The 72,089-nt window shown below is 34.8% G+C and overlaps 1 pseudogene; it reads right to left on the bottom strand.

Moving 5' to 3' along the window:
• Positions 1 to 38,723: 38,723 nt before the first annotated feature.
• LOC124984838 (elongation factor 1-alpha 1-like) lies at positions 38,724 to 40,111 on the bottom strand (annotated as a pseudogene).
• Positions 40,112 to 72,089: the final 31,978 nt, after the last annotated feature.

Raw genomic sequence — 72,089 nt, forward strand, 5'->3', positions numbered from 1 at the left:
ATGAAACATTTGAATGAAATATATATCAGTTTTCATGCAGTGTTGTAAATGCTTAAATATCAATATTTGCTAAATTTTCATTTTCTTTAGTTTCTACATTATCATTCATAATATGACTACATGATAAAAAACTGCTATGCTTCAGGCCTCATAGTAATATGAGAAGAAATATTTCCAAAGATAATATAATGTAAAACTTAGTTACTTCATTTCATTTTCTCTCAAAGTTGTCTGAGGATCCTTCACAGTAACTACAGATAATGCAGCAGGGACAGAATAACTCTGTGTTGAGATGAAACACATCTGATGGCTCCGTTTTCTTTGATCTCAACAATTACAATTCTCCCAAGTTTCACAAGAAATAAATCTGCTGTCTTGCAATAAGATATGAGAATAAGAATTCATAATAATGATTGACAATAAATGTAAGAATTAAAGAATAATTTGTGTTCCTATCCCAAAGGATTTTTTGATGGGTGACAAATAAACTTCTATGATAGTAAGTGGGATACGTCATATCATACTATGATGCTATTGTATTCTCATCACTTATAGGTGCTATGTAAAATTTTGTGAATAATTATTAAATATGTGAGATTCAAATTGGAGGCTAGATGGGGACCAAATATGGAGATGTTCCAGGATTAACTGAGAGATCCTGATAAAGGCACATGGGAAGAAGGTCAGCTATAACTCAAGGCTAGCCTGTTTGTCATATGAATTGCTGTGTTTTCTAGAGTCACTCAATTTAGTTTCATGGTAAAAGGAAAAATATCTTTTAAAATTTTATTTGACATTTTCTTGATGAAAGAAAATTGCTTAAGCTATATATGTTGGACAATGAATTAAAAAAGAAAATTAAAAGTTATACCTAATAACAAAAATGCCAAATATTTAAACTCATAAATATAAAAAGCATAATGTCTCATTTCATATTTCAGTATTATCAGAAAAATACAGATACCAGGAGCAGTAAAATAGAAAACACACAAAAAATGTCATGATGAGCTCATTTCTGTGGAAATGGTCACCACAAAATCTTTAGCTCAAAGGATGAGAGGCTGAAAAATTTAGGAAGTCTAAACAAATTAACTGGAGAGAGAGAAAACCTTGAAAAAATTCTTTTGCTTGTTTTCTTTTTAGAATCTTAAATTTCACCTGATTATTCCTTCATTTTCATAAAAATTATTTGCTATTCTCTCTGACATAGAGACACAAGGCTTTGGAAATGCTCAAAGCCAGAGACTCATAAATAAACATACAAAAATTAAACTTTACAAAAGTAACAGAAATTAGCTGTCTGACCTACTACCTAAACTTGCTTTAACTGGTAAAAAAAAAAAAAAAATTAGCCAAGTGACCACGATAGAGACCCCGAAACAACAATACTCTAATCTCAAACCAAGAATTCCCATACACCCCAATTCCTACACACAGGACAAGTGACAAGTGACCAGAACAAGGAAGGGTGCAGAAAAGAAATAGTGGGGTTTTGTGAAGTAGGTAAACAAGGAAATCTTCGGTGCATCTTACTGGAATACAGGAAAAGAAGGGAAAGCCAGTTACCCCGGGAAAAGTCATTCTTTTGAGACTGGTTCTGGCTGCTGGGTAGGCAGGGTGTTCTTATCTATCTCCCTTCTTGGGGAACCCAGAGCCTGGGTTAAATTCAATGTTCACCGCTTTATATGACATCTAATTCTTTATTCAACTGCAAAAATACTTTTAACTGCATTGTCTAGTGTTCTGTTCAATATCTATTGAATAAAGACTCGAGCAACAAATTCTTTTTAAAATGCATTTCTAAGAAATAATAGCAAAGAATTGATTTTTTCTTTTATTAAATAATAAAAATTATATAAAACTACTGCTCTAGTTTTGTCTATACCTAAGCTGAGAGTTAAACTGAATGCTCAATTAAAAAAACAAAACTGTATAGCTCTTAACTGTATGTAATAATCGGTATGGTTCCCTATTTAGATATAAACACTATACATAAGTGGTTTTATTTTTAGAACACATTTGTGTTGCAAGGGGTACTGGGGATTGAACTCAGGACTCAGTCACTGAGTCACATCCCCAGCCCTCTTTTGTATTTTATTTAGAGACAGAGTCTCACTGAGTTGCTTAGCTCTTTGCTTTTGCTGAGACTCAAAATCCTCCTGCCTCAGCCTCCTGAACCTCTGGGATTACAGGCATACACCACCATACCCAGCTAGAATACTTTTTTTTTTTTTATTTTTTTTTTATTTTTTTACGTTTACATAGGGTAATGATGTTTATTTTTTTTCCCTTCCCCCCCACCCCTCCCACCCTTTTCCCTTTATACAGTCCTTTCCTTCATTCTTACCGCTCTCCTTAGCCTAACTCTAAACCTAACCCTAAACCTAATGCTAACCCCTCCCACCCCCATTATATGTCCTCATCCGCTTATCAGCGAGATCATTCGTCCTTTAGTTTTTTGAGATTGGCTTATCTCACTTAGCATGATATTCTCCAATTTCGACCATTTGCCTACAAATGCCATAATTTTATCATTCTTCATTGCAGGAGTAATATTCCATTGTATAAATATGCCACAGTTTCTTTATTCCATTCATCAACTGAAGGGCATCTACGTTGGTTCCACAATCTGGCTATGGTGAATTGAGCAGCAATGAACATTGATGTGGCTGTATCTCTGTAGTATGCTGATTTTAAGTCCTTTGGGTATAGACCAAGGAGTGGGATAGCTGGGTCAAATGGTGGTTCCATTCCAAGCTTTCTGAGGAATCTCCACACTGCTTTCCAGAGTGGCTGCACTAATTTGCAACCCCACCAGCAATGTATGAGTGTTCCTTTTTCACCACATCCTCGCCAACACCTATTGTTGCTTGTATTCTTGATAATCGCCATTCTAATTGGGGTGAGATGAAATCTTAGGGTAGTTTTGATTTTCATTTCCCTTATTACTAGGGATGTTGAACATTTTTTCATATATCTGTTGATTACTTGTACATCTTCTTCTGTGAAGTGTCTGTTCATTTCCTTAGCCCATTTGTTGATTGGATTATTTGTATTCTTGGTGTAGAGTTTTTTGAGTTCTTTATAGATTCTGGAAATTAGCGCTCTATCTGAGGTATGGTTGGCAAAAATATTCTCCCACTCTGTAGGCTCTCTCTTCACATTTCTGATAGTTTCCTTTGCTGAGAGAAAGCTTTTTAGTTTGAATCTATCCCAGTTGTTGATTCTTGCTTTTATTTCTTGTGCTATGGGAGTCCTGTTAAGGAAGTCTGATCCTAAGCCAACAAGTTGAAGATTTGTACCTACTTTTTCTTCTATAAGATGCAGGGTCTCTGGTCTGATTCCAAGGTCCTTGATCCATTTTGAGTTGAGTTTTGTGTAGGGTGAGAGATAGGGGTTTAATTTCATTCTATTGCATATGGTTTTCCAGTTTTCCCAGCACCATTTGTTGAAGAGGCTATCTTTTCTCCATTGCATATTGTTGGAACCTTTGTCTAGTATGAGAAAATTGTATTTATTTGGGTTTGTGTCCATGTCCTCTATTCTGTACCATTGATCTACCTGTCTATTTTGGTACCAATAGCATGCCGTTTTTGTTACTATTGCTTTGTAGTAGAGTTGAAGATCTGGTATTGCAATACCCCCTGCTTCGCTCTTGCTACTGAGGATTGCTTTAGCTATTCTAGCTAGAATACTTTTTTTTTTTTTTTTGATAGCCAGAAAGCAAGTTTTAATTCTTACCCTACTAAGAATTCTTTTTTTTTTTTTTTTTTTTTTTTTTTTTTTATAGAGTGCATTTTTAACACAACCCAAATCTTCAAATCTTTTTGAAGGGAAGCAACATGTCATATATCCTATATCTTGCTCAATTAAAACAATGACAAGTCAGCTATTTTTGTTCTTTCTGTAAAACCTGCCTCATATTTGTGGAAAATATTTGAATACAAACTGTAAAATTTTTGAGTTACATGTATAAAGACCACGGAAGCAGAACCAGAATTATGCAGCCATTGGTGAAAGTGAGTTTGTAGGAATTATCAGGGTCAGCAGGTATTTGGTAAAGGAATCACAAAACAAACAGTTAAGAGACTGTTTTAGTCAAATTTTTTGCTGCTGTGACTAAATGACCTGAGGAGCACAGTTATAGAGGAGGAAAGGTTTTTTTGAGGGCTCATGGTTTCAGAGGTCCTAGTCCATAGAAGGCTGGCTCCATTCATTCCTCACGGCTCCAAGTGAGGCTGAACATCATGGTGGGAGAACATGACAGAGGGAAGCAGTTCACATCACTGTGATCAGAAAGCAGAGAAAGAGAGTCTCCGCTCTACAGATACAAAATATAGAACCCGAAAGTCAGGCCCCAATTCCAATCTCCTCCAGCCACACCTGCCACTTCAATTAATCCCACCAGGGATTAATTCACTGATTGAGTCTTACCACCCAATCATTTCTCCTCTGAACCTTCCTGCATTGTCTCACATGTGAACTTCTGGGGGACGCCTCACATCCAAACCACAACAGACTGTCAGAGAATATTCCAAAGTCTTGTCATCTCCATGGTACACAAAATGAGGGGTGAAACAAAAACTCTGTAGAAATTTTTGTGAAGTCTTCTTTTTGTAGCGTTGTCTTGGTCCAGGTTCTCATCACTTGACTAAGAGAGGGAATGTCAGGGGAGGAAGAACTTGAAAATGGCTCCAGGCAACTGGCGTGGTCACTTAGCATCCCTCCCATTAAGACTGCCATCTTACACTTTCACATGTCACTTGCTCAGAAAACAGCAACTGGTAAATATGTATTCAGAGGCGAAAACAAACTGATGCTGACTTACCTACTTTATAACAAGTAACATTTACATATATTATTTCATTAGGTGATGATATATATCTGTGATATCCTGATGCTCATGGCAGTGCTGTGCAAATCGTGACCTGGTGCTTTGGAAACTGCATGAAAACACAAATTCTTGGTCTCACCTCAGATTTTAAAACCAGAATCTCTGAAATCTGTGGCTGAACAGGGTAGCCTGGTGGATATTATAAAACCCACTGTTGAGCAGCTTTGGCTTATATTATTGTATGGGTGGATGTAAGGCAGATACAGTAAGCAACCAGCCCAAGTCCATGCAGCTGGTGAATGAGAGTGGGTGCGGACATAAGCAATCTATTTCTTCTCATCAGAATCTCCTGTATCTTTGATAACTAATAGACAGATCCTTTCCGTCACCAGCCTGGGCTGCTCAATCTCCCCCATTTCACCTCTTCAGCTTCTCAACCCCATCCATATGTTGTTGTCCTACTTGCTTCTTATTGAACCACATTTTTAATTCCACTTTCTTATCTGCAAATTTTATATTCATGATGAGCCATTTCAACTGTTTCCATTATCATATGCTAAACTCACTTATTTGTTACTTTTGCTAGTGTTACATCTTATGGTTGAAACCATCAAGTCATGTGAACGTGGACCTGGATTTCTCTACTGTTGTGATGGTGCTCTGGCAGCTGGGCAGCTTTGGGAGTAGTTAGTGTAATTTGCAGCATAGGATCTGTGATCATCAGTGTAACTGGATCCCAATAGTGTCAAATGTTATTTGTATTTACTCTTGTTGACTTTCTACCATATATTCCACATGTCTGTATTATTTTTTCTGAACTTGTCTCAAATTATGTTCAATTTCTTGATTCTTCCTTTCCTCAAGATATAATCTTGTTTTAGATTAAATATAGGCAATTATTTAGTACTCCATTCAAGTTCCCACATCCAGATATACTAACCTAATTAAACAGGTCTTCTATACACTCTCTCGTCTCACAGGGACAGGAGGATACCCACTCTTCATTTTGGGCTTTATATCCTACCCTTTCTATGATTAATGGGTGAATGATATTATTATTTCTTTATTGACTATTTTCAACTTTTCTCTTTATGTTGATTATCAACATGTAAATTTATTTAAAGCGCTTTTGTATGACAACTATCTCATTAAAGAGAATCTCTTATCCCCCAATTGCATGATCCAGAGTTATAGGAGTCATTTTAGATTCCTCATTCCACACTCATTCTCTGAGCAGTTATATGTTGAGCATTATGTTCTAGATGTCAGAAGCCAGGAACTATCCACCTAATATTTTAACTTCACACAAATCTAGTTATAGTAATTTTCCATTTAAAAACATAACTTTTCATGTCAGAGCTCCAAGTGTTTTTATTGTAATAAATGAGACATTTCTGTATATTGCATATGATTCTGTGATTTTCTGCCTTTCACATCTTACACTAGAAATTCTATTCACCTGTTAAGCCCTAACATAGTCATTCCCTCTGTGAAGCTCCTTTTAATCCGCTTCACTCTATATCTCCTCCTCCTCTGAAGAGAACAGCACTTTAACCCTTGTCCTACCACAGTACTTGACACTTGAGTCAGTCTCTTACTATGGCACCTCACTGGTTCACCACAACACTTTCCATTATAACTCTGTCTCCTCTGCTAATCTGTACAGAAAACAGGAAACTAATACTTCTTATCTTTGAAACTCAGTTGGCTAACACTAAATAAATCATACACAAATGAATAATGAAAGGGCACACATAATTCCTCTTATTTAAAACAAAACTGTCTACATTCATTTTTTGGAGAGTAAAACAATCTCTTTTAATAAGATACTGGTGGGAAAATAAAAGGTAAGCTAAATTTCTTGAGGTTTCAAAAACATTTTCAATCTTGAAACCATAATGATGAAAGGAATACATCTGTGGCATTCCAGGTTGTAATTGGTGCCAAACAATGACCTGCAGTGTTTTACTTAAAATAGATATTGTAAACGTTTCAATCACGGTGGAATAGAAGACATCAAAGGAGATTATATCTGGAAATGCAGCTTGCTATAAAAAGCACAGTTATGTAATTTGTTTTTCTTTTTCAACAAAGCAGTGTCAAATTGTAGTGTAATAGCACAGCATGGAGACATCTGATGGTGAACTTTACTGAGGGCTACGGAGTCGAGTTATAAGAGCTAGCAGATGACTTCAGGTCCTCCTGAACCCTTCTCTTGGTGGGTGAAGGTGAAAAGATTCCACAATACAAACAAATCTTTCAGAAAAAGAAATACTTTCTGAGGTAGAATACATCATACATACATACATATGTGTGTGTGTGTATGTATATATGTATATATATATATATATATATATATTAAACATACTAAAGTTTTCAATGAGTTGGTTTTTCCTCTAGCTCTGAACACTGACATACGTACACAAAGTACAATTTGATTGATCTTATTCTTTGTGTCTTTTCTTCATTATCTTTACAATCGCAGTCACTTCCTACTTTATGCAGATTTTGAGCAAGAGCATACTTTTTATATAAATTTAGCAATTTATTGGAGTGGTCAGAGGTAGAATACTGAAACACTACTTTGAAGTACTCCAGAAATTGTGAAGTGGGTTTTGCAGGTCAGTGGGATTTTAATATTTTATGGGAAATTTTAGAAAAAAAATAAGCAGATTCATTTTTTGAATTTTTTTTTCTTAAGATTGTGTAATGTATAGAGCTTTCCAAATTTCCAAGAGGGCAAAGAGCACAGATTTTTTTCAGTCATATTTGATGATGAAAGCCTTGAAAAAACAATTTCAGTCCAGTGTTTTTTATTCTAACAGAAAATGATATCCCTAGCATGTAATCATACTTTTAAAATAAACATAAACAAAAGCACCTCATCCTTCATCATATTGTACTATTTATTTCGTTCTTTCTCCCATAGTTTTGCTTTTAGAAATAGAGTTAACAGAGGAATAAACATGATACACAACGCTTTACATGCACAGACACATACAAATATGTTTTTCCATTGTTCATTTGATATTACTAATCATGACCAGGCTTGTTTTATTATATATTTACCCAAAGACTTTGAGGCTGATTTTCATGTGATTTGAGCCATGAACTCACAAGTACTCTGAGATCTAATGTAAACTATACTTTGCTAAACATTAGGAAAATGTATATGAATTTATTTTTAATATAGGTAGAAAGAAAAATAAGCATGCAGAAAATGTCAATAGCTTTTAACTTTACTGTGTATTTACTATGCTAAAAGCATTTCTTACATGATCTCATTTCCTTTTCCCAAGAACTCTAGAATTAGATATCATCACTTTGATTTCATAGATGACAGTGGTCTTGTGGTCTCCTAGCAAGCAACTAAGCGGGATCTGAGCTGGGCCCAACTCACCTGGGAGCCCACATTCCCTGGTGATCAGTGTGTTGCCCCCACCAGCTCTCACTGTGCAAGACTTAGAGGCAGGGGTGATTGGCTTATTGGACTTTATGGTGAATGAGGTTTCATAGAGTTGAAAACTTAGTGGAAAAACATGACAAAAGATGAGAGAGGAGTTCTGCTGCCTAAACCATTCCCACCATTTTGATAAGAAAAGACAGACCCCTGAATTGTCCATTTGCTTCCATTCTCTACCCACTGAGAATCCTTGGTGTGTGGAATACAGCTCAGATGAAGATGAGGTACACATAAAGTCCTCATTCAATGGCATGTGGGTGACATTTTAACAAACTCACCTGACAGCCACTGGGGTGCTGTGAGAACTAGGAACACTCTGATCTTTCCATCTCTTCTCAACCATGGCGACTCTAGGACACTCACTAAAACGTGAGTACTCCCTCCAAGCCTGAAAAGGAAGTGACAGAGGTAAGGCACGTGTCCAGACCATTCCTAGGAGTTTAACCATGCTTGTGGCACATGAACTAGTCCTTCCAGAAATCAGACCAATGACAACAACAAAAAATATTTTGTACCCACCTCTCCCAAAAGATAAATCAACTATTTTACTAACTCATGAGATGGGTTGAATTGAACACAAATGACTTTTATTAATTAACATTTTGTGTAAGATTTTTCTAAATAGAAAAATATGATTTCCCATTAGTCATGAATATTAAATTTTCTCAAATATGATAACTGAAAATATTATCTTTTGAAATCAGTATGTCCCTAATGTCTTTTTTTTTTTTCTTTTTTTCTTTTTTTTTTTTTTGTCTTTGGTTCACTGGCAAAATTCTCTGATGGTACAGTACTATTACCTTCACTACCTTTCCTTTCAGTCTCTACTTACTTTTTGTTATTTTTCCTCCTACCAATTTTCTGAAACTACAGTTTTTGAGAGCTCAATTCACCAAAGACCTACTAATTAACAAATTCAATGGTCTCTTCCAAGTCCTTACTCGACTAGTCCTCTCCACAGCAATCAAAATCACAGACCACTTGTTCCTCCTTGAAAAGCTCTTGTAACTGGAAGAAGAAAATGAATGTCTCTTCCCTATAGAGAGATTGGGGAGAAGAATGGCCCTTGGCAAAGAATTTAATCAAGTACTTATAAGAAGTAATTTCAAAGCTTCCACCTGGTCTTAGTGTAGCTAAGGTAGCAGGTTGCAAGAGATACATGGCTCAGCGTTAGCCCATTTATTATTCCAGGTAGACCTGAAATAGCACATCTGAAAAGGCAGGCAGGACATGAAGCACCACTGTGCTGCATAATAATGAGTCCATGCTAACTCTATTAGTTATGTGAACTCTGAGTTATGAGGCAGTTAGGAAAGTGCTTTTCTGTTTGAACTTGGTACTATCTGGACGATTTATGCATGTGTTTGGTTGCCTTATGAGAAAGAAACCCAGATAAAGTCAGCAACAAAGACACACAGATTCAAAAGATAATAATTGGAAAATTGGAAGACCCATGTTTCCAACCCCATCTGATCTCTGGGAAACAACTGAAGGGTTCAAAGTTAAAGTGCTTAGGGCTATTCCTGGATGCAGGAAGGTGCTCTGAAATAAATAGACAATTCCCTGGTGTTCCATAAAGGTCTACATGTTGTTATTCTCGCCTGAATATGAATAGAGCAGTGACATTTAATCAGAGAGGTTATCAAACTCTATATATTAACTGCAGAAGAAAATTCCTGTGTTAAAACTAGGGTAAAAAACAATGGGAACATCAACAGGTTCTTTTTTATGATGTTTTTTATTTGTTCCAATTTGTTGTACATGACAGTAGAATATGTTTATACAACTGCTTTATTTATGTATCAATCTCTCCTCTACCTATTTTTCAGTTAAGAGTTTAAGCATTCTATTCACTTCTTCTTTAACATAATTCTATCTCCCAGAGAGACTTTTACATGACTATTAGGAGCTCAATAAATATTTTTAGTGTTGGATTATTGAACTGAATATACACATATACATGGTAAATTAGTCATACGCTGAATTTTATATTAACTGATAAATATAATATTTAAAATGAAATAATTGTAAGAGGTAGACATTCTGGAACTAACTAATGTTATAGTACAAAGAATTATTTCATTACCTGGCATAAGATATTATCATTGGTGACTTTAGATGGTGTTGATAGTAGAGCGAGAAAGGATTTAAGCTAACATCTAGTAAGTGCCTATAAAATGTCAGATACATTCTATACATCATCTCCTGAAATATAAGTAAATAGGTATTTTTAATTCAGTTACATCTAAAGGCCCAATCCAAAAATTAAACAAGGAGTACCTATTCTCAGGGAAGAAAAATGCATTTCAACATTTTTGCAACCGCCTTCAATTCTTTCTGACTGCAGAATAGTGCTGAAAAGGATCCTGGCTATAACCCTTTCATTCTAATGAGAAGGAATCCTCATTGATCAGCCGTATCTGCTTTAATTTGAGAATGATGAACCTGTTTCCCAGCAAGTTTTACCATCACTGTACAAGTCCAAAATCATACAGCAAGACTATTAGTGCATATGGCAAAGGGTTGACAGAGGAGGAGTGTCAGGATTAGAGCTCTGATATTTGCTACTCTCAAGTACAGTGCTGTATCATTACTAAAACCCTAAAATCTGGGAAAAATAGTAATGCTTTTTGATGAAAGCATTGTTAATGCAAGATGACACAGAAAGAAGCAATGCAGGAAACAATAGAGAAAATCAGAACTGTCCTAACAGATAACACCATTTGAAAAACCAGTAACCACAGGGCAGAAGTTGGAAGAGTCAACTCTCTGCTACCTTCATTCCTGGCTTGCCATGACACATTTTTTTATCTAATGGTCTTTGTGAGCTTGCAGATAAAGATATATATAACATTTTGTCACAATACCACCAAATAACCAAGAAAAGAAAACATTCAACTGATGCCGTCCAGCGGAGTCAATTTGGCGTGGGAGACAAAAGAGTAGAAAGGTTCCTGAATTCGAACGGTTTATTGTAGATTCAGGAAACCTGGGAACCGGAACCTCGAACCTGGAACCCGAGCGCTGGAGGAGAGCCGGCTTATATCCCCTCCAGGAGGTGAAGGGTAGGGCTGATGCCAATTATGCAAATATCAGGTGAGGAGCCAGCTGCCCAATCATGGTAAAGGTCAAAAACAAGCAGGCACAATCAGGAGCACTTGGGAACACATGTGCATGCATTGTGTGCGTGGACTTAATTGAATACGGCCAATGACAAATCACCTGAGTGTGCTTATGTTAATTAACCTCCTCACTGCCGTTGTGACCAAAACAACTTCTGGCTGGCTGCCAGGCTCGATCTTTGCGTAGTCCGCATGGCATAGCCTCCAACATTCAACTGCTTATGTGGAGACTTCCTCTCTCAGACAGCAGGTCAGAGTTCACAAGATTCAAATAACCATTGAACTGACTGCAAACGAAAAATAGGTTTAGTTCCTTTAAAATTTATACCAATAAGTAAAGGATTTACAAAAAAAAGAAGTCACTATTAAGTTATATAGAACTTTAAAATAAGTATATTAAAAGAATAAATGAAAATGAACTCAGTTTAAAGGAAAAGAAAACAAGGCAATGCCAGGTTTTCAAATTATTGAGTACTTGGTTTTAAACCAAAAATACAGTAATTCTGTCTGAACCAGTACTTCTCCCTTCCAAGGCCTAGATATTGTCTGCCATGAATTGCTGGTGATTGGGCAAATGAGAAAAGGACATTGTAGATCAGTTGTACTTACAGAAATGCATTCATAAAAATGTAACCACAAAAGAACAATTGGACTTTTTCTCCATGATGAACCTTGGTAATGTACATGGTACATGAATTATGTGTTTATTCTTTTCTACTTTTATTCATCATCCAGTTTTGGTCTCCTTGCCTGCTGCTGGCGTGTGTTCCAGGCATAAACTCCATGTGCATTATCACCAGAGGCTCCATACTGGTTTCTGATTAGGTTTAACGAATGGGAAGCACTTTAGACCAAGGGCAGTGTATATCTTTGTGCACTAGTTGGAATTCTCACTGAAAAACAAAGAAAAAAACCTTCCTGTGCTTCTCCCTTCAATGCTAAAAGTAGTAATGGCCCTTTTACATTGCTGCTATCTGGATGAATTACTACAAAGTCTTTGTTCACTTAACTCTGACTTCAGCTCCTCAGCAGTCTTTTCAAATTGGGGTAAATTTTATTTCATTTTATTTTGTGAGACTGTGAATGATTCACAATGTGTCCTTGTTTTTGGTGGTGTAATTTTTTTTTTCTCTTTTGTTGTTCACAAATTTTTTTTGTTTCTGCAGGGTAATCCACATTCAGTCTGTGGTTGTCAAGGAGACTGTATACCCTTCTCATCTCTTCCTTTCTCTTTCTTCCACTTTAAAAGTGGTTTCTCTGGAACATTTTGCAAGTTTATCTCGTATATAAATCCATGACCGGGTTCAAATGGGTAGAAAAATCTAAGAATAGATGTAAGTGTTCCCTCTGAGATAACTATCCTAACATTTCCACTGGGCAGTGGTGAACCATTGGGAAGAATTCTGCAGTTTCAGGGAAATGATCATAACTGATCCAAGCTCTAGCGTCAATTACTTCACATTGCAAAGATTTGTTAGACACCTATTCTTTTATGGCAAGGACAGACACTGTTCTGTAGAACTTAATGATTAATCAACTGAAATCAAAACATGCTTTAAGTGGATAATACATAGCAAAATGTGGTTCCTGTGAACTTAAAGCAAGTGGTTTCTAACTTTGAGGAGTATTTGAATTTTTTTTTTTCTGCTGCACTTGTTTTTTTTTTTTTGTACCAAGGATTGAACTCAGGAGTGCTTAATTACTGAGCCACATCAACAGCCCTTTTTTATATTTTATTTAAAGACAGGGTCTCACTGAGTTGCTCAGGGCCTCACTAAATTGCTGAGCTGGGTTTTGAATTCACAATCCTCCTGCCTCAGCCTCCCCAGCCACTGGGATTATTGGTGTGTGCCACCATGTCTGGCTTTATTTTCTTTTTCTGTCCTGTCATTAGCAAGTAGTGATTTGGGGTGGGAGAGGTACACTTAAACTACAATTTAAGTAGTACAGCTTAAACTACAGTGCCTGATACTTGGTCTTTACCTTAATAGGTAAGAATTTGAATTATTTTTTTCATCTTTTGCTAGTTTATACGCAAGTTCTAAATTCTTCCTAATGGAAAATTCTCAAGAATGTTTATGTGTAGGACTACTAAATATATGGATGGATGGACACCATGTGCTTAAATTGTATTCCCTTTTGATAAAACAATGAACTTGGTTAATATTTCGGGAATTACCTGGGAAATTTAGGGAATATTGAAATTATGATTCATTTTCAACTTATCATTAGTACAATCTAAACTTTACTCAACTTTTCAATATTTGTACAGTGGTTTGCCTCATACAGAAATGAGCAAAGAATCTGGTGGGAGGTTGAGGGGAATAATGAATATATTTGGAAAACAACAGAGATTAAATTGTGTGATGTTTCTGTTATGCTTTTAAGAGGTATTACATCTTTTAAATTTACATTACCCAACTAGTAGAATGATTTCACACTTTAAATGGATATATTGTAACTCTGAATGGCAGGAAATAAATGTCCACAAATCATGAGTTCATATAAAATGGTGTTGTCTTATTAAAATTGAATATTTCATATTCTCTTTCAAACTTATTTGAAGTATTTGAGTATTAGAACAATAAGCCAGTTTTTGTAGTTCATTAATATCTGATCAAATATCAACATATAATTTTGTTCTATATTAGGTTGTATTTCATTGCATCAAATGATTCTGTTGTTTTGAATCATTGGGCTCTAAGATGGAAAATAAATATATATTTTTGCATAGTCTTTTGTATTTCTTTGCTCTTTTCATTGATAAAGGTTGATAGTGAAACAGTTAAGTAAACACCAAGTTTCTAAGAAGAAGCACTGAAGTGCATATGATCTAACATAATGTGCTTCACAGAAACTAGAAATTGGATTAATATTGCTTGCTCATGCTTGAAGCACAGAAAATTGCTCAAAGGCAGATGGATGGAGAGTGAAAGTCTAAAAATAAAATTCCCAGTGGAAATGAGAATTTTCACAGTTCAGATTGGTTTCTTCCAGGATATAAGTCTCAGAATGTGGAAGAAAAACTTACAATCAGAGCATTTGAGAATATTATAAATCATAGTATGAATATACATATATATATACATATATATACACACGCACTGTATGCGTACATATGTGTGCATATGTATATATACCCAGTATATGTGTGCATGTGTATGTTATATAGTGAGAGTACATATGTGAAAGAGAGTGAATATTGTGGGGTTCTGAAAAATATCAATAGGTTAAAAAATAAAAAAGTTAAAACTGTTAATTTGTAGCAAAGCATTATTATTTACTCATCTTACCTATGATTATTTAATAGATTTCTAGTAACTGACTTTCAAAATTTAACCTATAACTATTTTAATAAAAATTCAGTCAAACTTAGCATAACTTTTGTTTAACCTTAACAAAATCTGTATGGAAGATATATTTTCTTTATGGCTTATACTTACTAACTTCTGGGAAGATCAGTTACCTAAGTTCTGCAGTTGAAATACCTGCAAGTAAATCAGGCTCACCTGTACAGACTGTGATAAATGATCACAGTAATCATGAAAAATGATAAATTATGAATGAAAATGTATTTAAAAATTGCATTGTATATAGCACTGAAATAAATTTCTAACAAGAAAGTGTGTTAAGAATCAGGTATAATCATATGTTTTACTACAAGAGCAAATACTTAAAACTAGGTGTTTTGTAAATCACATACTGTTTGGCAATTTGGTATAATTACAAGTTGCAAATTACACACAAATGTTGTTTTTTCTTGATTTTTAGAAACTCTACTTGAATGACAATAGTTAATACTTTTACTAATGATAAGACAATTATTGCCTAATTTTCTTTATATGATAAAAGGAAAATTGCTTAAAAATAATTACTGTATCTCCTGTATTATCAACCCCAATCTATACCAAGTTCAAAACAATTCAATAATTTCCTGACTACTTATTTTATGAAGTTGGTTTTATATCAACTTCATCTCAATATCCATTAAATATGTGAATGAAAGTGTCAACAGAATGGCTTCATTCTTTTGCTATGTTTAATGCTATTTTGCTATTAGGTTTAAAGGAAGGAGGTGACCAACTTGCAAGGGGTTAAGGAGTTTCTTTCACAACAGTGCTTTGACTAAAATGAATGTTTTCTGCTTGTGTTTTTATATTCCTATCATCAATGGATGAAGGTTCACCTGTCTCCATATGGTCACCAACAGTTCCACTTTGTCTCCTCTTTTAGGCATCATTCTGCATATGAAGTGTTATCTTATTGTGGTTTTAATCTGCATTTTCCTAATGACTGATGATGTTGACCACCTCTTTATAGTCAATTTTGGTTTTATTTTTTTATTTTTTAAATTTTTTTCTTATTTAGTTTGGAGAAAGAATTTTTGTTTTTTATTGTAAACAAATGGATACATGTTGTTTCCCTGTTAGTACGTGGAGTAAAGGCATACCATTTGTGTAATCATAAATTTACATAGGGTAATGTTGTTTGATTCATTCTATTATTTTTCCCTCCCCCCACCCCTCCCACCCCTCTTTTCCCTCTATACACTCCTTCCTTCCTCCATTCTTGCCCCCCTCCCACCCCCCATTATGTGTCATCATCTGCTTATCAGTGAGATCATTCATCCTTTGGTTTTTTGAGATTGACTTATCTCACTTAGCATGATATTCTCCAATTTCATCCATTTGCCTGCAAATGCCATAATTTTATCATTCTTTATGGCTGAGTAATATTCCACTGTATATATATATATCACAGTTTCTTTATCCATTAATCCATTGAAGGACATCTAGGTTGGTTCCACAATCTGGCTATTGTGAATTGAGCAGCTATGAACATTGATGTGGCTGTATCTCTGTAGTATGCTGATTTTAAGTCCTTTGGGTATAGGCCAAGGAGTGGGATAGCTGGGTCAAATGGTGGTTCCATTCCCAGCTTTCTGAGGAATCTCCATACTGATTTTATTTTTAATAAGCAAATTAAATTCTTTGTCCATTTGGCTACTGATTATTTTCTTGTTGAAAAGTAGAATTACTTTACGTATTCTGGTCAAAATATGCTTTAGAAATAAGCTCATTCCGCCGCTTTCACTTTCTTGATGATGTCTCTGAATGGCAAAATAAATAAATAAATAAACCTAATTCTGATTAAGTCCAGATTATCTTCTCTATTCCTGCTGTTAGCTTTGTTTTAGATGTGATTGTGAAGAGGTTGGTCTTTGCCTAACCTAAGATCATGAAAATTTAGTTTCTTGTTTTCTTCCACAGACTTGATAATCATAAGCTTTAGGTTCAGTTCTATATGTGACTCTGAGTATATTTTTGTGTAATTTACACAGTAGAAGACCAAATTCATTTTTGCATATTTGTATATTCAGTTGTCCCATCACCATGTCTGAATAGGCTAATTTTCCTGCATGGAATTGTCTTGGCACCATTATCAAATATCAACTTACAAAAGTGAGTTTAGAAGCTAAATAAAAAAAAAAAAAAAGAAGAGAGCTTATTTCTGAAACTTCAGCTCCCTTGATCTGTATGTCCTTGCTTATGCCAATAGCACCCTACCTTGGTCACTATAGTTTGTGATGAGGTTTATGACCCACCACATGGTCTATTTTGGAGAATTTTTATATGCACTTGAGAAGCAGATGTATTTTACTGCTGTAGACAGTAGTGTTCTATATGTTGCCTGTTAGGTCTGGTGTTGCAGTTATAATGTTATTGAAGTCTTCTATTTTCGTTTTGACTTTATTAGTTATTTTATTCATTACTGCAAGGGGGTTACTGAAGTTTCCAACCATTATTATTGAAAGATTTATTCTGATCCCCACCCCACAACTGAATTGAGCTCTTTGAATGAAATAAAAAATCACCACACTTGAGAATAGGAATTTTCATAAGAAACTTTATGTTCAAACAAAACATTGACGAATCTCTAAGTGCAGTGTTTTTCAGATGTTCCAAAAGAGGATAACTCTCTCCATTTTCTACAATGTCAATGACTTTTTTTCCTACTGTACTGCTGATCTGGGAAAGAAAAGGATGGAAGGAATAGCCTAAGGTCAAAATATAATTGCTCTTCTGTCTTATTGACGTTCAATAGTCTTTCCAGGATAATTTTTCTTATAGCTCTAATTAGCAGAGTTCTGAAATCATTGGCTTTATGTGGTACACTCACATTTTTATTGTTTTAGAGATAAATAAATTATACTGAGATCCGCTCTTGCCATTCTGTATAATTATTGAACAATACCTGTATCTGAGGGGAGAAAGTTCTTTTAATTCTTCAGTGAAACTGGTGAGTCATGGTTCCATATTTTCTAGAGTTCTCTAGGAGACTTCAATAACATTGCAGTTGCAATTGTAAAATAGATATGTCCTCTAAAAAATCCATTATTTATTTTACAAAACCAAACTTTCAGAGTGATGGGTTGTCTAAGTCCATCTTAGCTTCATCTGTATAGTTCTGTAAACCTGAATTGTGAAAGTATGTTGAGGTAGTTAAACTCAGAAATACTGATTCAAACAAATATGTGAGGAAACATGTAGACCGAAATTAAAATATTACTTTGATTTACACTGATCACAATACCTTAATGAGTGGCTGTGATATTTAGATTTTCAATCAGCTTGTCATTACTTTAAACTATAATGGGAATACTGTTTGGTTAACAGTAGATATAATAAATAATATCAATATTAAAAGTAGAGGTTATATCACTTTATATTCGCTAGGTAATTTTTTTCTATATATCCCTCATAATCATCTCAAATCTTCATTAATGATTGTTATAATTATTTCCACTTGTTGAGAAAGGAATTAAAAGAGAGAGTTTCAAAAATCTTTACTGCATCTTATTTAGAGAGTTGATAGCCTGCTTATGTTTGTGGGACTGACTTGTCTGTTTTGGCTAATGGCATCCACTTTAAGTAATGGTTTCTAGAGCATTCCAGCCAACATTGTTGCACGGGTATGGGTCCTTCTAAGAACTAAGGCAGTGCGAAGGCCCCGCCATCAAAGACCCAAGTTCTTGTGATGGATTCAGAAAGACGCGTACATGTTGCTTAAGGAACAGGCAATGAGTTCGTTAGAAGGAATAGGAGAAGGGGAAAGGACACACACTCAAGGAAGACAGTAATTCCTCTCAGAGAGGAGAGTGAGTAACTGTATGCCTCTCCAGCTCTCCAGTCTAGTTGGGGCACCAAGGAATTTTCCAGAGAGCCCTGCTCAGGTCCGCCTCTTGACTTCTAACATCAGACATTCAAGCCCCAACTACCATGACAACTTTAAGTCATTTTGGCCCATACTGACCAGTTCCAATTGGAACCTATTCTTACAGATTGTATGGTTTATGGGAATTACCCTTATCTCCCTGAGTTGTAGGATCTGGTCTGTGAAAAAGTCACACACATCCCCTTTAGGATAACTTATTCCTCTAATAGGAATTATTTCAGGTTTGATTTTTTCTGTAGATACCAGGTAGTTTATTGAGGAGTGTAACATACCCTGTCCAGTTAAGCCAGGCAGGGCTGTAGGTAAGTTACTTCTTGGAAAAGCAAACATGTGGGGGTCAGCACAGTGGACCCAGTTCATAGAATTTTTCCCTTAATCTCATGTACCCATGACTTGTGTCTGTCTGTCCCCTATCAGGCTTGCTATGGTTTGAATGTGAGGTGTACCCCAAAAAGCTCATGTGTGAAACAATGCAAGGAGTTTCAGAGAAGAAATGATTGGGTTGTGAGAGTCTTAGCACAATCAGTGAATTAATCTCCTGATGGGATCAGCTGGGTGGTAACTGCAGGCAGGTGGGGTATGGCTGGAGGAGGTGGGAATTGGTGGTGTGGCTTTGGGGTACATATTTGTGTCTGGCAAGTGGAGATTCTCACTCTGTTTCCTTATTGGCATGTGATCCGCTTCCCTCTGCCACACTCTTCCACCATGATGTTCTGCCTTGCTTGAGTCCAGAGGAATGGAGCCAGCTGTCTTTGAATTGAGACCTCTGAAAAAGTGAACCCTCAAATAAACTTTTCTTCTCCATACAATTGTGCTGGTTGGGGACTTTAGTCACAGCAGTGACAAAGCTGACTGAAACAAGGCTGAACATACCTACTTGAACATAGGTTCGTATTGTCTCATTTCTAAAAGACCCATATTTCTGAATTTCCAGACTCAGTCAATGCCACCACCACCAAGCAGTAAAGAAACACTAGAGCCTACTTGACACCATTTTCTTCCTCATATGTCACAACTAATACTTTAGATCTGACTTTATAGATAGTGGCTCTGGGTGTACCTTTCTGTCCTTCTTCATTACTACTCTGCAGGTTTAGACTTTCTGTATTTCTTGACTGGTTCACCTTATCATCCCTGTAATTGTATCCTCTTTAAGTCTAGCTATCCTGGTCAGAGCTTGCAAGTGAGAAAACTCAGTGAAGACTTACCTGTACAGAGAATTGACACTTCCTATTTTTCCTACATTTTTGCTTTTCAAGATAGTATATTTTAACCACTAGGGAAAAAAATGCTAATTTTCTCATTGCTTTCTGTTAAATTAGACAGTATAAGCCCCCCTGTGAGACATTTTGGATAAGTTATAAAAATACAACGGAAAAGATAATATTAAACTCAATTTTTAATTTAAATTCATTTTTCTTAAAATTATAAAACAGTGTGGCCCATACTGATAAAATGTTATATAATTCCCCATTGACAAATACATCCTGTATGTCAAAACACATACACCCATATAGAAGCAACATGTGTGAACATATAAACATGTGTTTTGACATGTATGACATATATATACTAATATGAAATTAAAATATTAATAATTTTCATTAGACATGGAAATTCTCAAATTCAATATCATTTTTAGAGGAATACATAATAGTGTATAAACTAATATGACTTAAATTCATATAAGAAGAAATTTGATAGAGAATAACCCTCCATTCATTTAGTACTTTAACATATACGCAAAATACAATGTGGGAACCGGTAATAGTCTACACACACATTATTTCATAGATTCACTTGGGTGCAATTCTAATATCCAAAAGAAAAAAAAAATACATTTCAGTTTTTCTGACGGGCATTTTAGTGGTAAATGCAATCCATAAAATTGCAGATTTATAATTTCAATGAACATTCATCCAATTTAATAAGAGAGAGAAAAAAATAAGGTAGAAGAAATTATCCAGGGAATGAGACAATAATAAAAAACTATAAAAAGTAGGGAAAAGTAAATTAAATTTGGATCATCAAACTTCTCACATAAGGCCAGGCACTGTGGTCCCAGCAGCCTGTGATCCCAGAAGCCTGTAGTCCTAGCAGCTCAGGAGGCTGACAGGAGGATCTCAAGTTCAAAGCCAGTCTCAACAAAAATGAGGCGCTAAGCAACTCAGTGAGACACTGTCTCTAAATAAAATACAAAATAGGACTGGGGATGTGAATCAGTGATCAAATGCCCCTGAGTTCAATCCTGGGTACACCCCTGAAAATAAATTTTCACATGAGTTCAACCAATAGGCAAAATAAAAGGAAAGAAAACGTTAAGATGATGGAAGGCATTGATCAAAGAAACAGTGCCAAAACTAAGGAAAGCAAAAACCAAACAACAAACACAAGATTGAACTATTCAGACTCCAGTTCTCACTTTCATTCTCCATACAGCAGGGAGAAGGAAGGGGTGAGAGTGCAGAGAGTTTGCATCCACTTTCACTAAACTGCCTCTCCCCAGATTTTCTTGTCATCCTTAGCAACTTTCTCCAGTCAAATTTGATAGACAAGGTTAAATCTAGCTGCAAGGGAGACACTAATCATTAATAAATTTAAGAAAATTGTGTTAATTCTGAAGAATAACAATAATGTAGAAGAAAGGAATGTAGGTACATTGTTATGGAAATTATGCATTATGACTGAAATTTATATACTCATAGGATGTGAACTCTGAATGACAGTCTACAAAAGTGTGATTTTGTTTGTAGGGGATTAGCATTATGTATAGAAACATCCTTAGTATTAAAGTTTCATCTTTTGTAATACTGATTGTATACCATACCATAAAGATATTACTAATATTATGAATAAAAGAGAAAGAAGGCCTAAGAAATAGCAAAATCAAAATTACTTCAACTAAGTGGGAAGTACCTTATAGTATTAAAGTAGTTTATAATATTTTTCTTTTAAATTTTAAATTGTGCACATGGGTTTTCCTAAGGAAATCTGGAAGATTATTGGCTTTTGAAGAGGTATAATTAATTAATAGTTGGGTGGGTTAGAAGAAGTTATAGAATTGCTCAGGCTTGAGGAACTGAATCTGGTATTGTTATTACTGATGACAAGAGGAATCACCGAGTTAATGGCTCCTGTGAAATAAAGAAATGTTTTTGGATCCTAAGTAGTTAAGCAACTGAGAAGGAAGGTTTTTAGATAATTTTTAAAATGTAAGTGATGATAATATCAAAATTAATGAATTAATGTGATTACATTAAAAAGGGAGGGTCCAGAATACAGATGAGAACCACAGTCAGTAGATGACATTAGATGACAACAATCTTGTCAAATGAACTGTGAGGAACATAGAAAAATAATCTCCAGGGTAGTGTAAATCCTATAAATTACAGCTGAGACCTGACTGAAATGAGTGAAGGTGGGGGGAAATCTTAAGACACTTGCAGAGAATGTGATTCTTCACCAGAAACTCACATAATTAGAGAACAAATGAGAACATTTATAAACTCACTAAGACTCAAAGGGAGTTACTTATAAGAGCCCATAAATTTTAGTCATGGCATTTATAAATCATCATGGGTATTAGAATTGGTGGATACAAAAGGAACTAACTGGAAAGTTGGATTTCTAGTGAAGATACCAGTAAAATGAGAAATAGGTGTCAGGGAGTTTCCTTAATATACTAATTTGAGTATTTCAGGCTGCTTGTTTTCAGAGAAAACCACCAACACTCTTGTTAACTGTTAATGCCAGATAAAGAGCTGACCTGGAGTCTGAAATATTAGGGGAGACTTAGGCAACAGTTACTCAATATATTTACTGATTTGTATTTATTCTTTTTCTACTTTTAAAGTGGCACATCAAAATTGTACATATTTATTAGGTATTGTACCATTTATGGGAAACCAAAACATATCTCCTCAAACATTTATCATTTCTTTGTAGTGAAAACATTATTTTTTTTTTCTTTCAGCCTGAAATATACAGCACGTTGTTGTCTGTAGGTATCCAACTGTGCAATAGAACAGAAGAATTCATTTCTCCTATCTGAACATACTACCCATCAACTAACCTTTCCTTATTTTCCAGCCTAGCTACTTTCCCCAACCTCTGGTAATAACTATTTCATCCTGGAATTCAACTTTTTTATTCCATATATTAGTGACATCAATGCAATAATTGGCTGATGTATTTCAATTAACATAATAACTGCTATTTCCATCCTATTCTGTCATGACAAGATTCCGTCCTTTTTGTGGATGAATGGTATTCTGTTGTGTTTATCCTGTTTTATCTATATGTTTATCAGTTGATGGACACACAGATTGATTCCATTAGCTATTATGCTATTATGAATAGTGTGTCAACAAATATATTAATTTAATTTTTTTGGATATATACCCTGTAGTGGGATTGCAGGATCATATGGTAGTTCTAGTTTTATTTTTTTAATAACATTTACTTGTTTTCCACAATGGCTATGCTTATATTCCCTCCAAAAGTGCATAAGGGTTCCCTTTTCTCTATCTGTCATTGGTTCTTGCTATCTTTTGCTTTTTTGATAATAGCCATTCTACCTAAAATTAGGTGACACTTAATTGTGATTTATATTTGCCTTTCCCTGATGATTAATGATTCTGAACATCTTTTGATATATGTGTTAGAAATGTATATGTATTGAGAAATGTCTACTTAGATTTATAATCCATTATTTAATTAGATTATTAATTTTTTGTTATTAAATTACTTATGTGTTCTATTAACTCTTCATCAGGTATATAGTGTGCAAATATTTTCCCTGCTTCTGTAAATTGTCTCCTATTTGTGTTGATTGGATCCTTTATTGTGAAAAAGCATAAAAGCTTTTTAGTTTGATATAATCTGATTTGTCTATTTTTACTTTTGTTTTCAAAAGCTTTTCAAGTCTTATTAAAAAAAAATCCTAACCCATTCCAGTGTCCTGAAGCATTTCCCCTATTTCCTTTTCATAGTTTCAGAACTGATTGGAGCATTCAATCATTCTGAGATGAATTCTGTAACTGGTGGGAGAGGGATCTAGCATCATCCTTTGAATGTTGATATTCACTTTTCCCAGCATCATTTTCTGAAGACACTATTCTTTTCTCAATGCGTGTTCTTATCACTTTTGTTGAAAATCTGTTTTGATTGCACATGTGTGTTTACTTCCAGGATTTCTAATCTGTCCCATTGGTCTACATATTGGTTTTTTTAGGCTCTTACCATGCTTTTAACATTACTATAGCTTTGTCAATATTTTGAGGTCACATAGTGTAATGTGTTCTGCTATGTACTTTTTGCTCAAGATTGCATTGCTCAGTTGTTGTTATTGTTCTTTACACTTCCAGAAGAGTTTTAGAATCTTTTTTTCTATTTCTGTCAAGAATGTCAATATTCTGATAGGGATTGCACTGCTTAATGAATTGAAAAGTCATATACAAGTAAATTTGTGATTGGAGACATGAAAATTCAAAACTATCTGAAAGTACTGCTGTATATGATCTCAGAATGGTTGTTAAAATTCGTAAAGAGGTCCTGACAGAGAGAAAAAGATACTAAAATAAAGAAGACACGGATTGGAATACAGAAGTCATACAACCAAAAGGTAATGGAACAGGACTAACTCACCCCGGTATAAGAGATGTCATGATGTAGGCTGTCCATCTGGAAATCAACGGAGGCATTCCCTAGAGTCTAAGAAAGGGATAGAACAGGAAGCACATTTAATATAAATATACTGAAAGGCAGCACTGTTGTCAGTGATTCCAACACAAAATCTGTACCTATCACTTTCTTGAAAGACTGCCTTTGGTGTTAACCACTATTAAACTCACTTTGCTTTTAATATTCAAGATACCTGCAAGCCTCTAATAACTAGTAGCTAGCAACATGAGGCCCTAATTTAGAACAGTGGTTTTTCAAAGAACAGCTTTCATTGACTGCCAACACAGGACAAAGTCTTGCCAGCAGCCAAGAAAACTTCTTGAGTGGATGGATATAGTTTTATTGGCATGGTTTCCTACATAGGAACTTTACTGAGCCTCTCTGAAGTTTGGTTGAGAGACTTAATCTATTATTGATATATAATCTTAAAATTGTTGAAGGTTTTATAAAATAGTTTTATTTCTTAAACTCCTGTTATCAGAAATTAGATTTTGATTCTTCATTTAACTGTTCCCAAACTTCAAGATGAATAAATTAGTGTTTTCAGATTTTGTAATTATCTAATGTGAAAAAAAAAATTTTAAGTATGACATGAAGGTAAATCTATTTATAAAAGACACTTTATACTAGGACCCAGGCTGGCTAGCAGTGAGTGTATTGGTACACATTACTCCATACTAGGTGATTCTTATTATAATTCCAAATTCTACTCTAAAAGTCAGGTATAATTAGAGTTTCTTCTTCTAGATACACTATATTTGTTGAGGTTTTATTTTAAAAGAGGATGCTATAGTATTGTCTATACTCATAATAACTAATGTGTTTGGAAAAAAAAAAACAATGTGAAAGTATGAATGGTAAGCTGTTTTGTTTTCCTTGTATTTTCTTTCTTTCTTTCTTTCTTTTTTATTTTTCATTTGGTGTGGGTGATTGATCCCAGAGCTCAGGGTGCACTAAACACCTAAACTTGTCTACTGAGTCACATCCTCACACCACTGCTTTGCTTATTTATTATAAAAATAATACTACAATTAGGTTCACAAATTGAAAAGATGAAGCTTTTTTTTTTTTTATAAATCATATGTTCTCAAAACATAAAATTTATTAAAAATATTTAAGGTTCTTCCATTCCAAGCTCAAGAGCAGATATATTCCTTTCTTACAAAAATCATATTTTGACTATATGGGGGAGAAAGGAGAATATGTTCAATAGAATTGTAGTATCATATTTCCCAAGCAAGTATTCATCTGCCATGATCAGTAGTCTATTGGCATCTCTCTCCCCAAAAGACATAAATTATGTAAACGTACTGAATTAATGCAGGAAGTATGTGGGATAAATAACTATAATATTTTTTTCTCAAGTGTTTGAATAAAATGCCTAGTCAATCATGTATTATTCAGACTTTCAAAAATATTTAAATAGTTTAAAAACTTGTAGGGGTACACATTTGTTCTTTTTTTTCTCTTTTGAGACTCTACTAGTAAATTGTACAGTTAGATTCTATTAAGTAGAGTCGTTCTCTTGTTTTCACTCTGTTTTTGTTGTTTTTTATGGTTATAGATGACAAAAAAATCTATTTTGATACATGTGTACAAGCATAAAATATATCTTATTCTAATTAGGATCCCAGTCTTGTGGTTGTACACAATATTGAGGTTCACAGTGGTGTATTCATATATGTACTTAGGAAAGTTATGTCAGATTCATTCCACTTTCTTATTCCTATCCCCACTCCCTTCTCTTCCTTCCCCTTTATCTAATCCATGGAACTTCTATTCATCTCCTCTCCCCCTTATTGTGGGTTAGCCTCCACATGTCAGAAAGAACATTCACCTTTGTTATTTTGGGATTGACTTTTTTCACTTAGCAGGATAGTTTCAGATCATTCATTTACTGGCAAATGTCATGAAGTCATTTTTATTTATGGCAGAGAAATATTCCATTGTGAATACATATACAACAATTTCTTTATCCATTCATCTGTTGATGGGCATTTAGGTTGGTTTTATAGCCTAGCTATTGTGAATTGTGCTGCTGTAAACATTGATGTGGTTGCATCACTGTAGTATGCTGATTTTAACTCCTTTGAATACATACCAAGGACTGGCATAAATAGGTCAAATAGTGGTTCCATTATAGTTTTTGGAGGAATCTCTGTACTGCTTTTTCAGAGTGGTTGCTTAAGTGTGCAGTCCCACCAACAATACATGAATTTTCTCTGTGTGCTCGCCAATGTTTATTGTTAGTTGTATCCTTGAAAATTGCCATTCTGGTTGGAGTCAGGTGGAATCTCAGTGTAGGTTCAATTTGCATTTTCATAATTGCTGGAGATGTTGAACATTTTTTCATATATTTGTTGAGAATTTGTATTTTTTCTTTTTTTTCTTATTTCTTTTTTTTTATATTTTAATTGCTTTTTTATTGTAAACAAATGGAATACATGTTGTTTCTCTGTACATAGAGTAAAGGCATACCATTTGTGTAATCATAAATTTACATAGGGTGATGTTGCTTGATTCATTCTGTTATTTTTCCCCTTCCCCCCACCCCTCCCATCCCTCTTTTCCCTCTATACAGTCCTTCCTTCCTCCATTCTTGCCCCCCTCCCTAACCCTCACTCTAACCCTAAAACTAACCCCTCCCACACCCCATTATGTATCATCATCCACTTATCAGCGAGATCATTCTTCCTTTGGTTTTTTGAGATTGACTTATCTCACTTAGCATGATATTCTCCAATTTCGTCCATTTGCCTGCAAATGCCATAATTTTATCATTCTTTATGGCTGAGTAATTTTCCATTGTATATATATGCCACAGTTTCTTTATCCATTCATTAACTGAAGGGCATCTAGGTTGGTTCCACAATCTGGCTATTGTGAATTGAGCAGCAATGAACATTGTTGTGGCTGTATCTCTGTAGTGTGCTGATTTTAAGTTGTATTTTTTCTTTTGAGAAGAGTCTGTTTAGTTCCTTTGTCCATTTACTGATTGGGTTATTTGTGGTGTTTTTTGGTGGGTTTTGTTTTTTTTTTTTTTTTTTTTTACTTCTTTGTATATCCTGGAAATAAACATTCATTCTTAATATTAAATCATTGACAACAATTAACACACAATAATAACCTGATATAACTGAATAGTTTAAAGAATCTGATATTTATCATAGGACTTATTTGATTTCAGAAAGCCTCCCCATTTATTATTGTGAGCTTCTATAATTTTCTTTAATTATAAATTATAAAGAAGCTGGTTGATTAAGCATGTGGGTAGTTCAATCAATGCCACTTTAACAAAAAAGTGCTGCAAATGAACTTTAAATGGAAGTTATATGGAGAAATCATGTGTAGCATTGAGTTCCTCCTAAGAAATTCCTTTCACGTAACATTATTTTGACAGCATGTTACCTACTTCAATCACATTGAAACCATCTTGAGAAGACAGAGTCAAGGAAGAGTTGCTGGGGTTTTTTATTGTTGAATGAGGAATTCATCACCTTTGCTTTGATTTCTAACTTTGTGCTGAGAGGACGGACGGAGAAGCTCTGATCTGGACAGGCAACGGAAGGGTCTGAGTGTTGTAATTTGCGATCCTTTCATTGTATTCATTTGTGGGCAAATATTTTATAAAAGCCTTCAAATATAAAACTCCTCCAGTCATGACTTTTTACATTTATCTCTGGTTTAACCAAGTTTCCTTTATTACTCTGTCTTAATATGAAGAAAACTATAGTAAGCTCCTTTAAAATATCAAAATCAATAAACCAATAAAAACCTATTTTATACTACAAGAGGTTTGAATAGAAAGTTAAATAATGTTAAACCTAAATCATATCAAACAAGGCCCTTACCAGAAAATTTTATTATGGTTTGTTCTGATTGATATTTTACTAGGATCATTAATAGTGAACCTCATCATATTTGATCATTTTCAAAGATTAACAGCTATCAGTAAACTTTTGTGACTAAAATCACAAATAACTAAAAAAGGTGTTGTCTCTGTAATTATATGAAATGACCATGGATCTTAAATCCCAGTTATAGTATATATCTTTTTGAATTGGGGAAATAGTCAAAATAACACATTTGGAAAGAAAGTAGATGTAGATGTATCTGAAAATTCTTCTTGTCAACCAAAAGTTTTCAATATACTTTCATCCTCATCTCTTAACTTTAAGATAACAAATAGGGCCTGGTTTATACTTAGGAGTCAATAGTATTGAAGAGGAAATACATGAATCTGTATTTCATTGTGAGTACCTTCATGTGCTCTTGCCTAAATCCACCTATATGAAAAGATTTATAGCATCATTGATGATCATATGTTATGTTCTTGAGATGAAATGTACGGACACCAGTTAAAGGAATCGACTTTGATGCAGCTTGATGCTACCCAGAACTCATACTAATGAATTCCTTAATATTCCTAATTAACTTGTGATATCTTCTAATTCATGTATATTTAAGTATGCTTTTCCTTTGTGTTGCTATGGATGCATATGGCATGGATTTTAATTTTTAATTTCTTGGTTGAAAATATATGATGATTAAACCATAAACTCAAGACAATTTTGGTCTAATAAAAGCTGAGCTGGCTTTTTTCACTTCCATTGCAAATTGTACAATGGTACACTCACCACACCTGTCTCTCCTTTGAGCTTCAACATATTTAATTTCCTGTCATCAGTACCTTCACAGCACCAAAGGTGTACTTCCATCCTAACACTTCCACATTTTGCTGTCATGCTTTACAATGCTTGTGAGCCTTAGAGAAAAATGTGCAGCCCTGAAACAGGTTTCTTATTATAGCTGATACTTTTTCTTTAACATTTTATAGCCTGGGCTGAACATAATTCCTGGGTATGATTGCATCTCAGTTTATATTTTTGAAAGAAATAGTATAAACAGTGTGAATTTCTGAAAGCCTCTTTCTGTTGGGAATAAATTAAACCATTTGTCATTATACATACTCTATTGAAACAAAATATGTAGATCTCTAATGTCAAAGTTGTCATGGTTGACTTTAATGCATTTAAGTAAAATGGGCTAAAATGAATCAGACTGCACATTAACTTAAATTTTTCTTAATGGTGTTACATGATGAGAAAAAAAGTTAAATTTTTTTTAGATTTTTTTTTATTTTTACAGACAGCATTTTCATTCATTGTACATGAATGGGGTACATCTCTTCATTTCTATGGTTGTGCACAATGTAGATTCATATCATCCATGTAATCATACATGTACATAAGGTAATGATGTCTATCTCATTCCACCATCTTTCATACCCCACTCCTTCTCATTTTCCTCTACATAATCTAAAGTTCCTCCATTCTTCTCTTACCCCCCACTCCCTCACCCCCATTATATATCATCATCCACTTATCAGGGAAAACATTCAGCCTTTGGTTTTTTGGGATTGACTTATTGCACTTAGTGTGATATTAAACAACTCTAAGATTTGATCTAACTCCAATTAGAATGGCGATTATCAAGAATATAAGCAACAATAGGTATTGGCGAGGATGTGGGGAAAACAGTACACTCTTACATTGTTGGTGGAGCTGCAAATTGGTGCAGCCACTCTAGAAAACAGTGTGGAGATACCTCAGAAAACTTGGAATGGACCCACCTTTTGACCCAGTTATCCCATTCCTCAGTTTATACCCAAAAGACTTAAAATCAGCATACTACAGTAACACAGCCACATCAATGTTCGTAGCAACTCAATTCACAATAGATTGTAGAACCAACCTAGATGCCCTTCAACAGATGAATGGAGAAAGTTAATTTTTATTCATATTATTTATATAGGTTTGTCTTTTATGAAAGATTAGTGATTTTCATATTATCACTAAGAAATCATTAACTATTAACTATTGCAAAGATATACCATATTTTCTTTTAGTTTTTTTTTCATTGGAGCATTATAATTATATAGAATAGTTGGGTTCTTCCCAACAAAGTCATACAAGCATGGAATTTGATTTCAGTTCATGTTAACACCCTTTTCCTTCCCTGCCTCACTTCTACCCATTCTTCTTCCTCTACTTTACTGGTCTTCCTTACACTCATATATTTATTTATTTATTTATTATCATTATTTTCTACTTACAAGTAAAGCTGAAATTCTTTGCACTGTATTTATATACGCACACAACATGATTTTTAAAGAATTCTTTCTGCATTTCCTTCTCATCCCTACCCTCCTCTCTCCCTCTCAATTTTCTTCTTCTACATTACTGATCTTCCCTATATCTTCTTCATATCTGATTGTCCCACCCTTTCTTTTAGTTTACTGTAGCTTCCATGAACGGAAGAAAACATTTGACCCTTGATTTCCTGAGTGTGGGTTATTTTACTTAACATTATGTTCTCTATTTTTATGAATTTACCAGTAAATGCCATAATTTCATTTTCTTTATTGCTGAGTAAAATTCCATTGTATGTACATCCACAATTTCTTAATCCATTCACCTATTGATGTGCATGTGTGTTGATTCAAAATTCTGCTATTGTGACTTGTTCTGCTGCAAATATTAGGTGGCTCTATCACTATAGTACACTAATTTTAGGGTTTTTTGAATAAATCCCAAGAGGTGGAATAGTTGGGTCTTATTGTTGCTCCTTTCTGGTTTTTGAAGAATCTCCATATTGCTTTCCAGAATGGCTGTACTAAGCTGCAATCCCACCAACAATGCAAAGTGTACCTTTACTCCCACATCCTTGCCAGCTTTTATTATTCTTGATATTTGCTCTCTTACTGGAGTGAGGTGGAATCTTAGTGTAATTTTAATTTGCATTTCCCTGATTGCTAGAAATGTTGAACATTTTTTCATTTATTTATTGGAGAATCATAATTTTTCCTTTGAAAATTTTCTGTTTACATGTTTTGTCCATTTATTGATTGGATTATTTTGATTTTTTTGTGTCTTAAATTTTTTGACTTCTTTATATATTCTGGACATTAATCCCCTGTTGGAAAAGTAGCTGGCAAAGATTTTCTCCCATTCTATAGGTTCTCCACACTCTCAATCATTTCCTTTTCTGGGGAGAAGCATTTTTAATATAATAATCAATAAGCCCCACTTATTGATTCTTGGTTTTATTTCTCCAGCTTTGAGGGTCTTTTTTAAGGAAGATGGTGCCAGCACCAATATGATGCAATGTTGGCCTTATGCTTTCTTCTACCATTTGCAGTCTATCTGGTCTAATTCCTATGTTTTTGATACATTTTTATTTGACTTTTGTGCAAGTAAGAGGTAGGGATCTAGTTTCATTTTTCTACATATAGCTATCAAATTTTCCCAGCCCCATTTGTTAAAAAGGCTGTATTTTCTTCAAAATATACTTTTGGCAACTTTGTAAATATGTGGGTTTGTCTCTCTCTTTAATTCTGTTCCATCTGTACACATGTTTATTTTGGTGGCAATACCATGCTGTTTTGGTATCATAGCTCTGTTGTATAATTTCAGATCAGATATTGTGATACCTCCTGAATCTCTTCTTGCTCAGTATTACTTTTGCTGTTCTAGGGATCTTACTCTTCCAAATGAATTTAAGGTAATTTTTCTAATTCTCTGAAGAATTATTAGTATTTTAATGGAGATTTCATTGAATCCATATATTGTTTTTGGTAGTATGTTCACTTTGAAAATATTAATTCTGCCTATCCAAGAACCCAAAAACACATGATATCTTTCCATCTTCAATTCTTTTTCAATTTCTTTCTTCAGTGTACTATAAATTTCATTGTAGAAATCTTTCTCCTTCATGGTTAGATTATTTGCCAAGACTTTTGTTTTTGTTTTTGTTTGTAGGTATTATAAATGGGACAGTTTTCCTAATTTATTCCTTATCAGAATCAATGTTGAAGTATAGAAAGGATACTGATACCTAAATGTTGACCTTATATCTTGCTACTTTGCTGAATTTATTTATAAGCTTTAGAAGTCTTGTGGTGGAGTTTTTTGGTTTTTCTAAACATAGTATCTTGTAATCAGCAAACATAGATAGTTTGACTTCTTTTTTTTTTTTTCCTATTTATATCTCTTTAATTATCTTTTCTTGCCTGATTGCTCTGGTTAATTGTTCCAAGAACTATGTTGAGTAGGAGTGGTGACAGTAGACATCCTTTTCCTGTTCTTGATATTAGAGGAAATGTTTTCAGTTTTTCTCCATTCATTTTGATATGATATTGGTTTTGGTTTGCCATAAATAAGTTTCATAATGTTGAAATAAGTTTCTTCTACCACTAGCTCTGCAGTATTTTAAATATGAAAGGGTATGGGTCTTTTAACAAAGGCTTTCAATTCATCTATTAAAAGGAGCATGTGATTCTTGTCCTTAAGTGTTTAAGTGGTGAATATTTGTTAACTTGTATATGTTGACCTCGTATATATATCTCTGGGATGAAACTTGTTCATGGTATATTATTTTCTTGATCTGCTTTTGAATGTGGTTTGCCAATGTTTTATTAAGGATTTTTGCATCTATGTTCCTTAGGGATATTGATATGTAGTTCCTTGATGTTCCTTTTTCTGGTTTTGGTATTAGGGTTATATTGATTTCATAGAATATATTTGGAAGTGTTTTCTCAATTTAAATTTCATAAAATAATATGAGAAAGACTGGTGCTAGTTCTTTAAAAATTTGGTAAAACTCAGATGAGAATCCATCTGGTCCTGGGCTTTTATTTGTTGGAAGGTTTTAATTGCTGTTTCAAATTCAATACTTGATATTGTTCTGTTTCATTTTTCTGTATGTTCCTGATTAAATTTGGGCAGGTCATATGTGTTTAGAAATTTGTCAATGTCTTCTAGAGTTTCCAATTTATTGGAGTATAAATCTTTAAAAGTTTATAATGATGCTTTGTATTCAGAAGTTTCTGTGTTATATACTTGTTTATCTCTAATTTTGTTGATATGGGTCTTTTCTCTCTTTTGATTAGTTTGGCTAAAGGTTTATCAATCTTATTTATCTTCTCAAAGAATCAACTCTTTGTTACACTGGATCTGGTGTATTTTTAAAAATTTTCTATTTCATTATTTTGGATCTGATCTTAATTGTGCCCTGTCTTCTACTGGTTTTGAAACTCATTTGTTCTTCTTTTTCTAAGGCCTTGAGATAGAGCATAAGCTTGTTTATTTGGGATATTTCTATTTTTTTTTAATGTAGGTACTCATGCTACAAATTTTCCTCTTAGATATGCTTTCATTTTGTCCCAGAGATTTTGATGTGCTGTATCTCTTTTTTCATTTGCTTCTAAGAATGTCTTGATTTCTCTTCTCGTTTATTCTTTGATTCATTCTTTGTTTAAATGAGTATCATTTAATCTTTGTGTATTTATGGGAATTCTACTATTTTTCTTGCTGTTGATTTCTAGTTTTGTTCCACTTTGATCCTATAGAACGCGTGGGATTATATTGTCTATCACATTTATGACATGGGGAAAGTTGTCTGTAACTCTCATTAAATGTGTTCTTAATACCTTTCGCGTGTATCTTCATGGTCTCTTCTTTCTCACTGATTCTCAGGTTTGGTCTTGATGTTGTCCCAGAGTTTTTGTATATTCTGAACATGTTCTTCCATTTTTTGGCCATCACTGCATTTTATGCACTTAGGTTCACATATTCTGCCTTTAAGATCTAAACTTTTGTCTTCAGGTACTGAAGTTCTATTGTCTATGCATCCAAAAAATTTTTAATTTGGTTAGTTGTGTCTTTCATCTCCAGGATTTCATTCATTCATTTTCAACGTTTCTATTACTTAAGTGGCCTTTTGTCTCCTATATCTGTTCTCTTAATTAGTTCTTTGGATTTTTTTTAGTTCATTAAACATGATCAACTTTTTGTAATCCTATTCTGAATTTTTTTCCAATTTCATATCTGTGAGATCCTTTCTTGTGGTATTGCGAATTTGGCAGGGAGATTTGTTTGCCTGTTTACTAATGTATTCAAAGGTCTTAGACTTTTCACAACTTAGGATGGAATTCCCTCCTCTTTTATACTTTTTTGTGTGTAGTTGTCTGTTTTTTCTGGAACTTCTCTCTGTTTTTGATATACGAGAAGATTTCAAGAAGATGAAACTGAAGAACCCTCTGGTTATTCCTCATAGGGTCCAGGAATTTGTTTTAGGGTTTTTATCTCCTTAATTCTATGAGTTGAAGTAATATGAAATCTCTGGTGGAACAACTAGATCTTGTGTGGGATGAGATTCACTGTTGCTTGACTGAGCTTCGAGTATTTCATTGCATTATCTGTACTCTATGAATTTAAACTGTCCCAATCACTTTACAGCCCCTCTTAGAGGGAGCAGGGAGCCAGGAATAGCACTAAGTTCAGCAATAGACGTAAAGTCTTAAGAGAAATGTCTGGTGTCTAGTTTGATATCTGCAACACTAATTGCTACCTACATAGGAATTGTGGGATCAGGATTTAACATTCATACCAAAAATAACAAAAAAGTCAATGAACTAAATCAGCAGAAGCCTACTATGTCATCCACTGTGTTGAAGAATCACAATTTTAATTGGTAAGAATTATATAACTATATAATTTCTATTATTTAGTGGAATTATAGTTTCCTTTTTTTTTTTCGTTTAACGTTTGTTTGGGTACCAGGGATTGAACTCAGGAGCACTCGACCACTGAGCCACATCCCCAGTTTTATTTTGGATTTTATTTAGACACAGGATCTCACTGAGTTGTTTAGTCCCTCACTTTTGCTGAGGCTGGCTTTGAACTCTCAGTCCTCCTGCCTCAGCCTCCAGAGCCACTGGGATTACAGGTGTGCACCCCTGTGCCCAGCTATAGTTTCTTAAATAAGAAAAAATGTGGTAGCAAGAAGAGAGAAGGTTTGAGATGTTTAAAAAAGTGTTAGAGGAGAAGCAGGAGACAGGTAGCAGATATCAGTGGTAAAGAAGGAGGAATAAAAATTAACTGAAAATAATAGAGATAGAAAGGAAGAGGAAACAGAACATTTTGTCTGTTAGTATGGGAAGAGCATGAAGAAAGGAGTAAAGGAGGCACAAGAACCAAGGTATGAACAAATCAGAAAATGTAAGGTCAAAACCACTCAAACATTTGTATAATTTTATCCCCACTTATGTCAAACCAAGGATAAATAATAAGTGCATAAGAAAGATATTAATGTGCAAGTACTATTACATGAGTGTTATAGTTTAGATGTGGTCCCCCAAAAGTTCACATGTGGAGGCTCAGAGGAGAAATGATTGGGTTGTAAGAGTCTTAACCCAACCAGGAAATTAATTCCCTGTTAGGGATTAACTGAGTTGATAACTGAAGTGGTAGGGTGTGACTGGAGGAGGTGAGAACTGGGGAGTCACTTTGGGGTATATATTTGTATGTGGCAAGGTGAGATCTCTCTCTGCTTCCCGATCTTCAACATGTGAGCTGCTTCCCTCTGCCACACTCTTCTGCCATGATGTTCTGCCTCAGCTTTAGCCCTGAGGAATGAAGCCAGCCATCTATGGACTGAGACCTCTGTAACTGTAAGCCCTCACATAAACTTTTCCTCCTGTACAGTTGTTCTGGTAGCGTCTTTCAGTTACAGCAGTGAAAAAGCTGACTAAAACAATGAATATATATGTTTTCCAAACCTATCAATACAATATGTGTGTATGTCAATACATGCACACATACACACAAGATCCTGCATAATAAAATAATGTAAAACGTAATGCAATATGATGAAATGATGTTTGAAAAAATTTTAATGTTAAATTAGAAAAACAGTAAAAACTGGAAATAAAAGAATCAAGAAGAAAAGGAAAAAAATAACAATCTTAATGAAAGATGGAAAGCTTAATGAAAGATGGAGAGTTGTGGTGGTCAAAACTATTGGCAGAAATGGATTGTCATTCTTTATATTTATTGTTTGCTCTTGTAGTCTTGGGTCAAGGACCCAGGGTTAAGTCCAGTATCTTTGTTTTCCTCACCTAGTTACCAGTTAGTTGTAGTAGCTCTTAGTTTCTAGTTTCCCAGCATAGGATGGCATACACTGGGGAATGCTGATGGATTCTCTGTCAGGAATGATGCAGAGTTCTAAAGTGGAATTTTAAGTTATTGGGGTTTGGACTTGGATGAAGTTTGGAACTCTATTGGTGGGTATTTGAGATTTGATCCATGCACCATATTTCTGGGAAGTCGATGGTCTTTGCTGGACTTCGGGACCTCTAAGGTCTCCAGTAGTATCCACTTTTAGATCACAGGGACTCCTCAAGAGGTTTCACCTTTACCACCATGAATGTGAATTACCCTAGGATTACCCTGCTCCAGAGTGCACACACACATGTGTGGCCTCTGTGAGCATCTTCCCAATAATTGTTATGGGGTGCCAGTAACAATGGGAGCTTTCTTCCTTTGGAACCAGAGATTCCAGGCAAAACTCTCTATTTCAGTCTCTCTGGTTCAGGCTCCTTTGGGGCATTTTCTCAGTTGGCTTCTGGAAACGTTCTTTATGAGTTCCTGCTTCTCTGTTGTCGTTCACAGCTGTGGAAGCCACAGGGGCAGCTTTTGGTGCCTGGGAGCGTTCTCCACACTCTTGAGCATGTTCTGTACCCATGGGACACTTTCTGCCCCAGGGTAAGTTATTTTTGGATTTGATTTCAGTGTGCTGTTTCCGCTTTAAAATTAGCATCTCTCTCTAATCCACAGGTTTCCCCAAGACAAATTGATTTTATTTTAAGATTTCTTAATCCACCCACCAAATGTCTCTTTTATCTGTACTGCCTTCTCTCCTTGGCTTCCACTACTGGTGACCAAGCTGGCACATCTCTAGTTTACTAGTGCTCATGTTCCAGTGAAAAACTTTGTGTCTCTATGGATATATTTTTTAACAGTTCAGTATTTAAGTTTCAGTGAGATTCTTCAGCTGCTCACCTCTTTGAGAAGCAGATTTCATTCTTTGTAAGTCTGATGTTGAAGAATTGCTGGGAAGTGCATCCTTTCTCTAATCTACCATCTTCTCTCTTCCTTCTTTTGGATTTAAAATTTAAAAACTTCTACTGTTCCATCTATGAAAATTTCATATATCAAAGTATCACATGGTAACTCATTTAATATATAAAATTTTATGCAAATTTTTTAAAATGGAAAGAAAAAAATTCCAAGTTAATATTTTTTGTGCTATCAGTAAAGATCAAAATTTTGTGGTGGTTGCTGTTTTCCTTCAATGTCTATTCACATATTCTAGTACAAAGTTTAGAAAGACTTTTCCTTCTTTACCCAATGAATTGTCCTGGTAATGCCATTGATATTTAATCGCATAGGTGAGATTTATTTCTGGACTCTCCATTCTGCTCCACTCATTCATTTATGTAATTTTATATCAATCACACACTTCTTGGTTTATTATAGCCTTATAGAAAGCCAGAGAATCAGACAAATCATCCTGTTTTTTTCTCTGCCAAGATATATTTGGTTCTTTGAAGTACTTAAATCTTTTGTGTAAATTTTATAAATTGTCCATTTATTCAAAAATAAACTGTTAATTTGGTCATGATTGCTCCATCTATAGCTATAGCTATATTTCATTTTGGCAGGAATTAACAGTTTATTAATAGTACATCTCAACATCTCAAAGTGTAAAAATTCTGTGTCATTCACTGTCTTAATTCTAGTTAATACCATTTGGAAATTTTAAATGTAGCCATTATTCACATTTATAAATATTTTCCTTAATAGTTTCTGGGTTTCTATGTTATCTTAATTGTTTTTAAATTTCCATTTTTTAATTATTAGTCACTGGTGTACAGAAATAAACCTTTTTTTTTAAATCAACCACCTGTCTTCTAATCTATCTACATTTATTTTTTAACTCTATAGGTTTTATAGACTTTTTGGCGTTTCATATGTAATCTATCGTGTCTTCTTTGGAAAAAACATACATTGGCCTCCTCCTTTGTTATTTTATCTTTTATTTATTTTTCTTGCTTTATGGTGCTAACCAAGACTATTAGTAGAATGTTGAATGGAAACACTAAGCACATCTTTGTCTTGCTTTCCTACTCAGAGAGAAAACTCCCTCATTCAGTGTAATGTGAGATAAATTTTTTATTCTCATTAAATCTTTGTTTTAATGGGTCTCAAAATTCTGTGACAGATTTTTGGTCAAGTAACTTCCATTAAAAAGTACTGATTTTAAAAATTAATAACTTAAAACCGCCACACACACACACACACACACACACACACACACACACACACAAAAATGGTCAACAAAGCATTCTCCTTTCCTTCTGAAGATTTTACAATGCATTGTTATCATTAACCATTAAACTTAAATGGCCAATTGAGACAAACAGTTCCGAGACCGTTCTTCCACCACTGATTAAGACGGGGGTGGCAGGTGTTAGGGATAACATTCATTTAGCCTTCTGAGCTTTCTGGGCAGACGTGGTGACCTTGCCAGCTCCAGCAGCCTTCTTGTCCACTGCTTTGAGGACACCCACAGCAACTCTCTGCCTCATATCACGAATACCAAAGCCACCCAGAGGAGGAGAGTCAGAGAAGCTCTCAGGACACATGAGCTTCCTGGAACCATGTCAACAATGGCAGCATCACCAGACTTCAAGAATTTAGGACCATCTTCCAGCTTCTTACCAGAACGGTGATCAATCTTTTCTTTCAACTCTGCAAACTTGCGAGCGATGTGAGCTGTGTGACAATCCAGGACAGGGGCATAGCCAGCACTGATTTGGCCTGGATGGTTCAGGATCATCACCTGAGCAGTGAAACCAGCTGCTTCCATTGTTGGGTCGTTTTTGCTGTCACCAGCAACATTGCCACGAGGAACATTTTTGACTGACACGTTCTTGACATTGAAGCCCACGTTGTCTCCAGGAAGAACTTCACTCAGAGCTTCAGGGTTCATTTCAACAGACTTTACTTCAGTTGTGACATTGACTGGAGCAAAGGTGACCACCATGCTGGGCTTGAGAACTCCAGTCTCCACTCAGCCCACAGGGACAGTACCAATATCACAGATTTTGTAGACATCCTGGAGGGACAGACGCAAAGGCTTGTCAGTTGGACGAGTTGGTGGCAGGATGCAATCTAAAACTTCAAGCAGTGTGGTTCCACTGGCACTGCCACCGTTTTTACGGGTGACTTTCCATCCCTTGAACCAAGGCATATTAGCACTTGGCTCCAACATGTTGTCACCATTCCAACCAGAAATTGGCACAAATGCTACCGTGTCAGGGTTGTAGCCAATTTCCTTAATGTAGGTACTGACCTCCTTAATGATTTCCTCGTATCACTTCTGACTGCAGTTTGATCAGTGGAATCCATTTTATTAACACCAACAATTAGTTGTTTCACACCCAGTGTGTAAGCCAGAAGGACATGCTCATGGGTCTGCCCATTCTTGGAGATACCAGCTTCAAATTCACCAACACCAGCGGTGACAATCAGAACAGCACAGTCAGCCTGAGATATGCCTGTAATCATGTTTTTATAAAGTCTCTGTGTCCTGGGGCATCAGTGATAGTCACATAATACTTACTGGTCTCAAATTTCCACAGGGAGATGTCAATGGTGATACCACGCTCACACTCAGCTTCCGGTTTATACAAGACCCAGGCATACTTGAAGGAGCCCTTACCCATCTCAGCAGCTTCCTTCTTAAATTTTAGAATGGTCCTTTTGTCAATCCCATCACATTTGTAAATCAGATGGTCAGGGTGGTAGATTTGCCCGAATCTACGTGTTCCATGACAACAATGTCCATATGAATCTTTTCCTTTCCCATTTTGGCTTTGATTTAGTGGTGGTTTTCACGATATCAGTGTTCTGGAGGCAAACCCGTTGCGAAAAACTGAGATAAAGGTGCTCTTATTTAGGTTGAGAAATTTTTCTTCAATTATTGTATCTGAGTGATTAGCTCATAAGTAGGAGTTGATTTTTTAAATTTATTTTTATTGTACACAAATGGGATACATACTGTTTCTCTGTTTGTACATGAAGTAAAGGCATACCATTTGTGTAGTCATACTTTTACATAGGATAATAGTGTTTGATTCATTCCATTATTTTTTCCCTTCCCCCTCACCCTTCTTTTCCCTCTATACAGTTCCTCTTTCCTCCATTCTTACTTCCTTCCCACCCCCCACTAGGTGTCATCATCCACTGATCAGGGAGACCCTTTGTCCTTTGGATTTTTGAGATTGGCTTATCTCACTTAGCATGATATTCTCCAATTTCATCCATTTGCCTGCAAAGGTCATAATTTTATTATTCTTTATGGCTGAGTAATATTCCATTGTGTGTGTGTGTGTGTGTATATATATATTTTACAGTGTGTTTATCCATTCATCAATTGAAGGGCATCTAGGTTGGTTCCACAATCTGGCTATTGTGAATTGAGCAGCAATGAACATTGATGTGGCTGCATCTCTGTAGTATGCTGATTTTAAGTCCTTTGGGAATAGGCCAAGGAGTGGGATAGCTGGGTCAAAAGGTGGTTCCATTCCAAGTTTTCTAAGGAATCTCCACACTGCTTTCCAGCACTAATTTGCAACTTCACCAGCAATGTATGAGTGTACTTTTTTTCCCCACATTCTTGCCAACACCTATTGTTGCTAGTATTCTTGATAATCGAAATTCTAATTGGGGTGAGATAGAATCTTAGAGTGGTTTTGATTTGCATTTCTCTTATTACTAGAGATGTGGAACATTTTTTCTTATATCTGCTGATTGTTTGTAGATCTTCTTTGAAGTGTCTGTTCACTTCCTTAGTCCATTTGTTGATTGGGTTATTTGTATTCCTGGTGTAGAATTTTTTGAGTTCTTTAGAGATTCTGGAGATTAGTGCTCTATCTGAAGTATGATTGGCAAAGATTTTCTCCCACTCTGTATGCTCTTTCTTCACATTGCTGGTAGTTTCCTTTGCTGAGAGAAAGCTTTTTAGATTAAATCTATCCCAGTTATTGATCCTTGCTTTTATTTCTTGTGCTATGGGAGTCCTGTTGAGGAAGTCTGATCCTATGCCCACATGTTGAAGATTTGGGCCTACTTTTTCTTTAAAATATGCAGGATCTCTGGTCTGATTCCAAGGTCCTTGATCCATTTTGACTTTAGTTTTGTGCAGTTTGAGAGAGAGGGATTTAGTTTCATTCTGCTGCATATGGATTTCCAATTTTCCCAGCATCATTTGCTAAAGAGGCTATCTTTTCTCCATTGCATATTTGTGACACCTTTGTCTAGTATGAGAAAATTGTATTTATTTGGGTTTGTGTCCGTGTCCTCTACTCTGTACCATAGATCTACCTGTCTATGTTGGTACCAGTACCATGCCGTTTTTGTTACTATTGCTTTGTATTATAGTTGAAGATCTGGTATTGCAATACCCCCTGATTCATTTTTCCTGCGATGGATTGCTTTAGCTATTCTGGATTTCTAATTTTTCCAGATGAATTTCATTATTGCTTGCTCTATTTCTCTAAGGTATGTCATTGGGATTTTAATTGGAATTGCATTGAATCTGTATAGCACTTTTGGTTTATGGCCATTTTGACAATATTAATTCTGCCTATCCAAGAAGATGGAAGATCTTTCCATCTTCTAAGGTTTTCTTTAATTTCTTTCTTTAGTGTTCTGTAGTTCTCATTTTAGAGGTCTTTCACCTCTTTTGTGAGATTGATTCCCAAGTATTTTCTTTTTTTCAAGACTATTGTGAATGGGGTAGTTTTACTAATTTCTTTTTCCATAGATTCATCACTTATGTTAAAAATGCATTAGATTTATGGGCATTGATCTTATATCCTGCTACTTTACTGAATTCACTTATGATTTCTACAAGTTTTCTGGTGGAATTTCCAGGTTCCTCTAAATATATAATTATGTCATCAGTAAATAGGGATAGTTCGAGTTCTTCTTTTCCTTTTTGTATCCCTTTAATTTCTTTGGTCTGTCTAATTGCTCTGGCTATAGTTTCAAGGTCAATGTTGAATAGAAGTGGTGAAAGAGGGCATCCCTGCCTTGTTCCAGTTTTTAGGGGGAATACTTTCAGTTTTTCACCCATTTAGAATGATATTAGCCATGGTCTTAGCATAGATAGCCTTTACAATATTAAGGAATGTTCCCACTATCCCTATTTTTCCTAGTGTTTTGAGCATGAAGGGATGCTGTATTTTATCAAATGCCTTTTTTGCATCTATCGAAATAATCCACATGATTCTTGATGTTAAATCTGTTGATATGGTGAATTACATTTATTGATTTCTGGATGTTGAAACAATCTTGCATCCCTGGGATAAAACCCACTTGATCATGGTGCACTATCTGTTTAATATATTTTTGTATGCGATTTGCAAAAATTTTTTTGAGAATTTTTGCATCGATGTTCATTAAGGATATTGGTCTGAAATTTTCTTTCCTCGATGTTTCTCTGTCTGGTTAGGTATCAGTGTAATATTGACTTCATAGAATGAGTTTGGGAGGGTTCCCTCCTTTTCTATTTCATGGAATACTTTGAGGAGTATTGGAATGAGCTCTTCTTTGAAGGTTTTGTAGAACTCGGCTGAGAACCCTTCTGGTACCGGACTTTTCTTTGTTGTTAGGTTTTTGAACACTTCTTCTATTTAATTACTTGAAATTGGTCTATTTAAATTGTAATGTCTCCTGGTTCAGTTTAGGTAATTCATATGTCTCTAGAAACCTGTTGATGTCTTCGAGATTTTCTGTTTTGTTGGAGTATAGATTTTTAAAATAGCTTCTAATTGTCTTGTATTTCAATCGTGTCTGCTCTGATATTTCCTTGTTCATTCTGAATTTTAGAAATTTGACTTTTCTTTCTCCTTCTCTTTGTTAGTGTGGCTAAGTGTTTATCAATTTTGTTTATTTTTTCATAAACCAACTTTTTATTTTGTCAATTTTTTGATTCTTTCTTTTGTTTCAATTTCATTGATTTCAGCTCTGATTTTAACTATTTCCTGTCTTCTACTACTTTTGGTTTTGGTCTGCTCTTCTTTTTCTAGGGCTTTGAGCTGTAGCGTTAAGTCATTTATTTGTTGATTTTTACTTTTTTTGAATGCGCCCCATGAAATAAATCTTCCTCTAAGTACTGCTTTCATAGTGTCCCAGAGATTTTGATATGATGTTTTTTGTTCTCATTTACCTCTAAGAATTTTTTAATTTTCTTCCTGATATCTTCTGTTATCCATTCATCATACAATAGCATATTATTTAATCTCCAGGTGTTGGAGTAGTTTCTGTTTTTTACTCTGTCATTTATTTCTAATTTCAACCTATTATGATCTTATAGAATACAAGGTAGTATCTCTATCTTCTTGTATTTGCTAACAGTAGCTTTGTGGCATAATATATGGTCTATTTTAGAGAAGGATCCATGTGCTGCTGAGAAGAAAGTGTATTCGCTCTTGGTTGGATGGTATATTCTATATATGTCCGTTAAGTCTAAATTATAGATTGTGTTATTGATAACTATGGTTTTTTTTATTCAAGTTTTGTTTGGAAGATCTGTCCAGTGGTGAGAGAGGTGTGTTAAAATCACCTAGTATTACTGTGTTGTGGTCTATTTGGTTTCTGATATTGAGAAGGATTTGTTTGATGTACATGGATGAGCCACTGTTTGGGACATAGATATTTATGATTGTTATGTCTTGCTGATTTATGCTTCCCTTAAGCAGTATGAAATGTCCTTCTTTATCCCTTCTGACTAACTTTGGCTTGAAGTCCACATTATCTGAAATGAGGATGGATACTCCAGCTTTTTTGCTGAGTCCATGTGCATGGTATGTTTTTCCCCATCCTTTCACCTTTAGTCTGTGTGTATATCTTTCTATGAGGTGAGTCTCTTGCAGGCAACATACTGTTGGATCTTTCTTTCTAATCCAATCTGCCAGTCTATGTCTTTTGATTGATGAATTCAGGCCATTAACATTCAGGGTTATTATTGAGATATGATTTGTATTTCTGGTCATTTGGCTCATTTTTTTTTTTTTTTTTTTACATGACCTGGTTTCTCCTTTATTTGACTATTCCTTTAGGATAATTCCTCTGTTTTCTGATTTCCATCCTTGTTTTTCATCTCTTCTTCAGGGAATATTTTGCTGAGAATATTCTGTAATGCTGGCTTTCTTTTTGTAAATTCTTTTAGCTTTTGTTTATCATGGAATGATTTTATTTCATCGTCAAATCAAAGGTTAGTTTTGCTGGGTATAAGATTCTTGGTTGGCAACCATTTTCTTTCAGGGCTTGAAAAATGTTGTTCCAGACCCTTCTAGCTTTTAGTGTCTGGATTGAAAAATCTGCTGATATCCGTATTGGTTTCCCCCTGAATATAATTTGATTCTTTTCTCTCGCAGCCTTTAAAATTCTGTCTTTACTTTGTATATTAGGCATTTTCATTATAATGAGCCTTGGTTGGGTCTGTTGTAATTTTGTGTATTTGGAGTCCTATAAGCCTCTTGTACTTGATTTTCCATTTCATTCTTCAGTTTTGGGGAAATTTCTGATATTATTTCATTGAATAGATTGTTCATTCCTTTGGTTTGTTTCTCTAAGTCTTTCTCAATCCCAATAATTCTTTAATTTGGCCTTTTTATGATATCCCATAATTCTTGTAGATTCTGTTCATGTTTTCTTACCATCTTCTCTGTTTGGTCAACTTTGTTTTCAAGATTAAATATTTTGTCTTCAATGTGTGAGGTTCTGTGTTCCAGGTGTTCTATCCTATTGGTTATGCTTTCTACGGAGTTCTTAATTTGGTATACTGTTTCTTTCATTTCAAGAATTTTTTTTTTCAATATCTCTAACTCTTTATTGCAATGATCATTTGCTTCCTGAATTTGCTCTTTTAACTGTTGATTGGTGCGCTCATTCAATGCACACATTTGCTCTTTCATTTCATCATTCAATGCCTGCATTTGGTCTTTAATTCATCGTTTTCTTCCGTGATCATTTTAATTATGTACATTCTGAACTCTCTTTCTGTCATTTCTTCTGCCATGCTGTCATTGGATTGTATTGATGTAACATCTAGATTTGTTTGGGGCATTTTGTTCCCTTGTTTTCTCATATTTGTCAGGTATCTGTGGATTGCTGAGATATTGCAGATTTCCTCTATTTACTTATAGTATCCCTGAAGATTTCTAGTATATCACTTCCTAGCCTTCAGTAGCCTGAAGTCCTGGAGGAACTTGATAATGCAGTGCTCCACAAGGAAGCTGCCTTTCTAGGGTGGTGGCCTTCAGGTGGGGTATATTCCCTGCTAGTGGGCAGAGACGCCTCCACTTGTTGAACAATGGTCATCCAAAGGGGAACTAGGCTGCCGGCTGAGGCAAGGCCTGTTTGTGCCTGTGTCTCTGGTTTTACCATCCTTGTGGGAAAACATCACCCGGCAGGGAAGACTAGAGAAGGGGGCGGGAGTCTCGCTGGTCAGCTCCCCTCTTAGAAGTTCCCCTCAATCCAGAACTACTGCCTAGGCTGGGAAGCCTTCCTCTGCAACATTCCCAGGGGCCCAGATCTACCTCCTGGCTCTGCACGCCTCCTCCTCCAGGCAACTGCCTGGATTTCCGGTGCAGTTGCTCCAAGTCTAAGCCACCTGCTGTGCGCCTCCTCCAGGCAGCTGCCTGGACTCCTGGGTAATCACTCCTAGTCCAAGTGTTGTGCTGAGCGGTCCTCCTCTACAATGCTCCCAGTTGTCGAAGTTCATGACTCCAGCAGGGAGAAGGGTGTCTCTTTGGGCAACTCTACCTCACAAAGTTCCCTGCATTCTGGATTACTGCCCCATCTGGGACGCCTCCCCAACAGGAGAGACTCACCTGGTGGCTTTGAGTTGGTTCCAAGTCTCAAACCTCATCTTCTTGAATTCTGAGTCCTGGAGCAACATGAAATGCATCCACCCTATAGTCTACCATCTTGAAAACTCCTCTGAATTTTTTTTTCAACTGATTTTTCTTCAAATAGTTACATTGTTCTTTAGCTTTATAATACAGATAATACTTCCTTTGTTTTAAAGCTCTTTTCTAATATAAGCATGTACAATATAAATTCATTTCTAAGTTCTCCTTCAAAAGCGTCTTACAAATGTGGATAAGTGCAGTTTTCATTATTTATTTTAGAACACTTTTTTAATTTCTCTCGGGTTGCCCCTTTGATAAGGAGTTAGTTAGATGCTTTTTGTTTAATTTATAAATATTTTTGACTTTCAATTTTACTTCTCTTTATTGATTTTTAATTAAATCTCATTACAGAGAATCATATTGTGTAAGATTTAATTCTTTGGAAATTTGTGCCTTGTTTTATTGCCTTGTTACAGTATAGTATAGTGAGTGTCCCATATGCACTTGGAAATGATGTATATTCCATAATTGGTGGAGGCAGAATCTTATAAATTTAAATGAGCTCATGTTTACAAGTATCCAAAGTGGGGGAAACAACATCTGATTATGATTATGTATGTATGTGTGTGTGTGTGTGTGTGTGTGTGTACTTCTTTCATCAGTTACTTATTTCTATTACTTTAATATATTTTACTGCTCTATTATTAGGCGTGGAAAGTCTTGTTTTATCAAAAATTCTAAAAAAATTACTTCATTTATTATATGACATTTTACTTTTATCTATGGTAAAGTTCTCTGTTCATGTCCACTTTCTTAAAATGAGCCACCAAAGTTTGTTCTTAAACTTTGTAAGTTTTATCTTTTGCCATTCAATTTATCTTTGCATGCATAAAATAGGCTAATCTGATATTGCACCACATTAAATTGCAGTGCATAGTTCTTTATATTTAATGAAATTATTTCTACTTGTTTTCCGTTTTTACTATCTGCCTATTCATTTGCTCCACTTTTACATACTTTTCATTGTTCTTTAAACATTTTATTATTTATGCAATTTGTTTTTTAGAGGACTTCCTCTATATTTTTCTAGTGATTACTGTGGAGGATAAAACATGTTCAATTTTTCACAATCTACCAATGACTTATGCTACCATATCAAGTAAAGCCTTAAGAACTTTTTTGTAGTACAATCTCATTGCAGATTTTCCCTATGTATTTTTTAGTTCAACTAATCTTTTTGGTGGGAAATATGAATAAATAAAAAGTATTCCACTGTTGTTGCTCTTGAAAACTAAAATTAAGCTTGTAAAATAAGTAAATGCTCATTTTACCATTATTGCTCCAATGGCTGTGGTCCTTTCAAATTATTTGCTGTATGTTTGAATGTGAAAATTGGGTTCTATGATAATGAGTTATAGGGCAGGGGAATGATAGAGCTTCCTTCATGAAAGGTTGTATCAAAATGTGCTCTGCTAGAATTAAGGAACTGCTTGTGTTGTCTAAATCTCTTGGTAGACAAAGAGAGGTCATGTTTGAAAAGAGGAGTGATTAATGATCTATGGGGACCACTCAGTTTTTGTGAACATGTTCAACTATAGTTAATCGTAGCCATTTTATAAGAAATATAGTATCTCACTCACTACTAAATACCCTTTTATTTTCCCTAGTATGAAATACTCTTGGGTATTTCCCAATTATAACTCTGCATGGTAACTTATTTTTTCCAATCTCTATTAACATTAAATAAACAAACAATTAGAGCTGAGAGTACTAATTTATGGGAAATTTTCTAGTAAACTTGAAGCCATTTTAGCATTGTAATTATTATCTCAGAGTAACAGTTTTCCTTGGAGATAACTCTACTTGTTGAATGATGATTTTGCTTCAAATATGTGTAGGTCTTTTTGTTTCAGACCGATACAATCAACCAAGACATATTGTTCTAAAGAAGAAATAAGCTAAACTATCCTCTTTCTAAGGCCACAGATTGACTGTTCTGATCTATTTCCACTCTTTACTCACTTAAAGCAATTCACTTTCCTTTCCCACAAGAGGAGATTTGGAAGTGCATCAAAGACAAACTTGAAATTGGGTTAACCCCTTTGTTCTTAGTTTCTGCCACATGTCATCAACCAGCTCTATAAAGAAAGGATAAGCATGGAGTGCCACTTGTGACCTGACTTCAAAGAATGTAACTAAAATTCTTGGGGAAATATGTGGTCATTTTTGTTCATTTCATGCAATTTTTTTTTGTAGCTAATTAATGGAAACTGTGTTTTACTTCTATCTGCTACTGAAGCTCTCGTTATACCAATTCATTGGAATCGTATTTCAATTTACATACATTTTAACTTCAAAAGAAATAGTCATTTCCATTTCACATCAATTACCTTGTCATCTACTTCTTCAGTTTAATTTCAGGTTTATTTTAAATTATGTGAGCATGACCTATGCAGAATAAAAGATTGTATTTGTGGAGAATACTTCTCCAAGATCGTTGAAAAACTGCAATATTTCTGTATATGATCTTAAATATACAATAACATACACAGCTGTATATAGTTGTGAGAAAAAGCAGCATAACAAGGCCAAAATTGTTCTTAAATAGATTATGATAACTATAGTATCATAGGCTCACTCATTTGCTCCTTCCTGCTTTTTTCTACTTAGAAACATTTATGTCCTAAGTACTGTATTTCCCACTCTGGTTTGCAGTTCCATTATCAGTTCCGAATGGCATCCATTTTCACCAACTAGCCTTCCACAGGACTTAGTACTGTACACTCAGGTTTTATTTTAAAATATTTGGGGAAATGTGCAACTTTGGTGTGCGCAGAGGCATGCACAACAGTGGCAATGTCAACCACAGGACATTGCAGTGGTAGCTTCTTTATTACAGCCTCTAAATTCCTCCATTGCAGCTATGCCATCCATTCTCCACATTCCTAAATGTTAAGAAGCCATTACATTGACAACTTTAGGAGAAAAATAGCAATTTCATTTTTTTTTCATGAGTGACAACTCTATAACAAAACATACATTCACAAAATAAGTACATCACACATTCATTCATTTCACATGCTATGTGATACAGGAGGTTTCAGAAATTAAAGTCCAAAGACCCAGAGAAAAATGTATATTTTTATGTTTAGATTCAATGAAGAATGGACAGTACTATAGAAGTGTGGTAGGACCAAAAGAGCATATGACTGCATGGTAATAAAATAGGGAGAACTTAAGGAAACTGTATTCATTAAGGTCATTCTTAGCCTCTAAATACAGGGCAGGACTTCTCTGGACTGAGGGTCTTGTGACCTGCTTTCAGGCAAGGTAGGTCAGAAAATATCTCTGTGACTACATTTCAGGGTAAAAAGGTAGACAAGGGTCAGAGTGAGCTTCTTGCTTCTGTATTTCTCTGAGTTACCAAGGCCCTGCATTTTGGAGTATCTTGTTTTGAGCTTTGACACGTTATATTAGGCAGTGATGATTTCTTTCTTCCAACATTTTAAAAGTGGCCCAGAGTCAATTCTCTGTGTTCTAAGATCTCTTTTTTGAAGCCAAGTCTAGGAAATGAATGTCTAATCATTCCATAGCTGATATAAGCATCCATTTAAATAATTAGTTTTCTCTTTTGTAAACTGAAATTTCTTTGGTCAGGTGCTGAAAAAATATTAGAATATACTAAGTTACCTATATAGTTAATACCCATTTGCAATTACTTTTCACACTTAATTTGAAGATTGTTTTAATTTCTGATGGTAGTAGAAAGTTATTTGAGGATTAGTTTAATGTTTGTAGTTGATTTATACCTGGGTCCTATTACTTTAGAAGAATGCTATGCTCTTTCTGTGTTCTTTCCTACTTGGAAGTGTTTATGAAAATTAAATAAAAGAGATAATGTAAGCAAATAGAATAAAAGAGCAAAAAAAATTGCTCTAAAGAAATTAAGACTCTATTATCTATGTTTTAATAAGTTAAAGTTGGAGTTGGCAATCCAATGTGTAATAATTCAGTATCACTTTGAGCAATGATCTATATGTCCACTTTGCAAAATGCCCTGAAATAAATGCTCTGGAGTAGATTGACAAAATCAAAGTCTTTCTGGGTTAGGGATGTAACTCAGTGTCAGAAGCTGGCATACTTGCTTGGGTTTACTCCTCAGCACCAGGAAGAAAGAAAATAAAGATAAAAAAAAAAGAAAAAGAAAAGAGTGAAATTGTTCATTCACCATCGGCAGGAGGATTATTGTGAAAATAAGATTCCTCTTCCTTATGAACATAAGTATTTTGTGTGTCTCAGGGATCCAGGTTGATCAGGAGTAAAAGAAACAAGGAAACAAGAATATGACTGAACAGGCAAAGTAGTTCTTTATGTAAATGACCTCAGGGTAAGCAAGGCTGAAAAAATATATTCCAGAGTTTCAGGCTATTAAGGAAAACTGAAAGTTTAAACAAGTTTTGGTTTTATAGCAAGTACTTTAGGCTAAGGACAGGTTGGTGTAAGGCTTAATATTTATAATCTGAACTGAATTGTCAGTGTGCCCTGGGTTTCTTAAAAAGAAAGGCATGCTTGTTTGTGAAAAATGAAAAAATGTGCACTTAAGATATGTGCATTCAATTGTATGTAAAAAGAAAAATTAAAATGGTAAACTTTAATTGGTAATATGCACACTAATATGGAAAATTGAACTGGTATCTGAAATTGAATATGTAACACAACAGCAATAAAACAGTATGTTAACAGAATAGAGGAATATATATATGTAAATAAATGAAGTATAATCAAATCTCAGTGGAAGAATCTTGAGGGTATATGGATGGAAACTAAATTCTTTCAACTCTTCTGTCTATAGTTGATATTTTCCATAAAATATTTGGATGAAGAATAAGCAATTTTAAGACTATAGAGGCTCAGTAAGAGATTTATGAATATTTTGAAGTTTGAAATAAAAGAAAAGCATAAATAAGTGATTATATTTTCTCAGAAAGCAAGACAAATGAGCTGCATGCAAAGGAATGATATATCAGAGAAGTTGACACCAGACTCAGAGTTACCTTTAAACAAATTTTGTGAAATCAAATAAATGATATTATGAAGATAATAGTATGTCCCATGACTTCTCACAATTGTATTGTGAAGATTAATGTTCAAATTACTATGCAAATATAAATTTGTATTATTCAAATTAAGGACTCCATTTAATAAAACTCTGGGAACACACAAATTCAAAATTTGCCTTTTAAGCACAGATTGGAAGGTCAGAAAGTGAAGTTCTCCTTTCTAATCCCTTGAGGTTTCTTTCTTTTCTATTTTAGGCTTGTGTTAATTGCTGATAAATGGTGGCAATTTATTACAAGCAGACAGTATGTATCTAATCAGTGGAGCGGAGTAAAGCATTGTTAACCAAAAACCTTTAGATCTAATGGAGACCATGAAACAGCATAAAACAGTACTGAATATAGTGTCCATTAGAAAAAGGAAGAGACAAATATGATGTCTTCAAAATGTTTTCCACTTTTAACTAAGAAGTGTGCAAATTAGGTTCTATACCAGCAATGTCACTAGGGTTACTGATAGAAGTGAGCACCAGATCAATCATCTTGTTCTTTGGCATAACCCATAGCAGCCTAGAATACACATGTTGATTATTGGACAGTTTCCTGGTTGCAGGAACTTAGGACAGCTTAGCTGGGTCTTCAGCTCTGGAGTTTACCAGTTGAATTCCATCATGGCAGACATACAGATCTTAACTGAAGCTGTGTCCATTTCCATGTTCATGTGGTTTTTGACAGAGTTTTGTTTTTTTTTTTTTTTTTTAGCTGTAGAACAGAGGTAATTGTTTTCTTGGTGTTTGTTTATCAGGGGTTGTTCTCAGCTACTCTCAAGTCCTCACACCATGAGTGTCTCACAGCGGAAACTTGTTACTCTAAAGCCAGCAAAATAATTTCTTGGTAGTCTCCCCCATGACATATTGAGTCTTAAATAATATAGCATAAGCATAGGTATGGCCGTTCAACCACACTCAAGCAGACACAAATATAATGAGTGGATTTATCCAGCAGTAGAAATATTAAGGGCCATCATAGAATTCTGCTGACCATGCTCAGGATGTTGCCAAAAAAATTAATATTTACTTGATTAAGAAAATTTCAAAAGAACCATGGTCATCCAGCCCATCAAAGAAATAAGTATTTCATGAATAGAATGAAAAAATAATGCTATAATGCTGAATCATTAATGCTTTGGATGAAATGGGGAGGCATTATAATAGGTGAGATGATTTGGGACTCCAGAGAGAAAAACAACATAAGCAATCTGCATGTCCCGAGTTTTACAATCTATACAAAACTTTTTACAGAGATTGAGAGGCACTCACCAAAGGCCTATACTCCAAACACACATTTCTGGAGCCATAATGTTATCACTAGTCCCTGTAGTAACTCAGGGAAAAAAGCTCAGTTTGATCCAAACAATAGTGAAATGAATAAATTTAACCTTGTATTTTTTTGTCATTCACTCAATAAGGGTGTTTTCATTGTGTCCATGTGTCTGGTACCATTTGCCATCTTTCCAGTGTTATGGAAAAGATAACTATTAAAGAGGCAGTTATCACTCCTAAGGCAAACCCTTCCTACTATGAAAATATTCAAAAAGAAGAAAAAGTGATGAAAGTGGAAAGTAAGTTATGGTGGCAGGCACAAAATTCTAGGTGTATAAAAGAAGTATCTGACACAGACACTGGTTGTAACTTAAGGTTTCTAGCAATGGTTTCCTATAGATTTAAATACTGCTTCCCTACCTATAATTTGGATTAGGTCAAGATAAAAATCCATGATTAGTGTTGAAAACTGAGTGGATACATTTAAAGGGATGAAATTTTTGACAAGTTTGGAGCAAAAAAGCAAATAATTTAAAAAAAAAAGTCCTTTATTTTGACTAGACCACAGGTGATGAGACAGGTATTGGCAAGGATATGGATAAATGGGGAGGATCCATAAAGGAATAAGATTAAGAGAGACATAAATAGAAGTTTTGGCTCTGTCAGAAACAAGTTGGGTGACTGAGATAATTAGTCAAACTCTTTCTTTCCCATATTGGTCGTTTTAAAATCACCAGGGTATTGTAAACCCAAGAGATAAAGGACAGAAAGTTTGTTCAAAGGATTGGTACAGATGGATTCTTCAGTAAATAGCAACTGCCTTTAACTAGGTAATCAGGTAAATTGCAGACAAAGGAAATTAGAAGAAAACCTAATAAGTGGTTTTAAGTAGGTGTGACTAGAGAAGTAAGTAGTAGTAAGATGAAATTTGCACTTTAGAAATTTTAACCTATCAATGTTTAGAAACTTGATTAAAAGAAGCTGATACTGAAGGCAGTCTAAACAGTAAGCAAAAAGTAATGGGGCTTATGCTAAGGTGATACAGTAAAGGGAGTAAACAGGGTGATTTTGAAAAGTATCTAGAGATAGAATCATTATGAATTCAAAATAAACTGAGGAGGAAGAACTTTGATTCTTAAGGTCTAATTTTGATTAAGTTAATGGTTGATTGAGCTAATGACAGCATCATATACTGATGAAATGATCTAAGTTATAAAGAAAATAAAAAGGTAACATATCATTCTAATCTACCTCTAATGTACCCTAAAATGTTACCAAGGAGAGATTATTTAAAATCTCCTGGGTTTGGAAATAGTGATAGAAAGCAATTGGCAGAATGAGACAGATGCTACTGACAATGTGGGAGGAATCATCCTCTGGAGCAAACAGGGAAGAAGACTGTGAATTTGAATTTGTAGGGGTCAAGGTCTCTACAAACATTATCTTGCAAAATTATATGAAGCAGCCAGGATCTTGCAGAGAAATGGTGACAGGTTGTGCCCTATGAATGTGTGTTAGACCTATATTGCCAAATCCTGCCTAGCTCATGCAGTCATTCATGGTACTGAAATAGCCACCTGCACAGACCCTAAGAACTTAGACACTCACCAGGTCTTAGAGCACAGTGTGGGCTGATACGCAAAGACTGAACCAAACTGTTCTGAAAAATCACTTCTTCTAAATTTTAACAGATCCTTATAAAAAAGAGTCTTCAGAGGGGCTGGGTTTATTTTTTTGATACCATAGATAATAAGGGTTACTTAGTTTAGAAAAATATACATGCTTCCATATAATATATGAAAAATAGTGAAAATAATTCATTTTTTAAATAGTGGGTTGAGGTTAAACTAGTATAAAGATGTTGATTTATGTGTATTTCTACTGGAAGCAGACATTTGAACTGGGTATGAAAATTTGAGGTCATCAACATGTAGGTGAAAAGCAAAATTTTGAGCATAAATTAAATCATCTAAGGTTAAAAAATATAGATTCAGATATTAAAAAACAGGCAAAAATCCCCAAAATATCAACTTTCTATATGTGTGAAAAGAAAAACTACCAAAATGACTTAAGACCAAACTGAAGGCCATTACCCCATAACCTTGATTAAAAAAAAAAAAAAAAAAAAGTAATGGAGCAGAGGGAGGGACATACCCTGGAAGAAATAAGAGGAAAGTATCCTAAAATGAAGGATATTCAATGACAGGAAAAGTAAGAAATTACTGAGAGATCAACTAAAATAACATAGATTGAAAATATTGTTTTAATAATTAACTACAATGAATGTCTTAATTTATAACAAATTATCAATTATATTAGCAGTAAACTCTCATGTTACATAGCTACTCACACAGTTTTCATCCTAATAATGGTAGAAAATAGGACACCCTTCCTCTTATTTATAATTTAGAAAACAAAACCTTCATGGAACATGATAATTTTCCCAGTATTCCATAATTAAGAGCTTGAATTCGAATCTATTTTTATCAGAGCTCAAAGGAGAGAAGCCTCTGGAGAAAGTCCAGGTTTCTGTGAAATCTACTTGGCCATTTGAGCTCAAAGAAATTCAGAAGTCAAAAATAAATACACAAAGAAGTGATCCAAGTTCCCAGAGCATCTATTTGTTGAATTGCTGCATCTTCCTCTTCTTGTACTGTGGTGGCATACTGGTTTAAAATTAAAGCATAAAAATACCTGTCCAAAAAGATTGTCTGTAAGCATTTAAATACAAACACCAAACCTACACAGATCGTTGTCAAAGGCTAAACATGAAGTAAGAAAAGAAATGTTTGAAGATCCCCAAAGAGATATAAAGAAAAGACACATGACAAGCAAGAAAACAATAAAATGTATCATGGTTGACTTTTCATTAGAAAAAGGGAGGTTTATTGAAAAACATATTTAAAAGTCTGAACAATGAAACAGCAAACTCAGAATTCTACATGTAATGAAAATTCATTTAATAATGCAGGTAAATACAGACACTTGTAGATAACCAAACCTGAGAAATCTTGAGGCCAATAGACCCGTGATGAGGTGAATGCTCAGTAACACTTTTCAACTTGAAAAGAAATTAAATCTAATGAAAACTTCTATGCACAGTCAATACTGAAGAACCCAATGACTGTAAATGTGCGTAAGTACAGAAGACTCATTATTTTCCTAATTTTTGTAGGAGGTCTGCATGACTAAGAAAATATATTATATGGTTTGCAATATATGTTGAAGTAAAATCTCTGTGTTTATAGCAAAAACAATAGTGATATTTACCGTTTTAGAGATTTCTTTACATTTTATGTAGGTTGTTATAACATTAATTTTAATTAGAATGTGATAAATTAAAGGTACATAGTCCCTAGCCTTGTTTCTCAACTGAGGGGGAATAGCAAGGAAATCAAACCCTATGAAAATTATTCATGCCTCTATATTCTATATTTTCACAGGACTGGTACATAATTAACACCATTATAATTACATATGAGATAAAATAATTCATTATATAGAGTAAATGCCTTAGCCTAGGGTTTTTTTTTTTTTTTTTTCTCATGTTGAGAAAAGCTCTACTAAGTCAAAAACTAACAACCCTTTCTATTTTATTCCACATAATCATCCCAGGTAACTGCATTCATTTCTGTAATTTTAACCAGCATGCACATCTCCCAATATTTAATGCCAGCACACACGTGTCTTTAAAACGTCACATCTCCATAGCCACTTACTATTGAATATGTACCCTTGCTCATTTCAAGTCAAAGTGTGCATGTATAAAACACGCCCCGTCATTTCCTTCTCCGCGTATACTGGGGTTGGGTTTCGTACCTGAGGAATGACAACGCTCTATGCACTGCTCAAGCCAGGTCTGTCAGCAGCGCCCTTCACTTGCCCCTCACCAATGCCTCATCTGGGATCTCATTAGAGGAGTCGGGCCTCAGCCTCCTGCCTGGTGCTATTATCTTCTGAGCCATACAACTGCAGTGCAAGTGCACACAGTGGTAAAAATATTTTAGAATAAAAATCAGTTTACCTATTTGTCCCTGAATCATTATTGAACAACTATTCCAACGTGTGACATATTTTTGAGTAGGGCACAGACTCTAGTTAGCACAAAAAAAACCCTAATCGAGACATTTAGGAGGATTCCTTCCTACACACTGTTTGCAGTATTTAGAGAAGTAGAAATCTCTTTAGAGAGGAGAAAGAGCTCTTTAATGGGAACCATTAAAAAACCATTTACACCATGGTTCTCTTCAATAGGTTGTTGTTCTTTGTCAAATAAACATGTTTCCCAAGATGGAAGCCTTACAAATTCAGTTCATCAAGCAAATTATAAGTTGATCTTCCATTAGTTGAAAAACAACAACCAGCTATGCCTAGTTAGAATGGGGAAATGTGCCTCCTGAACCCATTAAATCAACTGGTACCTTGGGTCCCTGTGCATATTGCAATGGCAGAGCTTGTTGTCATGGTGAGGGAAATTTTACATATATTTAACATATATACATTTGTATATATATGTATATATATTTATATCTTATGTAATTATGTAAATAAATATAAGAAGTTATAGGTAAATAAGAAATAATAGAGCTATACAACCTCAAATCAACATCCCTTGCTTGTACTTCCATCTTTTAATGTCATTTAATGCAAACCTGCTAAAATCCTCCTAGTAAGAAGATATTATGTGCATTATAAAAATTAATTAGCAAAAAGAAAATCTAATTGGTTAGGGGATTGAAGAGACATTAAAATTAGTTAAGGAATACAAGTCCTGGTGGCCACAGATGTATCCATTTTTCCCTTTTCTGTGTTAAATAGAGTAATGAGGTTTATAGGGCTGGGTTGTAAATATAAAAGGTCAGTAACACCTTTTACATTCTCTTGGGACAGATTTGTTCTTGCATTAAATTATGACCCTTGATTGGTAAATTTTAACTAGATTGGAAAACAAAAATACATTGATGTCTGGGTAAAAGGGTCAAAGTATAATTTGTTGGCAAAACCCTGTGACATGAAATAGGGGATAAATCTCTTGCTTACTGGAGCAAATTAAGGTTTGAGTAATGTTTAATTTCTTGCCAACAGAAAACGTCTGTCCCCTCACTGTCCTTGTATTGGACTTGCCTAGAAATCCTGCTCTTACTGGGTTGGTGAGGGTGACATCACCACCATTGTGACTGCTACTTAGTTAAATGCCTTTTGTGGAGGTTGTAGTGACCACAAACCAGAGGAGCCCCATGGCTGCGCTGGAGAAGTACAAAAGGAGAGTCAAAAATAGGTGTTCTGCAGCAGTCTGGTCAGCAAAGTCACTCAAGGTTGCGATACATTGGCAAATACCCGTCATCTCACAGGGAAATTTTGCATAGCATTTCAAACTCTTCAATGGAAGATTGACTTCAGCCTCAGACAAAACACCATCGAAATCCATCAAAATCATTCTGATTACGTATCTGCATTCTGGGTTAACCCTACCTGAAAATCTGATCAGTGTTCTCCAACACAATCCAGTAACCACTTATAAATGAGACTAAAAATAAAATCTCAAAGTGACAACTAGAGACAGGTTATTTGAAAGACTGAAAAGAATAGAAGACCGCTGGCTTTAAAACTCTAGCCCAGAAATAAGACCTTGTTCTTTTGTAAGTGGGTTCTGACTATACTTACAGATTTGATACAGTCCTACACATCCTGATAATATATATAAAAGAGAAACTTTCTAAATGAGATAAAAATGAGGCAGCACTCCATTTGCTATGTTAAACATTGTATTAGAAGCGGTTAAGAATGTCAAGGGTTGATTTTATCTTGCTACATTGACTTTGAGAGATCCAAGTGCCTTTTTTCCAACATAATACCCTTTCATGTAAAATGAGATGTATGTAATCTCAGTATTATTCTCATGTAGAACCTATGACTTGCAATATTATTGGTCTCACTGTTCACAGATCTATATGTTAGGTTAAAGAACCAGCATAAATTAAAATGGTTTCTAAGTCATATGTCATCAGCTATTTCAATGATAAATCAATTATTGACAGATGTTAGAGATAATGTAATTGTGAGTGTACTACCTATCAATTATTTGTTATCTAGCATTGAATCCTAATTTTATTTAGTATTTACAATTGAGTTACATTGCAAGTATTTAAAAAAAATTTTAAAAACGGGCTTCTGGAAGCTAAGGTCATGATTTTAATCCTGTGGAATAAAAAATTACAGCATTGGTTCTGATAGTTGTCAAGAGTTCTGTTAAAGTGCAGGTTTGTATCTGCACAATAGTAAGAAACAAATTTTAGGATGCAACGCACTTTCTAAAACGTGGAGTATAGTTAGAAAAAATGTTCATAACAATCTGTCATCAAGTATGATAATTCACAGACATATCCTAATTGATTAAACAGATCCTGGGCTTTCGGGGATGTTATTTCTTTTGTGCCACCTTGGCGTGGAGTCCTTAAGGATGGTGAAATTCATTTGCTATTAAGTAAATTAAAGCAGCTCTTTCTTAGTAATCACCACATAGGCTGTGATTCCGTATCTCTTCAATATTTCACATTATTTTCTGTTATGGCTAACATTTCGTAGAAGGTTTTGTAAGGGATGGTGGCAAAAACCTAATCAACACAGAGGCAGACTTAAAAAATTAGGTGGGGAACATTGACGTCAGGAATGGAACAGGTGTCAACAGACCAGACAGGTCGAAGCCCACACCCCAGGGGCAGCACTGAGGAATAACAGGCCCACTTGCACACGGAGGTTCACTCATACCCTTGTAGACTGTGCCCCCTACTTCACACTTTACAGTCAACACCTGCAACATCCCAGCATAGTTACAGTGGACTACAGGTGAAAAAGGTGGAACGCGTATATTCTGTACGAGGAGAAATAATTAAGAAGCACAAAATCAAGCGGAAACCAAGAAAAGAGCAAAAGGGGAATTTGAAGACTCTGGCCCTAATAGCTACAGAAAATTTAGGACAACCCACGTCCTACCTAGATTTATGTAAAAAACAGGATAAATGTCTGCATCTCAGTAACTGTTCTTCAGTTCATACTGGCTTTTAAGCAAAAATTGAAAGGTAGAATGAAAGATAAGATAAAACACAATCTGGAGAGGAAAAGCAAGAATGACAGAGTCAGATGTTACACAGAATCAAAATTCTAGAAATGAATTCAGAGTAACTATAATTATTATAGTAAGGAATCTGAGAGAGAAAAGTGGGCACTTGAGGGATAATAAGTGCTGTAAGCAGAGTGACAGAAATTTAAAGAAAATAAAAAGATTGACACCCCAGAGATAAAAATCGTAGTTATGAAAATGAAGACAATCTTTGATGCATGTATTAATAGATACATGGACAAAGAAGGAATCAATGGGTCAGAAGGTACATAAATTGAATCATCACAATGTAAAAAACTAAGAAGAAGATGATGATAATATCACAGTAGCTATATCAAAGAAGTGGTACGTAAATAATTGGAACACCAGAAGAGAAGAAAGAAGAGAGACAGAAGTAGAAGACATATTTGAAGTAATAAATGAATGAGAACTTTTCAAAATTAAAATAGACCAATTATAGATCTAGGAAGCTCAGAGAACAAGGAACAATATGTAAACCCAAAGAATATCATGTTCAAATTTTAGAAAAAAAGAACCTTGAAAGAAGCTGAGGGTAGTGAATTGGGAACCACCTTACCATAGAGGAATAAAGATAAGGATAAAGATAGTAAGAAACTTTTGTGTCAGAAACTATGCAAGAAAAATAAGAGTGGAGTCAAATACTTAAAGTGCTGATAGAAAGAATTGAACGAACAAATACATCAGTCTAGAACTCAACATCCACCAAAGTGACCCTTTAAATTTCAGAAGGAATAAAAGACTTTCAAGTCAAACTGAGGTAATCCCTCATCAGCACAAGAAATGTTAAATGTGTTATTTAGGCAGAAAGAAAAATATATATAGATCAGAGACTTAGATCTAAAGAAAGAATTAAAGAGCATCAGAGAAGAATTCAATTAAGACAACATGAAGCTGGGTATGTTGGTGGTGCATGCCTCTATTCCCAACCACTCAGGAGTCTGAAGCAGTGTAATCAAGTTCGTGGTTAATCTGGACAACTTAGGGAGACCTGTCTGAAAGTAAAATATTGAAGGAGTGGGGGATGTAAAAAAAACAAAACAAACAAACAAACAAAAAAAACCCTGGGTTCAATCCCCAATATTGAAAAAATTGACAAAGAGAAAATCACAAATATAGGTTATACAAAAATAATTACCTTCACAAGTCACCAATTAAAAGGTAATTTTCTAATTGAAACAATGAATGTAGGTAGCATGGAAATTGTTACTTCAATCAGTAAAAAAAAAAAAAAAAAAAAAAAAAATTTCTCCAACCCAGAAATCTTAATTTAATAAAATGTCCCTCAAAAGTGATAATTAATGATATTTTCAGATGAATAAAAATAAATTTGCCATCTATTGGTCTGCAATGAAAGTCATACTAATGTAGTTTCTTTAAGCAGAAAGTGCTCAATTAGAAATGGGAATAAGGAAATATTAGAAAGATGTATAAGCAAAAAAGAAGCAAATATGAAAGTTGACTAGAAAACCTAAATAATAATGTCTCATGCAATTCAAAATATGTGTACTATTTTGGGTCATTAATGCTGCTTAAACTCCATTCTTTTAACATTTCCTCAAAAATACCAAACATATTTATCAATAAAAACAAAAACACTAGATCTGGAGGTAAATGATTGTAGAAATCCTTACTTGAACAAAGTTGGGAGCGAGGAGACTTGGAAGAAGAAAGTATACTTTGGAAATTGGAAGGCAAGGGAAAAATAAAAGAATGTAATAGAAATTAAGGATTCTACAGGAAGAAAAGTGAATTGCAAATTGAAACATACACTAATCCACTCTGTTCCAAGGGATACAATCAATTAAAAGCACTCACTTATTCTACAGAAGAGGGACCCATAAATGAAGAACAATAGAGTGAATACATAAATAAAATCTTTAACTCCTGCCTACATACACCAGTTGTTCTGGTAAAGGAAAAGAAAAAAAAAATGAACAAGGAGAAGGAAAATGAGCAAATGAAAAAAAAAAAAAGGACAATGAGAAGGAACCATCAAGGGTTAAGAGCTCCTTAGAAATAAAATTTTAGAAAAATCAGCATTAACAACTTCTTTAGTCAGCTTTTTACTACTGTGACAAAAAGATATGAAAATAACAATATCAGAGGAGGCAAAGTTTATTTGGGGGTTTACGATTCTGAGGTCTCTGTTCACAGATGACCTGGGGTGAGGAAGAACATTATGGCAGAATGCTGTGGTGCAGGAAAATAGCTGGGAAACAGCAGCAGGAGGTAGAGAGAGAACTCTGCTCACCAAAGACCAAATATACACCCAAAGGCATGCCCCTAGGGACCCGCATTCCCCAGTTGCACCCTCCCTGCCTACAGTTACCCTCCAGTTAATCATCACCCCCGTGGATTAACATATTGATTAGGTTAACTCTCATAACCCAATCATTTCATCTGTAAGCTTCTGGCATTGTATAACACATAAGCTTTTGGGGACACTTGTCACCTAAACCATAACAAGGACATCGACACATTAGTTTTTAAAAATCCTACCTAAATAGAAAAACAGAAGAAATAGAACTCCCTGACCTCAATTAGATTCATTTTTTAAGAAAAAGAGTATAGGGGATGGAAATAAAGCTAAGTAGTAGAGCATTTTTCTCACATGTAAAAGGCTCTGGGCTTGATCAATGTAGAGGTTCTTCAAAGACTAGAAATGGAACCACCATGAGACCCAGCTTTACCACTCTCTGGTATTTATCCAAAAAAATAAAGTCAGCTTACTCTAACTGCGTGTATAGCAGCCATTTCACAGCAGTGAAATTATGGAAATAGCCTATGTTTCCATCAACAGATGAATGAATTTTAAAAAAATGTGGTTTATATGCACATTGGAGTTTCAATCAGCCATACAGAAAAATGAAATCATGTCATTTTCAGAAAAATGTATGTAACCTTAGAGTATTATGTTAAGGAACCAAGGGATCAAAGAGGGCAAGCAAAGAGGAAGTACTGGGGAATAAAATTGATCAAACTGTTTTTGTGCATGTACAACCATGTCACAATGTATTTGCTATTGTGTATAATTATAAAGTACCAATTAAAATTTAATAAAAGAAGAAAAGAGTGTATTGATGGTTTATAGACATGGTATCTAAATGGTTATACATACCTGATAAAATGAATGGTTGAAAACTCATTTATGGCACTAATTGTAAGTGGAGACAATATAGGATTTGAATCAGAGGCTACCGATTTTTTTTATTCTTCTACTGCTGCTCTACATAAGGATGATAACCAGGATATGAAGGTAGGAGTGGCTCCACTTTCTAATCCATACATGCTGATTCCTGCCCTTGAATAGTTTTGGAGGACTTAGTTCCTAAGGGCAAAGTGCTTCCACTAGATGGCACAAGACAACTTTGAACTTGAAGTCAAGAAAATCATCCATTGATTTTTTGTCTCCTCATACCACTTACCAAAGGCAAAAATGTAACTTCTTAAGTTGACTGGAGTGATTGATTCTGACTCTACAAAGAATTCAGTTTGCTTTTATATGTTTGGTAAGAAACAGTCAATTCACAACTGTCTGTTAATAAATGCATGTCCCCTTACACAAGTTAATTTAAAATTATAACAGTCACTGGAAGTGTGAACAGTATCACTGAAGTTTAGAGAGGAAGGTTTCATTCACCAGAAAACTCCTGACAACTTCTTTCTTTGATGGAGAACTCTCTGTTACATTTTGGTATATGGTGAATCTGAGTGGAGACTTGAAGGTCAACAAGTGAGAAAGGACTTACTGTTTCTACTTTACTTGATGTTCCTGTAAATGTCCCTCTAGCAATGGCCTTTCAAATGGCCCAAATCTCACCTCTGTGAAGCTACACTTCTGGGTTCCACAGATATCATCATCAGATAGTTGACACCTCAGAAGCCTAAATCCTAGAATTTTGGACACTCTCCTCCAAGCCTTTGGTCCTAATAATCTCAGTCATTATGTGGTTGTTTTATAGTCTTCATGTTGGTGATTGCCTCCTAAAATTACTACATTGTTGAATGCAACATGATTTGTACCTGGATGGGTTATGGCAAGATACCCCACCTATTCTGGGGCTCAATGTGCAGTCCTGCTGCCAGATGCTTTCTTGCTTCTTTTCAAGATTTCTCAGGATTTGCAACTGACCCCAACTTTCCCTGGTCTCATGTCTAGATTCCAATTGGCGAAAAAAGTGGCAATCACAGGGTGCAGGCAGGAAGGAAATGGAAAAAATGTGAGCTAAGATTCCAAACTATATGCTTATGCTTTTTTTTTTTTTTTGTCCCATCTGACTTCACATACAAAGTACAAATTCACAGTTAAAAATTAAGAATTTCAAGATGGCAACCACAGAGAATTAAACTCCTTCTAAGTGGAATTTTGTGTGAATACATGAGTTTTTTCTGTGATGCTGCCCTGTATAATGGCAAAGTAAATTGAAACACTTCACTATCATTCACAAAAGACTGCAAAAGGCACATTTTCAAGGTCTTTGGAAAATGAATGAGAGGATGAGGTCTGATTAACTTTTAATTGCTTCTAAAATTAAGTGCCTGTCTTGTACTTGGTAATTTTTCCCCTGAAGTGATGGAGTCATTTCCTTAAAATACGATTCACTTGCGGAATTATTAAATTGCCATTTTTGTTGTTTTGCAATTATAAGGAATTTATAAAAATATGATATTACTCCACATGAGTATGTTTGCATCGTGTAAGCTGTTAAATTTATCAAATACTTAATGTAGTCTGGAAGCATTTTATTCCATTTAAATTTAATTAAATAAACAAATTAAATATCATTTTATATAATTTTTCTTTGCTTGTTTCTGTTTGCTGAATGCATACAATATTTTTTTATCACATATTAGAATAGATTTCTTTTTCCCACAATCACAAAATTTTTAAAAAATGCACCACTGACTTATTGATGACTGGAAAAGAAGGTGGTAGTGCACAGGACCTCTAATCCATTTCTCTTTTGATTATCCTATAAGAGATAAAGGGAGATGACTACCTAATTTCCTTACAAAGTTGCTGATGATCAGTCTCCCATACACAGGCAAAGATATTCTTAGATAAAGAAATCTTGTTATGACATGATCTGAGGAAAATGTCCTTAGTTTAGTTTAGCATTCCTATTGTTGAAATAAATTGAAAACTCATGGAGTTTTGAGACAATACTTTCTTTAGAACATCAAATTAACTTTATAAAGCTTAGGACATAAGGTAGATCTATTTCATAAACTGTATGCTCTGTTATATGAGATAAGTCATACCACTGGTTAGAAACTCCATACAGTCCATTGCTCAGGGACAAAGACTACATGTCTTACGTAGGATGGACAGAGTGCTTCAGACCTCTGTTTCATTTGTACCTCTTTTTTATTAGTTCTTTAAAAGCTATTAATAAGGCTTGATAATTGAAAAAAAATCTGATTTAAGTCTAATTTCACATTCCAATTATTTGCATTGTTACAAAATTATTTTAAACCCAAATATAAAATAGATATTTCAGGCTCATATATTTCAAACAATTTGTCCATAAAATCATGAATTGCAAACAAATCTATTTGAAATTAAGTAATTTATCTGGAAAAAGAGGAAAACGTTTTTGATGTTGATGGGTGCAATTATATGCACTTAAAACATTTTGAAAGCTGTCAACATCTTGGTTCATCAACCTTAACAGCAATGCATAAAAGTATTCTTGTTTTGTACCTCTTTAATTTGAAAAGCAGGGAAGCATGATGTTGTACAGCTTCCATAGCATCTGTCACTCACATCAGGGACATAACTTTGCTTCCATAGAGCACCTTTTCCATGTTAAAGTTTTTGTCATAAATCTTGATCTTTAATAAGCAAATTCATGAAGCTTATAATTGACAGAGTACATACAATTGTAATATATAATATGATAGCACCCTCTAACATTGATTTCACTTAATCTTTAACCTAACATATTGCAGGTTTTACAGTAGCAGTTCTCACATTGAGACTCCATCTGTTAATGGCAGGAAACAACATTGCTATACTGCAGGAAGCTGCCAAAAAGTGTAAATGACTTGATACGTAGCTAACTGTGGAGTTCAACTACACGCAAAGATGTTCTTTTCGTAATTTCCATTAACATGGAAATAACTACTGATAAGAATTCCTGAAGGTCAGTTAATTTTAAAGATGCAGTTGGAACAATAATAAATTATATCTACTATTGATGATGTGTAAAACTTTCTGTAGCATCTCTCAGAGAAGTATCTAGGCATTCTGACAGGACTATTAAACATATTAGTTTATATCAGTGAGCTAAGTTAAGGTTGCCAAATACTTTCTCAATTCTTACCAATGAATCCTTTAAGTCACACTACTTTGATTATATTAGTTACAGGACTATACATAATCCCTCTAGGCATGCCAAAATGTAATAGTATAATGTCTGCATTCAAAAGTAATTTATTTCTTGGAATATTTTTGAAAACAGTAAAAGACACTTGTCCATAGGTTAAATAGGGCAGTGCTTACTGACAAATAGAGTAATTTTCTAGGTCAGAATAATAAGTATTCATTTGGCAACTATTGTGTGCCAAGAAATTTGCTGAGTGCATAAAACGTATCATAAAATATGTTTTCTTCCTGTGAAAAGGGCATCAGTAAGTTACTGAGAAAGATACATAGACACAGAACTAGGAACCAATCCATTAAGCAAAAAGGAGGAGAGAGAGAGAGGGAGATAACATGGGAGTACAAGATAGTAAAAATTCTCGAAGAAAGCAACTAAAATGAAAACACACTTCATTTTGTACATTATTGTTGAAAGACACTGAGAAAGTTCTTTAATCATCACACTTTTATTTTCTTATCTATAAAGTAGATCTGTCTGTCCTTAACCAAATAAGTTTATTAAAGGGATTAAATCAGTTGGGAAAATGTATAAAAGTTCTTAGGATACAGGGATTTAATAAGTTTTCTAAAATCAGAGGAAGTTTCACATGAAATATTATACTGAACCTAGGTGTTGAATATTAGGGATATTTTAACAGATTGAAGAGAGACAGAGGTATCCATTCAGAGGATGTTATACAGACTCCCCAGAAAAATCTGACATTAGAAAGTCATAAGTACCATCCTGTTTCTAAGTAATGAAAGGATCAGGTCTGGATTTATAAAACAAGATAATAAGAACACAGATGGAAAAATACAAATGAAATATTTTTTCTAAATTAGATATTTTTCTTTGCATGTGATCATATTTTTATTATTAATAAAGCAAATCAGATCAGGAGATAAACCTTAATTCTGCAAATAAAATAATCATTTATCAATGCTGCATTATTTGATAATAAATTTGCTACTTAGAACATTAGGCCATTTCTTCAATGATTAGGCACGTGAAAAAGTAGCTTATCAACAGTAAATAAAATGCCACTGTCAAACATTAAATACTTCTCTCTACTGCAATCACTCTTCTGAGGAGAAACTGAATGGCTACCCTGTAGGTGGTATTTGGAGTAGTAATGACTTTCAGCATTGAAGGATTTGTTGGGGATAAATTTAAGCAGTGCTTTTCATCAAACCAATGACTATAAAGGAGATCTATACATACCGCTTATCTGGTTGTCTTTTCCTGTATTTCGATATGGTCTTTTGAAAACAAAATTTGCTCTCAGTAGAAAGTATACTTAGAATAAAAGTCGTTTGAAATTGGTTGGAGATATGAAGAACAAGAATGAAGTTTCAAACAAAAGTAGTATCCCAGTTTGTGATTTGAATGTAGCAATATGTGGCATTTTTGATCTATCCTATACTTTGGAGTCTTGTAAAAATCTTAAGTTATTACTAATACAGTTAAAACTCAATACAGTCACCATAATAAGGAAACAGAAAGACAACAAATCAGACATGTGAACATATTGTTAGCAATCCAGTGAAATATACCTGCTTTGGTGTTTCTGTTTGGTACAAGTTTAATTGAAAACATTGATACTGTTTTTAAGTTATGGATAAATACAAAATGATGAAGGAACACTTGAAATTTTAAAGTTTTTAAATTTTTTTTAAAGAAGAAAAATTGAACTTTCACAATAAAATCCACATAATTATATTGACACTTCCTTCATGAGAGGGAAAACAGTGATAACTAAAATAACAGGGCAAACATATGATAGTGTGCTGTTGTTTGAATTTTGATGAATTTTTTTACTAATTAACTATTACTTTTAAATAATTTAAATTAAGAACAAATGAAAAATTATCTAAAATTACAAGTAAATTCCTCAAAAGAAGTTTCTGCAGTGTCTGCTTTTTGTTGAGAATTACACTATGTAGCATGTATCTCATAGGACTCAAATTTTAATTTATGTATTGAGAACATTGTTAATTCTTGAAATTTGATATAAACATATACTTAGTATTATAAATAAATGAATGAGAGTAATCTCATATTATCAATACATTCCAGAACTTGATTTTAATTATAGGTTTCTTTATGTATTTGCAGACTTAATACTCTTACAAGGCAACTTTAATAAGTTGTATAACATTAGCTAATTATTTTTTCAAACACTATTCTTCTTATACAGTTATCACTGAAGTATCAAATTAATTTCACTGGATCAAAAGTTTTGGGGTTCTTAGTGTTGTCAATAAATATAGACATCTTAGCTGTCTATCATAAATTTTATGCTGTAAGTTAAGTCCTGATATATGTTAAGTAACTTGAAACTTATCTTTCTAAGTAATATTTTAAATTCATTTGACTCAATTTACCATGTTATATAAAATATGACAAAGTTAATGAACCAGTCTCCTACATTGTCCAGATGTAATGGCAGATCTGCTTACATTAATTCGAAGTGATATTGACACTGGTGTTTTGTTCAGAATGACCAAGAAAATTTTCAGAATAAATAGATCCTCTTCTTACTGACACCCATATGTTCACAGATCCATAATCAAAATACACAACAGTGAATTAGGAAAGTTTCTTTTTCTTTTTAATCTGATGAGGTGAAAAGATCTCTGATTTTCAAAAAGTATATTGATAAGTTACAAATATATATATATTTTACTAATTTAAATATCTTCTCAACTTAAGCATAAAATCTTGATTCTTCTCACATTAGTCATTATCATACAAATACTTTTAAGGTGCTCACAGCTGCCTCTTAAAATTGACTGCATCCACTGTACTCCTACTGAAATGCTAACAGTGATTCTTGCCACCTCCTAGCCAACACCTGAAGTGATTGTTTACTGTTTGGTTTCCTCATCCACTTATTCTCCTAAACTACTGTCTGATTTAAACCTATCAGATTTTGGCATCTACAAATCAGGTTGTTTGGTTTTGGGATTCAAATAGACTTGTATTTTATTTTACCATCACAATGGCAAAAGTTAAAATGTGCAGTATGAAACAGCCTGCCAGCACAGAAAAATTATAAATGAAACTTAAAAGATTCCATTTTGGGGTCTAAGATAAAATCGTACCATGGTGGTAGGAACAATGATTATGAGTAACAAGAATTTAAACAAAAATATATTTTTTTCATTTTACCTATTGTAAAAGACAGGGAGGAGAGCATTTGTAGAATATTAGTTTATTTATGTGTATCACTACCAACATGTAAATCATTGCCAACATTTCCCTCCCTCCCCAAGTACAATTATTCATTCTTTTGTATCCAACTTTTCAAAGCCTCATTAATTGGGTTTGATTTCTACATAGGTGCTATTTCCATGATGTTTCTTCCAAGCTAAGTCTTTAAGAGGTCTGTCAATTTTCTGCCATATCCCTGTGCATGTCCTTTCACAACCAGAAGAGCATAGAGCAGGTTTGTTATTGGCCCTTTAGCTCAGATCCTGGGACAAAAACAACATGGATTGAACTTGGGAGCTCAAAGTCCCATTGACCTCAGCCAGGATTAGTGGAAATACAGCTCAACAAACAACCCAGGAACTAGAAATCAAGGTTTTATAGGTCACCAAGTTTATGAAGTGTATGGAACCATTTCACCAAACATATTCCCAGTTGTCAATCTGCTACAGCTAGTATGGCAGCTTTGTGTCGAGACCAGGAGAATATAACAAATATATTTTAGACCCAACATCATTAACAGACTTTCATCATTAAGGGAGCAGCAACAGCCAACATGGAAACTGGCAATTCCAGTTAATGATTTCTTGTATCTATTTTGCCAAACTTGCCTACAATGGAGCAAAGAAACTGCAAACTTCAAATGGAAATATTGTGTTTTGGAGTAAAATTGTAGTTCTGTTACTAAAAAGAGAAAGTATGAACCAGACAACTAGTACTTGTTGCCACACTCTGCCATTCCTATTATAGTGTAAATTATGTTCCTTCCAAATTCACATACTGACCTTGTAACAGCCAATAACTCAGCATATGACTGTATTGGGTGATATAGTCTTTAAAGAGACATTTAATTTAAAATGAGGTCATTTGAGTGGACCCTTTTCTACTATGAAAATGATCTTTATAAAAAGGGGAAATTAAGATATAGCTGGGTACAAAATGATGCTATGTAAAAACACAAAAAAGCAGATCACCTCCTCAAGACAAGGAGAGAGACTGCAGTGGAAATGGAGCTTGATCTCAGACTGCAAGTCTCTGGAATTTTTATTGCAGCCTGTGAAAATAAATATTTATTTTGATACATGAATTTGGATATTGCTATAACACATACTTAAAGATGTAAAACTGTCTTTACACAGGATAATGAAGACTAGAAGAGTATTGAGAGGTGTGTTAAGAAACCCTGCAATTCCAAGAACAGAGTTGGTAGAAATATAGACACCAAAGACCAATCTGGTAGGTGCTCAGAAAAAGATGTTGGCTTAAAAAAACCTTCAATTATCTTATAGAACACATATTGTCCACGTAAACAGGACATTGGTAGACACACCAGTGTTGAAGATACTTCTGCTGAGGTCTTAGATAAAAATTTAGCACATGTTGCTTGAAATTGGAGCAACAGTTATTCCTGGTATAAAGTGACAAAGAACTTGGCCTAGTTCTATAGGAATGTTTGAGGGTTTTTGGTTGTTTGTCCCGACCCGCGGGACATCAACACGGGACCGCAAACCTGAGAGAGAAGGAATGAAGGGACAAGAGACGCAGGGAGAGGCAGCAAGACAGGAATTCTGATCAAGCTGCAAATTTTTATTGTTCACACAGGGGTATTTATACTGAGGGAAGGAGGGGTGTGACAAGGTGCAGGCTGGTTGGCTGTGTTCTTCTGCTGGGTTCCTGATAGGGTGCAAATTCGCGCCGGCCGGGAGGTGAGGTTCGCGCCAGCGGGAAGGTGAAGTTTGCGCCGGCGGGAAGGGAGGGGCGCTGCTGCTTATTGTAAAGATCAGAATGTTCTCAGAATAAGAACTTCTTGGTCCCTGACATTTCCCCCTTTCTTATATAAAATTATTGACCATTTTTCGATAGCCATATTTTAAGGGGGTGATAGAGGCTATGCGCTGAGGCGGGGGCGCGGCTTGCCCGAACAGGTACAGAGCTGGAGTGACAATCCCTCGGGAACTGCGCCTGTCTTAGGTTGTCCGTGGCAGAGCAACATCCTTACCCGTCATTGGATAATGAGGCTCTAGCCCTCATTTCCTGTCTTAGGTTGGTATGAGCTCTCACGAATCTTACCCGTCATTGGCTGTCCAGTTCAGCTCACAGGGGTGATGGTCTTTTAAGATCATCATCACGATCCATCATCTCCAGTCGATGGTAATGAACCTGAATAGGTTTCGCCTGTATAGCCTCAATTTGAGCTTTAAGAAAAGCCATGATCTTGTTGAATATCAAAGGACCTATAGATACAATAAGCAGCAAGCAAAGGAGGGGACCTAAGAAGGGAAGAAGATAGGGAAGGAGTCCACTGAATCCAGTCCATAGTGGATTATCAGCCAGTGCTTGTCGGCGTTTTTCTGAGTCTTCCTGCAGCTGTTTGATCTTGTCCTTAACAATTCCTGACTTGTTGGCATAGAAACAGCATTTTTCCTGCAAAGACAGACAAATGCCTCCCTGTTCGGCAGTTAGAAGGTCTAAACCTCTCCTATTTTGTAGGACCACTTCTGCTAAGGAATCCACCTGATCTTGAAGATCTTGTATGGTGCTTGAGAGTATCTGTACATCAGAAATCAATTGTCTGGATAATTTTGTATATTGAGTAAGAGAGACCCCCAAACCAGCAGTACCTGAGGCCACTGCTGTAGAGGTTGTGCAAGAACAGGGTCTGTCATTCAGGGGATTTTTCGCATAGATTGTTAGCTGCATCTATAAGAGAGGAAGATTCATCCTCAGGGGGAAGGTTTCCGTCCCTGGGTTGTGGTAAATCATTGACCTGTTTGACCAGGCGTTCTGGTAACCATCTTGGGGCTGCTTGTTCTTGATCTAAAATACAA

This window comes from Sciurus carolinensis, chromosome 5, assembly GCF_902686445.1.
Source record: "Sciurus carolinensis chromosome 5, mSciCar1.2, whole genome shotgun sequence".
NCBI lineage: Eukaryota > Metazoa > Chordata > Mammalia > Rodentia > Sciuridae > Sciurus > Sciurus carolinensis.